Raw genomic sequence first — 72089 nt, forward strand, 5'->3', positions numbered from 1 at the left:
CAGAGGACACTTTTAGATGATGTCAATTTTTTAATTCTATAAATGTTAAAAAAAAAAAAAAAACTTTCCTAAAATAAACAGTTCTAACTCCTTCTTAGAATGAGTATATTTGGAGAAAAGCCAATATCTGTGGAAAGTTCAATTACATCTGATCATTGTAATTGATTCAGGGACACTGAGTGGGTCTCTGAATTCCTGAATGGGAACATTAATAAGATACGACTTTATAGCCATTTCCAAGCCAGTTGCTCTGTGTACTGCCAAAAGTACAGAAATACCAGACCTCCCAGCACTATAAATATTTTTACATGTCAAAAATGGAATGAGGCTATTAAAAAGATATGCAAATATAATCCAAGATAGAGTTTTCTTTCCTAGGGGGAAAGTAAATTACAACCTTTCATAATGAAATTAATGTTTATAAGCGCAAGCACTGAAATCAAATTCATAAGCTTACTCCTTTAAGATAGAATACTCCTTACGATTTATCAAAGATTATTTTGTTCCAGTTTTTAAATGATTTCCTGGTGATTTGCAATGGATTCTTATTTCCTTATAGCATATATAATTTGTATTCATGTCTGTAAAAAAAGAAAAAGTAAAAGTCAGTTTTCAGTTTGGTCAAAATAACAAGAGTAAGATTCTCTGAATTTCTCTGATATTTGGCATTTTCTCTGACCTTTGACAGCTGTGTAGAATCATTCTTTTCTATGGCTATTTTATTTTTCACTTTTCTTTGAGCTACAGAATCTTATTTCTGTAAGAAAGTTTAGAGTTATATAGTCTAATGAGTACCAACAGGGTTCAAAGATCCTGTAAGTGTTTGCAAAGGTAATAATTGGGTTTAAGACTGACGTTCCACAAAACAAAAGCCTAAATACATTACATATAAACACTTCATAATGTAAGATAGGTATACCTAGACCTGTTTTATGCTTGAGTTGAACTGTGCATGCTTTTATTAACTCTGTTCAGTTCAGTTCAGTTGCATCTGACTCTTTGCGACCCCATAGACTGCAGTATGCTAACTCTGTATAATCACAGTAATTATCTCATTTGAGCATAATCTTAGATTTGCAGCGAGATATGCATTTAAAAAATCTGATAACTAAAAACTGAAAAGCAAATTAGGTAAGACTTAAAATGTAGACTTTATGAGCCACTTATAAATTTTTTCTTTGTAATTCATTAAAAAAATACCTGTGATCAAATGACTAAACAAATTATGTGAATGTTTGATATTTAATAGTGAATTTTCTTACTGATTATTGGTTAACATAGAATCTTTCAATTTGGTAATATCAATCCACCATTTAAAACCAATCTTGAGACAGTAATCTGAAGTAACTAACAGTGTTTATAAAATATGTAATAACAAAGCAAAAAGTAAATTTAAAAGAGTAGTAAACAAAAATAAATTATAATATATTCATCTCAATATGTACTTATTATAATAATATTCACTTAAAGAGTATTGCATGAAAATTCCATTCTGTAATATTAAGACAAAATCAAAAAATGCAAGATAATATCTAAAATTATAAAAATTTAAAATATGTAGTTTAAAATAGTCTGGAAGTAAAATGTAAACATGCTGTGAGTAGCTGAATCTGTTTCCATTTAATAATTTTCTGTTTGTAATAGATTAACATTACTTCTCCTATATAGTATTTATACTTTTATATTTATACTTATATATTTATATTTATATTATATATTTATTTATAGCAAATATTTTATAGATATTTCAATACAATATTTCTCTCACATTTTCATATCTAAATATTTCTTTGATGAAAGAATGATATTATTTCACTATACCTACTTAACGTATATTTGTAAAATTGTCTATTAATTCTATTTATTGAACTTTTTCCAGGTAAATGAAAAACATATTTAAGAACATGGCACAAAAAAATGCCATTATTGCAGTTTGATTCCTATAGTTAAATATGTTAAAATATAGAATGCTTGCCTAGAACATGTGATTTAAATTTTACATCAAATTCATTCTCTGATCATATTCCTCATGGGATTTTCTGGACATATCCATTATTGTTAATATTCAGTTTTTTATGTGATCAGTGCTGGGAGCCTCTCCAAAGAAGAGCTGCTTTAGATTTATCTTTATGCCATTTGCTAGTTAAATCACTGAACCAAAGCCCTCTGGAGAAAATTTAGCTGTGGTTAGGGTGAAACATGATGGTGAAAAGTATAGGAAATTTTTAATCAAACAGACTTTAAATCTTAGCACTTACTAGCTATGTAATAGTATGATATAGGTATTTTTTTAAACAACTTTATTGGAGTATAGTTGATTTACAATGTTGTGTTTAGTTTCTGCTGTACAACAAAGTGAATCAGCTATATGTAGACATATATCCACTCATTTTTAAATTCTTTAGCCATATGGATCATAACAGAGCATTGAGTAGAGTTCCCTGTGCTATATAGTAGGTTATTTTTAGTTATCTATTTTACATATAGTTGTATGTAAATGTCAGTCCCAGTCTCCCTGTTTATTCCTCCCTCCTTCTTTCTTCCTGGTGACCATAAGATTTTCTTTCAAAAAGCAAGTGTCTTTTAATTTCATAGCTGCAGTCATCATCCACAGTGATTTTGGAGCTCAAGAAAATAAAGTCTGTCACTGTTTCCATTGCTTCCCCTTCTACTTGTCTTGAAGTGATGAGAAGAAAAGCTATGATAAACCTAGACACCTATTAAAAGGCATACACATTATTTGCTGGCAAAGGTCCATATATTCAAAGCTATGGTTTTTCCAGTAATCATGTACTGATATAAGTGTTGGACCATAAAGAAGGCTGTGCACTGAAGAGTTGATGCTTTTGAACTATGGTGTTGGAGAAGATTATTGAGAGTCTCTTGGACTGCAGGGGATCAAACTAGTCAATCCTAAAGGAAATCAATCCTGAATATTCACTGGAGGGACTGATGCTGAGGCTGAAGCTCCAATATTTTGGTCACCTGATGTGAAGAGCTGACTCATTGGAAAAGACCCTGATGCTGGGAAAGATTGAAGGCGGGAGGAGAAGGAGACAACAGGACAAGATGGTTGAATGGCATCACCGACTCAATGGACATGAGTTTGAGCAAAGTCCGGGAGACAGAGAAGGACAGAGAAGCCTGGAGTGCTGCAGTCCATGGGGTCCCAAAGAGTCAGACACAACTGAGTGACTGAACAACAACCATGAGATTGTTTTCTACATCTGTGGCTCTCTTTTGATTTGGGAAATAAGTTCATTTGTACCTTTTTTTTTTTTTTTTTTAGGTACCACATATAAGCTGTAGCATATATCTGTCCTCTGTCTGACTTACTTTACCCAATAAGACAATCTCTAGGTCCATCCATGTTCCTGCAAATGATATTATTTTGTTCTTTATTATGGCGTCCCAGGTGGTACTAGTGGTAAAAAATCCTCCTGCCAATACAGGAGACACAGGAGACATGATTTGATCCCTGGGTGGGTCAGGAAGATCCCCTGGAGGAATAAATGGCAACTCATATATTCTTGCCTGGGAAATCCCATGGACAGAGGAGCCTGGGGGCTACACTTCGTAGGGTCGCAAAAAGTCAGATATGACTAAGCATGAACACAAACACACACAATATTACACTGTATATTTATACCACATCTTTATCCATTGCTCTGTCAATAAATATTTAGGCTGCTTCCATTTTCTAGCTATTGTAAATTGTGCTACGATGAACATTGGGGTGCATGTATCTTTTTAAATTATGGTTTCTTGGGATGTATGCCCAGGAGTGGAATTTCTGGATCATATAGTAGCTCTATTATTATTGTTTTTATTCACATTTTACAAGTGAAGTTAAATAACAAAAGTACATATCTTATACTTACAAAGGCAAAGTGCTTGTCTAAATTCATGCTGGTGGGTAGTGTGGACTAGATCTAAGCTTTCAGTTTCATAGCCTCCTGTGCCATGTGATAAAGCCTGTCTGCTTTATCTCTCCAAGGCATATGCAAAATCATAAACATAGTTATTTTTACAGGGATACTGTGAAACAACTGCAGTAAATAACTATTAGTCTTGTGCCCATAAGTTATAATAATAATGACAATGAATAATATAGGCTTCTTCCTTTTAATATTATTAGTTTGTTTTAGATTCTAGTCCATATAAGTGAAAACTCTGTTAGAAACTTCTAGTATTTTTGCTTTTGATTTAATCCCAGAGTCCTAGCCAAATCAAAAAAATGTTTCTCTCTGTGTACAATTAAATAGACTATTTTTCCCTAGTTAATATTTTCATCCAGTCTTAAACTTTTGAATATTCTAAATTGACGGAGAATCATATTTCCAACTCTACATTCCACAGGTAGGGTCAAGATTTTATCTCCTTTTCCCATGTGTCTATAGTGTCCCAAAATCCTCTATTAGAAATCAAAAATCCCACCAAAATAGCAACTCATTGCAAGGTCTGATTTATACTTCATAGTCTGAAGCTTTTGTTCTCATTTCATTTGTGAAAGGAAGATAATGCTTCATTTGTCCACCAGTGCTTATATATGTATATTTTTATCTTTTTCACATATATACATGCAAACATACAGTTGTATGGGTTGGCACATAGACCTTTTCTGATTCTTTGATAATAAGTTCAACGTCAAATTGTAAGGGATTTTACAAGTTGATGTTGGTAACTGGATTAGGACAAGTACAGATTAAAACCTATAAAAAAAGACAATTTCATTCAGGGTTCATAAGTAAATATCTTAATGTTCAACCAACCTTCCTGAGTTGATATTAGAGATTTCCGCAAGTAGTTATTTCTTTCCATTTTTTCACTGAAGTCGACTTTCTTCATTAAGACATAGTTCGTTATTTCCCAAGGAAAAGCGTAGTTTTTCTGGAATAGATTTTAAATTCCTTTGTGATAAGAAACCCAATGATGTATATAATTACATAATTCCCTGACACACACATACACTACATTATGGTCTATGAAACAGTGTCACATTTATTGTCTCATTTCATTCTCAAAATGATACTAAGGAATAATCAAGATAGAGACTGTACCTCACTTTGAAAACAGGGAAGCAAACAAAAACTCAATTGGAATGCTAGGTGAATTTGTGGTTCCACTAGGACATGCATCCAATTACTAGGTACTTTTTTATTATGTGTGTGTGTGTGTGTGTGTGTGTGTGTGCATGCTCAGTTGTGTCTGACTCTTTGTGAACCCGTGGACTATAGCCCAACAGGCTCTCCTGTCATGAGATTTTCCAGGCAAGAATACTGGAATGAGTTGTCATTTCCTACTCCAGAGGAGACATATATATAGCTATATGTGTCATTAACTTCCTCTTTCTCTTCAGTGTAGAAATAGAACTGATTAAAATATACTTTCTTAATATCTGTTAGTATATTATGTACCTGGAGGACAAAGCATGATATATAAAAAGATATATATGCATGTACATACATATATGTACATGCATATATATCTTTTTATTAACCTTCCATACAATGGTAGAAAATATATATGTGTATATTCTTTAAATGACTAATAAAATTTTCCTTGAAAGGAGGTTTAATAATTGAACTATAAAATGGGACCCTAGGCAGCCACAACTTATACTTTTTGACTCATAGTGGCCTAAAGAGATGATCATTTATTAATAAATGGGGAGGGAGGAGGGAGGAGGGTTCAGGATGGGGAACACATGTATACCTGTGGCGGATTCGTTTTGATATTTGGTAAAACTAATACAATTATGTAAAGTTTAAAAATAAAATAAAATTAATTATAAAGCTTAAAAAAAGTAATTTGCTTATTAAATATTTAACTGTGTTTTGAGTTACTACAAAGATACAAGAATTGGATGAGAAACTATATGTTTTACTCTCATTCTAATATTTAGATGCTTTTTTTATCCAGGTGCATAATATACTAACAGATGTTAAGAAAATGTACTTTAATCAGTTCTATTTCTACATTGTAGAGGAAGTTGGTGACATATGTAACAAAAGTCAATCAATGATAGTCATTGTTCTTTGGTGCTATAGATGAACCATGCCCCTCCATGGAATAGTACAGATATATGATTACATATCTGTGGCTTCTATGGTGGCTCAGACTATACAGAATCCACCTGAAATGTAAGAGACCTGGGTTTGATCCCTGAGTTGGGAAGATCCCCTGTGGAAGGGAATGACACCCACTCCAGTATTCTTGCCTGGAGAATCCCATGGATAGAGGAGGCTGGTGGGCTACAGTCCACGGGGTCACAAAGAGTTGGACATGACTGAGTGACTAACATTTTCCCAGGTGGCGCAGTTGTAAAGAATCTGCCTGCCAGTGCAGGAGACACAAGAGACATGGGTTCAATCCCTGGGTTGGGAATATCCCCTGGAGTGGGAAATGACAACTCACTCCGAGGCAAGTGTTCTTGCCTGGGAAGTCCCATGGACAGAGAAGCCTGATGGGATAAAAATCCATGGAATCACAAAGAGTCAGACATGACTGAGTGACTGGGCACACACACACACACACACACACAATAGCCTATTAAAGTGCATGAGAAAACACAAGAACTCCTCAAATATTAGCTATTACATTTTCATAAGTTTCTACCACTGTCTTTACACACTCATTAAAACCATACATGCAAAATAGCCATAATAGTAATTTCTTTGCCTGTCAACAAGGCCCAGGATAATTGTGCTTCTTTACCATGTATCCAATAAGCCAAAGAGTATTTATAGGCTTTAAAAACACCATCTCCATTTAAGAAAAATATTCAACTGTGACATTCTCCTTTACAACATTAAAACCAATTAAAGCAGAAAATAAATACCTGGTATTTTCAAAACAGAGTACTTTGAAAGTTAGGAATTTAGTCAGTTTAATCAAAAGTTTAACTAAAATAATAGGATTGTTACCATTACATGGATCAAGGAATCATTAAACAAAATTGGTAAGATAAAGTAAAAGTAGGAAATAATAAGCTCAGCTTTCTCCCCAAATAGTATTCAAGGTCATATATTTCAGATCAGACACAAGAAAAGTCCACTTACTAAATATGAGCAGTAATTTTCATGTTCCTTATCAAACAGATTATTGTAATTTTTGTTGCAGAGAATTTAATGTGTTGCATGAGAAGTCAGAGAGAAATGATTCCTGTTATCTGCTGTTTCCTGACATTTTCTCATGACACTGTATAAAGAGAGTCTCTAAGGAGCATATTATCAGTTCTTTACATTCGACTACAACTAACAGCATTTCTATGGGCAGAAACTTTCTCCCACCCCAAATCACCATCATACACCGGATTTTAGCCCTAAATTCAGTGCATTTAACTGGCAAATATCAGGCATGGTGAAGCCTAGTAAAATGTGGATTCTCAGACTGAGCCTTTGCATCATAAGGAACATACATCTTATTAAGTCTCAGCTTGCCTGCTTGGTGATTCTCTCCCACTCATCAGGAAAGATAGATGAGAGGCACATTATGTTCATTCAGCAAATCAGCATTTATTAATACAAAGTGGAAACCAATAGAGATTTCATCAGTCTGGTGAAAAGGAAAAAATTAAGTAAACATAATAAACTATGAAGGAAAACTAGCAGGAGTATATATATACATACTGAAACACTTCAACAGGCAAGCTGGAAATGTCCAATCAGTAAATTTCAATATTTTACATTTGTATTTTACAATGTAATTTATGTAAATTAAATTTACTTACTGTTTCTAAGCAACTTAATTTTACTGAAAGTGGGGGCCTGACTTTTCCCTACTCAAAAGCTAATAAAAAGGCAAGGTTAGTGAAAAGGAGACTTTGCTTTATTTCAGAGTCCAGCAACAGGAGGAGGGGAGGAGGTTGAACTCCTGTTCAAAGGTTCACTCTCCGCACCGTCCCATCTCACCTCACTTCACCCCATTCCACTCACACTCAGTGGGTAAGAGCTTTTATAGATGGAGGGAGGGGGCTACATTCAGAAACAGCATAGTCGTCTCTGACTCTCATCTTGAAATTAGTCACGTGTGGTCTGATCAGCATCGTCTTGATTGTTTTAGAAACAGTTAGTTCTTAATTCCAGGGTCAGTTTGTTCCCATTCCTTTAAGACCAGTTCTCAGAATTATGGCAGTTTATGTCATGTCTACAGTCTGGTTATTATGTAGTTAAGTTCTTCCACCTGATGCAGTTTCAAAATCAATAAGACAGCTCAATGGATATGGCTCAGAATAGTATGTATAGCCCTGGAGGCGGAACTAAAAGTCTTTGACTTTCCTTAAAGACTATCTCGCCACTTGACTGTTTTCCTTGTTTCTGCATTTTATCACTTCTCTGATTAAACTTATTCTTTGGCTAAAGTTTTTCTACAGAAAAAAGGCAGGCTGAGGACATGGGAGGCAAGGGTCATAGGGCCCCGCCCCATTTCAGTATCAAATATGTACACATACAATTCTAATCAGTTGGGAAATTAAATATATCAGTATTTTGCAATATGGTGAAACAAGCTCCAAAGTTTTCAGGTACCCAGCATCCTCACTAGCTCTGAGAACAGTTGTTAGATAAAAGGAATTTCTAACTCTTACAACCTCCATCATTTCAGTTCAGTTCAGTCACTCAGTCATGTCCGACTCTTTGCGACCCCATGAATCACAGCACGCCAGGCCTCCCTGTCCATCACCAACTCCTGGAGTTCACCCAGACTCACATCCATCGAGTCAGTGATGCCATCCAGCCATCTCATCCTCTGTCATTCCCTTCTCCTCCTGCCCCCAATCCTTCCCAGCATCAGAGTCTTTTCCAATGAGTCAACTCTTCGCATGAGGTGGCCAAAGTACTGGAGTGTCAGCTTTAGCATCATTCCTGCCAAAGAAATCCCAGGGCTGATCTCCTTCAGAATGGACTGGTTGGATCTCCTTGCAGTCCAAGGGACTCTCAAGAGTCTTCTCCAACACCACAGTTCAAAAGCGTCAATTCTTCGGCGCTCAGCCTTCTTCACAGTCCAACTCTCACATCCATACATGACCACAGGAAAAACCATAGCCTTGACTAGACGAACCTTTGTTGGCAAAGTAATGTCTCTGCTTTTGAATATGCTATCTACGTTGGTCATAACTTTCCTTCCAAGGAGTAAGCGTCTTTTAATTTCATGGCTGAAACTGCCATAAGCTTCTTCATATTAGAAATGTAGCTCTTTTCTGCTTTTATTTCCATACAACTGTATGATGTTTACATACATGCTAAATAGGAAAACATTTCAAGGAGGTCCACAGTATGGGCCTACAGAAAGAGTCAGTAGTTTCTTGGGCCTGAAAGGAGTTTTTCACCTAAAAGTGTTTCGGTTCTGTATTCAGCAATTTTAATTGCTATGGAAATGAGATGTCTGTCCCAGATACACTTCTCTCAATCCTGTTGAGATTTTGCTGCAAAGGCAGAAAGCTATTAAGGGTCACTCTGTTTCCTGTACATACTCAGCGTTTCTTGACATCTGACAAGAACAAATGAAAAGTTTGTTGATTTCTAGGTTTCAGGATCTCTGTCAATCCTCTGCCATCTACTAGAAGAAGAAATAAAGAATGACTTCAGAAAAAGTCAGTTCTGGCTTTTCTAATTTATAAAGTTCACATTTTTTTAAAGTGTACAAATAATATATTTATTATTATATATTTATTTAATATATATCATATATTTAATTAGGAAATGAGTAAATAAAAATCACTATGAAGCAAAATTGATAATGTTTTGGCATTGTCATGTCCTATGTATTTTTAGCATGAAATATGTAATTATAGGAATCAATCTATATATACATTTTTATCTTTTTTAACTTTGCATAAAATTACGACTATTTCCTATATATTCAAAAGTTCATTTCAGTTTTTAAGTTTGTGTGCTTGTGTCATAGTTTATTAGTTTCTTTACATCTGGGTGTTTTTGATGGTCACTCACCGACTCAATGGACATGAGTTTGAACAAGCTCCAGGAGATGGTGAGGGACAGGGAGGCCTGGCATGCTGGAGTCCATGGGGTCACAGAGTTGGACACGACTGAGCGACTGAACAACAACATTTTTGATAATTATTGCTAGCTTTTTGTGGCTATCACAGACCACAAGTTGGTCACATAAGCACCATCTTCTAGTGTTCACACCTCTCAATACTCCCTGTTAGTGTGGGCAGGGCCTGTGACTTGCTTCTACCCAATAGCCTACAAGATAGAAAACAGCTTGAGATTCTGTTATGAAAGGTTGTGATATTTATCTTGCCAGAAATTCTGTGGCTGCCTCTGAAGGAGCAAGCTGCCATAGTAGGAGCTACACTCCAGAGAGGACCATGTGGCAGAGAACTGAGGTGTCCTCTGACTGACAATCAGCAAGAAATTGGGGCTCACAAACTGGCAGTCTGCAAGAAACTGAATGCTGCCAACATGTAAGCTTAAAGGCTCCTGAGTTTAGCCTGCGAGAGCAACTCAGCCCTGGCCAAAACCTCAACTTCAGCTTTACATGAGGCCATGCTGAACCATGTGCAGATTTCTGAATCATAGAAGTGGTGAGATAATAAATGCATACTAAGTTTTTTATAGTATTATTATACCACACTAGAAAACTGGGATTAACATTATAAATAATGTGTAGATGAACCACATTATACAAAAATTATTGTTCTGCTATAAGTATATTTCTGAGGATACACTTTCTGAATAGATTATTAATGGCTTGTTATTGTTTAGTCACTAAATCATGTCAGACTCTTCCGTGACCACATGGACTGCAGCCTGCTGGTCTCCTCTGTTCAGCGGATTTTCCAGACAAGAATATTGGAGTGGGTTGCCATTTCCTTCTCCAGGGAAGCTTCCCATCCAGTGAGCAACCTGAGTCTCTGGCTTGGCGGGTGGGTTCTTTACCACTGAGCTAGCTGGGAAGTCCTAAAAGGAAAAAAACATTTTAGTAACTCTGATTTTAAAAAATTATCTACCATACTACATAAAAGAAAAAAAAAAAACTTTCCACTGTAAAAGTCATTTTACCCTGGAAAATTTAGGAAATATGATGATATCATCAAATTTAGTAAGAAAACTATAATCTTAAATGTCAATAGTTACTGTTAACCAGATTCTCTTTCTAAGCACTATTGCAAATGGATTGACTGACAATCATGTGAGAATTATTCTATCAATATACTCAATTTACAGATGAGAAATTTGAAATGAAAGGAGGGGGGGCACTCTAAATTGTCTAACATCACAAAAACACCTAAAATGTTGAGCTAGGATTATGAGGCAGGTAGGTACGCTCTAAAAGCTGTCCTTTTAAATAGTTTGCTCAACAGTTTGCTAAGTAAATGGACAATGTTTATTGACAAAATGCTCTAAATATGTTAAAATATGTTAAATATTACCAAAATAACCTTTAAGAATCACCTATTACTGCTTGATTTTGTTGAAGTTGTAATGAATTAGGGCATTTATTCACCATGCCTCACAGCTTGTTCATTTATTCATTGGGCAAATATGAATTGATCATCTGCTAAGGACAAGATTTATGTACTAACTCCTGGTCATGAAAGTAAAAAACAATTATGAGTTCAGAGCATGCCTCCAGCATGGAAGGATGGATATGATGAACATATTCTACATATTTAAAGTGCTATGAAACAAAACACATGGCTCTTTAAGAGGATGCAATAAGGAGATCTGGAGAGTGAGGTCAGGCTCCTTTGAGGAAGAAGTCTAATCTGATATCTGGAGGATAAATAGTAATTAATTACATAGAAGAAAAAGAGATTGACATTCCAGTCAGAGAGGATGTCACATGTACTGACCTTATCCATAAGAAACACAATATTTTCAAGACCTTGAAAAATGCCCCAAGTTGCTAAATAACGCAAAGTGAGACAAAGAGCGGCATAAAATATAGCTGCTGAGATGTGTGGGTACAGAGCAGGGAAAGCTATGTAGATCTACTAAATAGTTTGTTCTTTATTTAAAAGCAATACATCATCACTGAATAGATCTAAAAAAGGAAGCCTCATGCTCGTATCTGCATTTAAGATGAGATACCTCAGGATAACTGAGCTAACAGAGCTCACAGGACACGCGATATGGCCCTACCCTGATAATCTGGTCATTCAGGAAAAAAAAAAAGAATAAGAAAAATTTGGACAAAACTCAAAAACTATCTGCTTGTGGGCTGAAGAGCTAATAACAGTGTCAAGAATTACTGGGATAGAATTCTACAAGGACAGTTTCAGAATGTGTGTTTATCTGCTCAGGCAGCTGTAACAAAGTACCAAATACTCAGTGGCTCATACCAACAAGAAATATATATCTATAGTTCTGGAATCTAGAAGTATGGTTTCAGGCTGCCAGTGATAAAGTTTTGGTGAAGAACTGCTTCTAGGATCATAGACAGCCATCTTTTCCCTGTGTCCTCACAGAACAGATGGAATGAGGGAACTCTTTGGGGTCTCTTATATAAGGGCACTAATCCCATTCATGGATGTGAGAGTTAGACTGTGAAGACTGTGAAGACTGAGCACTGAAGAATTGATGCTTTTGAACTGTGGTGTTGGAGGAGACTCTTGAGAGTCCCTTGGACTGCAAGGAGATCCAACCAGTCCATTCTGAAGGAGATCAGCCCTGGGATTTCTTTGGAAGGAATGATGCTAAAGCTAAAACTCCAGTACTTTGGCCACCTCATGTGAAGAGTTGACTCATTGGAAAAGACTCTGATGCTGGGGGGAATTGGGGGCAGGAGAAGGGGACAACAGAGGATGAGATGGCTGGATGGCATCACTGACTCGATGGACATGAGTCTGAGTGAACTCCGGGAGTTGGTGATGGACAAGGAGGCCTGGCGTGCTGTGATTCATGGGGTCGCAAAGAGTCGGACACGACTGAGCGACTGATCTGATCTGATCTGAATCCCATTCATGAGAGCTCTACTCTTATGACCTTATCAGCCCCTAAAGGCCCACCTCCTAATACCATCATATTGGAGGTTCAGTTCAGTTCATAATGGAGGTTAGGATTGCAATAAATGAATTTGGGTGGTGTGGGGGACACAAATATTCAGTTTATAGCAGGGTAGAATCTCATTTGGGAAACTGCTTTTATCTCTGATACCAAGTCTAGCATGGAAACCTAAGAATCTGGAAGCTAAGCCTTATTGTTAAAATTTCTCCAGGTTAAGGGCCAAGGAATCAGTGTTCAGGTCCCCCGACTTTGGGGAATAGCCCTCAAAAGCCTTCTTCCTATAAGATTGAAACAGCCAAGGTCTCTTTACAAGAGGAAGAATAAACCAGAAGTGGAAACATTCACAGATCCCTGTGCAGTTTTTAAATGACCTGTCTCTGAAATTGGATTAAGGAGATTCTTGGATATCAACGTCAGGCACCAGTCAGCAGCATCAGTTCAGTTCAGTTCAGTCGCTCAGTCATGTCCAACTTTTTGCAACCCCCATGAACTGCAGCACGCCAGGCCTCTCTGTCCATCACCAACTCCCGGTGTTTACCCAAACTCATGTCCATTGAGTTGGTGATGCCATCCAACCATCTCATCCTCTGTCATCCCCTTCTCCTGCCTTCAATCTTTCCCAATATCAGGGTCTTTTCAAATGAGTCAGCTCTTCGTATCAGGTGGCCAAAATATTGGAGTTTCAGCTTCAACATCAGTCCTTCCAATGAACACCCAGGACTGATTTCCTTTAGGATGGACTGGTTGGATCTCCTTGCAGTCCAAGGGACTCTCAAGAGTCTTCTCCAACACCACAGTTCAAAAGCATCAATTCTTCGGCGGTCAGCTTTCTTTATAGTCCAACTCTCACATCCATACATGACCACTGGAACAACCATAGCCTTGACTAGATGGAACTTTGTTGACAAAGTAATGTCTCAGGTTTTTAATATGCTGTCTAGGTTGGTCATAACTTTCCTTCCAAGGAGTAAGCGTCTTTTAATTTCATGCAGCAGCATATGCAACTCTAATTACATATTATCCCAGCCCTGCCCTCAAGTTGCATCTAAAAGTATTTCTTAAATTCAGAGCCTGACACATTAAAAAAGAAAAAAAAATTAAAAACAAAAGAAAAACTAGACTCATTATATGACAGGAGCACATGGGTAAAAACCAACAATAGACAACAGATGTTTAGGTTATCAGAATCAGATTTTAAGATAACTATAATTACTGTGCTCAGCAGAACTTTTTAAATCGGACTCTGATGGTGCCAAAGGTGTTTGATGAACTCTCCAGTGTTAGCAACTGTGAATCTGGACAGGGCACAGTAGAAAGAGCACGGCTTCATTCTTAAAGGAATGTACAAGGTAAATTCAATTTTCCCCTCCCATTCCCCTCATTTCTGCCTAGTTATATGTTCCAAACCATGGTTCAGGGAAGGAGAACCAAAACCAAAAACAGGCATCTTCTAGGACAACTGTCGAAATCACCCTTTGGCCTACTGACATGGTTGGAATTTGTGGGGGCAAAGTTGAACAAAGGAGGGAATTGAGAATCTTCAAAACTTTGCCCAGGAATCCCTTAGAGTCTTTTGAGCAAATAGTGCACTAAGCAGTGCAAGGCCCTGGTCATGTCTAGTTTATTGTTATTATATCTTAAATGAGGAATATGAAGAAAATTCCTGTGCTTTACACAAAAGGCAAGGTGCAATGAATTAACGCCCACCACAAACTGTTTTATCATCTTTATTGAAGTTTAATGCATTAGTAAACCACAGCATTCATTCAAGTACTACGGAAAAGCCAACAATTTCTGCTCTGATTCCCTAAAGCCAGTATTATCTGGTAAATATGACTGAAAAACAAGAAATGAGTTCAGAAGGTTGTGACATGCTCAATTTACAGAGAATATTTGAACTGTCTGGATATTTAAGCTCATTCACCATACCCTAGAGGTATGCTACGTACCCTGAAATTTACTTACTCTCATGACTATTAATAGCTTCCCATAACTTATAGACACAACTTCTTATATTTCTACTCTCCTCTGGATCTGACTCCAATCTCCCATTCAGGACTTGGTCTCTCATGCCCTGGACTTCCTACCCGATAATATTGTTGCAAAATAACTAATTATTATATGTGACTGAACTGTCAAAACTTAAATTTGAAATGTCATTTCTCTCTTTGCCCCTTGCCTTCCTACAAAACAAAATAAAACAAAACAATAAAACTACTTATCCTTCAAAGCCCATTTTTTTCTACTTTCTCCAAAGTTTTTAGCTAGAATCTCCATTATTGTCTATGAAATTCCTCTTCCTAAAATTATCCTCATAATATTTTTAAAAAATTCCCCATCCTTGAAATGAATAAGAGATCTAAGAACTTTTAAAACTTCTTCATATATATCTGTTGTTGTTCAGTCATTCAGTCATGTCTGACACTTTGTGACCCCATGGACTACAGTATACAGGGCTTCACTAGCTCCCGGAATTTGCTCAAATCCATGTACATTGAGTTGATGATACACTATCTAACCATCTCATCCTCTGCCACTCCCTTCTTCTTCTGCCCTCACTCTTTGCCAGCATCAGGGTCTTTTCTAATAAGTTGGCTGTTTGCATCAGGTGGTCAAAGTATTGGAGCTTCAGCTTCAGCATCAGTCCTTCCAATGAATATTCAGGGTTGATTTCCTTTGGGATTAATTGGGTTGATTTCCTTGAAGTCCAAGGAACTCTCAAGAGCCTTCTCCAGTACCACATTTCAAAATCATCAATTCTTCAGTGCTCAGTGTTCTTTATGGTCCAACTTTCATATCTTTGAAAACTGCATTTTGATCTATATATATCATATTTTGGCACCTGAGACAAGACTCTCCATTTAACATTCTGTCACACTAATTATCCTAGACAGAATAATCTATTGTTCCCCATACCTGTCTTTTTCCACCAGACCATAGGCTGAGACTATGTCTCAATCATAGTTTTCTTTCTATACAGATTACCACTCACATACCACTGACCCAGAAAGACCTTTACCAGTCATTTGCCTTTCTACCATTTTCAATACCAGAAAAGATAATATATCACTGTGAAATATACAATTCATAAAACAGATTTATTTACTTTGTGCTCTTTTTGGTACTTCTAGCTCCTCTTACTTTGTAACATTAGCTACTATATCAAAAAATGTGTTGAAAGAAAGAAGATATGCATAGATGAATAGTTGTATAAACAGAAAATAAGATGAATGGATATATACACAAATTTTAGTTAATACTTAATAAATGTTTGTTAAATGAATACTTTTAGAATGACCTGAGCCAACTGTTTTTATAAGCAACAATATAATAAAATAGACTGGTAAAATTTTAGGCAGAAAAAAAATTAAATTTTCAAGCCTGTGATACTCTTTACTGAAATACTTCTGACCCTTACTAGTATCATAAAAATTGATTTATTTTACCAAAGTTTTACTATATACCCAATAATGTATGCTTCTCTGTCTTTCACACAACATGGCTATGAGGCAGGCATTTACAATTTCCTGATAGGTAGAAATAGTTATAATAAATAAAGATAACTTTATTGATAACTTTATTGATTAGTGAAAGAGGAGAGTGAAGAAGTTGAGTTAAAACTCAACATTCAGAAAACACAGATCATGGCATCTGGTCCCATCACTTCATGGCAAATATATGGGGAAACAGTGGAAACAGTGGCAGACTTTATTTTGGGGGGCTCCAAATTCACTGCAGATGGTGACTGCAGCCATAAAATTAAAAGATGCTTACTCCTTGGAAGGAAAGTTATGACCAACCTAGACAGCATATTAAAAAGCAGAGACATTGCTTTGCCAACAAAGGTCCATCTAGTTAAAGCTATGGTTTTTCTAGTAATCATGTATGGATGTGAGAGTTGGACTCTAAAGAAAGCTGAGCGCCGAAGAATTGATGCTTTTGAACTGTGGTATTGAAGAAGACTCTTGAGAGTCCCTTGGGCTGCAAGGAGATCCAACCAGTCAATTCTAAAGGAAATCAGTCCTGAATATTCACTGGAAGGACTGTTGCTGAAGCTGAAACTCCAATACTTTGGCCACCTGATGTGAAGAACTGACGCTTTGGAAAAGACCCTGCTGCTGGGAAAGATTGAGGGTAGGAGGAGAAGGGGATGACAGAGGATAAGATGGTTGGATGGCATCACTGAGTCAATGGACATGAGTTTGAGTAAACTCTGGTAGTTGGTGATGAACAGGGAAGCCTGGTGTGTTGCAGTCCATGGGGTCACAAAGAGTCGGACACGACTGAGTGACTGAACCGAACTGAACTGAACTGATGTCAGACTCTCTTCTGAATTGCTCTCCATTGATTCTAGCCATGCAGTGAACTAGATATTGTGACATTTTTCAGGTACATAAACTGAAACTCAAAGAAATTATACAACTTTATTAAATTCTAAAGATATCAAATCCCTATTTCATATCCCAACTTTCTCTTCTAACTCCAGAGTACATATTCTTTCTACAATAATAGGCTATATTTTAACATATATGGTAGAATAGTTGAAGTCATAAATTTGTTGGAAAAAAAAATATTCCTCTAAACTTCTAAGGCTACTTCTTATTCCTCCCAGGCCATTTGACAAATGATTTTATTTGAAAAGGCTGAGTTAATGGGACTTGGTTAACCTGTATAGTGCTTACTAATTTCATTTGAAGTTGTCACTTAATATGCATTCCCATTAGGAATAACAAGAAAGTTATCAAAATCGTAACACAGTTAAGCATAGAAGCTACCCATTTCACTCAGAACTTTGCCATGTTCCTTACGATTTAAGCAAATAAAGGAGAGTTCAGTTTATTAAGGCAAATGTGAGCCTGATAATAAGAAGCCTAATAATACAAATAAAACTCATGACAAACTCAATCCTAAATTTGTGGGAGCAGAGAGAAAGTACACAAGTTAATAAAAGTTATATATGTTATTAAAATAAGTTATAAAAATACTTCTGTCATCTCTTGAATTTTTACAATGTGGGATTACTGTGTAACAAATGTGAATAAAATATTCTTTTGAAAACACTCCTGAAAGATTTTTATTCTTTAGTCTGTATCATTATGCTGTAGAGCAGGAAATAATGGGAAAAAAATATACTGCCTATTTAAATAAGTTTCTTTACATTTTAAATATGATAATATCATGAATGATGTTCTCTCTATTGTACTAGTCTGACTGAAACAAGGTCTTTTCATTTCCTGGCTTATTTCTAATAAAAAGTCAAAATAACAGCTTTTAAAAAAATTATTTTGTACATCAACAGAAAATTTCTGGCACAACTCTTACCCCTACCATAGATAGATTTTTTTTATGTTAAAGTGCTTTATGCATCCATATATTATATTTTTACAATAAAATATATTATTTATATATTCATATATTCAATAAGTATGAATTTAGTTCCTACTATTTGTTAGAAACTCATCTAAGTGCTGATAATTTATTGATTCATAAAATAAATCAAGTCTTAACACTTGAGGGATTCTCACTCTGGCTGGAGAAAAGAGAAAATAAATACACAAATGAATGTAGACGAAAGCATTGATAATTGCAGTAAGAATAGAGATGATAGAAGTGATATTGTTACAGAAAGTGGCATGTCTTAGTTCACTTGAATTCTACACACACACACACACACACAAATATACACCATTACATAAATTGTCCCCTAAATGTTATGTCAAAATCCATGTAGAAGAGGTTTTGAAGAAGATGAAGAAAAAGTGTGAAGTCTCTGAGCTGGAAGCAAACTTGTGTGTTCAAGAGACAGAAAGCAGTCCAGTGTGGCTTGATCATAGTGAATGAGTGGATAAAAGAACTGAATTAAGTGATCAGAGAGGACTTTATAAAACATAGTAAAAAGATTTTAATTCATTGTATTTTAAAAAATAGGGTTTAAAGAGGATAGTGACATTATCAGTTTAATTTTATTGGCTTGAACTAAGTCGATAGAAGTGAAAATGGTAAAGTAGTAAAAAGAAATATACATTTTGCAGACAGAGGTTTCAGAATTTATTGATGGTTGACTATGAGGGTTAAAGACAGAAATCAAGAATGACTCAAGTTTTTGGCCTTAGTATCTGTGTAAATTGTGGTTCAATTTACTGCAAACTAAAGAATCAATAGTCCTGTTATGGTCAGAATAATCCTGAGAGGGCTAACAGATGAGATGTCAAGTAAACAGTTGAATATAATGGGGAAGAAAGAAAATTCTGGGCTATGGAAATATACGTTTGAGCCATTGGCATATAAATAGTACTTTAAGTAAGTGGACTGCGTAAGATCATTTTGGACTCTGTGGGAGAGGGAGGGGGGATGATTTGGGAGAATGGCATTGAAACATGTATAATATCATATAAGAAATGAATCGCCAGTCCAGGTTCGATGCAGGATACAGGAAGCTTGGGGCTGGTGCACTGGGATGACCCAGAGGGATGGTATGGGGAGGGAGGTGGGAGGGGGGTTCAGGATTGGGAACACGTGTACACCCGTGGCGGATTCATGTTGATGTATGGCAAAACCAATACAATATTGTAAAGTAATTAGCCTCTAATTAAAATAAATAAATTTAATTTTTTAAAAAAGAAACAGTTAAAAAAAAAAAGAAAATTTTAAAAAGGAGGAGACTAAGTATATAGCTCTAGCACTCTCCAACATTTAAACATCTGGTAGGAAGACTTCTTCTCTGCCCCTAAAGGATTAACTGTTACAAGAAGTACCACCAAAGTATACATAGCTAGAAAACTGTATAAAGTATACAAAACAAATATTTTCAGGCATTGCAGAACAGATACTGTCAAATTGCAAGGATGTGATCCCCAAGAAAAGAGAAACCAATGACATGAACTCTAAAATTTCCCCAGCTTACCACCTCGAGGCAGTTTCCAGGCTCCTGAATAGGGAGGGTGACTCGAACAGAGCTCAGAAGTCCTGCTAACTTCAGGAGACAGAGATTGGATTTCAGGAAGATACATACACAACTAGGATTTATGCAGCAGAGTACTGAAGAGGAGAGTGCTTCAGAAAGAGGACTCTGGATGTCTTCAGAAGGGTCTTTTTGGGACCCTAGGTGAATGTCACGGGTTGTATGTGCATGAGGTGAAACTCCATGAGTTTGGGAAAAGAACTACCAGAATGTAGTAAGCCATAGATTCTTAGGGCTCACACTGGGCTGTCAATATTCATCTTGCTGGACTCCCTGTGGTCCAGGGATCAAGAGTCTATACTCCCAGAGCAGGGGACCTGGGTTCAATACCTGGTGAGAGAACTAGGATCCCACATGCTGCAACTAAGCATTCACATGCCACAACCAAGACTGAAGATCTCATATGCTACAACTAAGACCCAACACAGCCAAATACATAAATGAATATTTTTTTTAAAAAAAATACATTCATCTTCACACCAGCCAGCAGGGAAAACCATGCCATCCACAGACACTGAAAAGGCGTATAAGTAGCAGGTATCCTACCAAACTTTAAAAGATAATCTAAAAATGATTCAACTAATTACAAGTCACTTAATTATATGACAGGTAAAGTCCGATGTTCTTTAAAAGAGTAAGCAAAATCCAGCACAAAGCAACAAAAATATTATCAACGTTTGGCATTCTACCAAAAATTATCAGCCATGCAAGGAGGCAAGAGAATATAATACATAATCCAAACAAACTTGATCAATATAAATATATCCAGAAATGATAGAAATAATACAATTAAACCACAACACATCAGTATGAATGAAGTGCCATGTCAAGAAAATGGAGAATACTTGAATATAATAAGCAAGCAAATGAACAATGTACAAAGATTGAAAATTAATTTATAGAGAATAAAAATGCAGTATCTGAAATTTAAAATATCCCAATGGCATTAATGTTGGCTTAGACTCTAGAAGAAATATTAGTGAACTGCTGTAGAGTCATTCAAAATAAGGTACAAAAATAAAGGGAAACAGACTGAAAAACAAAATAAGAGGGTGCAGAAAATACGTCTTGGAAAATATAAAGTACTACAATTCACATAAAATTGAGATCTCAAACAATAGAAGCTTAACATTATTTGAGTAAATAATGGATACATTTTTCCCAAATGTAACGAAAAATAAACTCCCAAGTTCTATGAACTTCAATGAACTCTAAGAAAATACATTAAAAAAAAAATCATGACAATGTTAATAATAAAATTTTTGATACACATGTGTCTATATGTCACAGAATAAGAGATATATTATTTACAATGGAATAAATAAAAGGCTCATAAATCTTTCAACTATTTTCATAAATGAGTAAATCAGAGGAAACTGGAGAGATATTTCTAATTCTTAAAAATGAAAATATAAACTTTCAAACTACGTTCTTAGAGAACATGTCTTCCCAAATTGAAGGAACAAATTAAATTTTTTCAGAGACATAAGTTAAGATAATCAATTGCCAATAGATTTGATCTACAATAAAAGTTAAAAAGAAAGCTCAAAAAAGAGAAACAATTATGCTAAAAGGTAATGAAAAAATACAACCAAACAAAATGAAGATTACTAAAAATCACAAACAAGTGAGTAAACATCAAAGGTATTATTTTCATTTTGAATTTCTATAAAATATAAGTGACCCTTTTAAACAAAAATTAGAAAAATGAATTGACTGTTTATAACAATAAGATGTGGTCAAAATTGAAGTATATATTTTTAAGATTTTAATAAGGGGCATCAGTTAGATTTTTATGTTATATTTAGACATAGGAATTTATAACTTTCTGCTCAAAAACATATTTTCCAATAGTACATAAATTAAATATGTATATTAGAAATGCATAATATAGAAGAAGGAAATTGCAAAAGATAACATAAAGGATGAACCAGTGAATGTAAAGAAGTAGGCATACAGTACAAAATTTAAAAAAACTTAAAAATTAAGAAAAATGAATGATCATTTATGTCAAATGTTGCTGATTACGTTTTAACTGATTAAAAAAATAAAGGCTAATGAGGTGACAGGCATCTAAATACACATTGAAAAATAAAAAAAGATCCTACCTTCAAGGATATTTTATTTATTGTAATAATGAGTAAATAGTTTGAGTATCTGGAAAACTATAGAGAACTTATCTTTGTGCTTTAGCATGCTGCATACAATTGATGGGCTTCCCTGGTGACTCACTGGTAAAAATCTTGCCTGCCAATACAGAAGACACAGGTTTGATCTCTGGGTCTAGAAGATTCCCTGGAGAAAGAAATGACAACCCACTCCATGGGTTTTTGTTATTATTATTGTTATTATATATATATATATATATATATAAAATATATATTATTATACAAGTTATTATTCTTGTCTGAGAAATCCCATAGACAGAGGAGCCAAGCAGATTGCACTCCATGGGGTCTCAGAAGAGTCAGACACGACTTAGCAGCTGAACAACAACAATACAATTGGTAACTTGGAACTATTTTTGTGGAATGATGAGAATTAAAATCTGTTAGATTATATGGTAAATTAAGTTGGTTGAGGAAAAATATTCCAGATGTCTAAACACAGTTTTCTTCCTGTGTCTCTGATCAGAATTGCATCAAATGCCAAAGAAAAGTCCAACATTTGTATGAGAATTGGAAATAGCAATTTGCTTGAGCAAAATAAGATTTATATGCTAGAACTGGTGGGAAACTTAGCCCTGCCCCCATTAGCATGAAGACACAGTAAAAACAAACATCTTTCAAGAAAAATTTTCTGTGACGAGAACAGAAGTAAACAACCGAAAAGTTAATGAAGTCAAGCAAGAGAGTGTTGTAGTTTCATTGATACTGTTGTTTGGTTTTGTCTTTTATAGATGATATTTAGGATTTTTTTTTCCTTAAATTTAGAATAAATTTAGATGCAGGAAAGTTTATAATGAGGGGAAAACACAATAGACTTTTGGAGAGGATAGAGTTTCTATAGCTCAAATGGAAGGTTTGTCTTAGCTAAAAGTACAGACAGAGGTCCTCTTGTTGCAAAAGGGAAGGAAGGGCTTGCACATGCAGACGTGAGTAGGAGAGCAGAATTGTTGTGATGACAAGAAGATATTTTAAGGTGATCATGACTACTTTCTCTGCAAATTAGAAGACAAATTCATGGGTTGGGCACTGAGACTTGGGGAGTACTGCTGCGGGTTTGAGTAAGGGGAGGAGGAGAAAAAGGGTGTCTTGAGAGGGGAAATAGAACTTGTCCTTGGGAAGCATAGGAGGTTGGTCTGTGAATGATGGTCTGAAGTCTTTGGCTATAAATGTGAGGTGAGATTCAAACAAATGCAGCAGATAGTTTTAAGCTGAAATGTGAGTTTTGTAGTTGAGAAAGGCAATGAAGTTGAGACTGATTGAAAGGGGTTGATTGTAATGCTGAGCTGTGGTGTGGATTCCAAGTCAGTATGTGATGACTGACAGAGTGATGACATTTTTAAAAACAACAAAAGAAAATTAGCAATAGGTAATCAAATAACTGACTCAATTAGGTCAGGAAATTGATAGATTAGTATAACTAGAGTAGGTGGGCTACTGATGCTGGTATTCATAGTGTGATACTTGAAATTAAAAGTTTGGAGTGTATTGAGCTCTGGTTCCAGAATATGATGATGGAAGTACATGATTGAGATTAGCTGTAAGGAAAAGATAATTCAACATGTGAAGTAACTGAGAAATAGAAGGTTGAATGCATCACCTACATGAATTATTCTAATCATATCAAACCCAATGCTGTCTTCTCATAATACTTTTTTTTTAATTTAAAAGTAAGTGAAAAACTGGAAGAAAATGTTTACAACCTATGTCACAGATATAGGGCTAATGCCTCTAATGTAAAAACACTTTTTAAAAGGAAGAGAAAGTAGTTCTTACTCTTGTTATTTTTTATTGTTTTGGAGGAAATATTGGAAAAAGACATAGGCATAAGCTACCATTGTCTTGAGTCTGGAAGTCCCAAATTTGATTTCAAATTTCATCATCATATTGAGGCTTTGAGACAACACAAATGCAGTTGTCTAACTCCATGCTACATAAACCAAAGTAAGTTAAATAGTTTTAGCATCTTAAAGCACCTTAAAAACAAGTACAATTATAGCAAGTAAAGCATAAATTGGCATATTATAGATCTACCTTCTGCTAATATATCATATTAGTTTTTGACTCAAGTATATTTTTCATGGCCCACTATAAAAGTGATCTTTGATAGACAAAATATTTGATGTGAAACAGGCATTTGCCATACAAAATTTAGTATCCAAGTTAAAATACCTTCATGCTAATCACAATTACAGACCTACAAATCCAATAATATACACTCTCCCATAGGTTTCCACCAAGGGTAATACTACAAAAACTACAATATTGACAATTAAGGGTGACACACAGTCAAATCAATCCTTTTAAACCACTATTAAGCAAAGATAGAGAACATTGGACATGATTGTATGATTGTTAAGGTTGGCTTTTTGAGTATGTATTAAAAAGATTCCACTGAATAAATATGTGGAAATGTTAACCTAGATAATAATGCTTTAACAATTATTTTCCAGTTAAGGTAAGATTTTAAATTTGAAAGAGCTCATTATTTTAACAGCACATACCCTCATTGAATTATGTCAGCAGTCATCAAACTAAAAAATGTAGTTGATTTTCAAGAAAATTATCTAATAAATCAAGATATTATTCACACTGTCAAATAAATTAAAAATCACAATGAAACTCTCTGAAAATCTGTGAGCCATAGTAAAGCACAGATTCCTTTCAACACTTGAGACTAGAGGCTGTATAGAGTCAAGGTTGCTGTAACCTATTCGATGCGTGATACTGGTTGCTTGGGGCTGGTGCACTGGGACGACCCAGAGGGATGGTATGGGGAGGGAGGAGGAAGTGGGTTTCGGGATGGGGAACACGTGTATACCTGTGGCAGATTCATGTTGATGTATGGCAAAACCAATACAATATTGTACAGTAATTAACCTCCAATTAAAATAAATAAATTTATATTTTAAAAAAAAAGAAGGCAAAAAAAGAAAAAGAAAAGCCAGGCCAGATTATAAGTGAGAAAAATTTAGTAAAAGTTCACAGAAAAGAGGAGACTCCAAGATATGGAGCTTCCCTGGTAGCTCAGTGGTGAAGAATCTGCCTGAAATGCAGAAGACACGGGTTTGATCTCTGGGTCAGGAAGATCCCCCAGAGAAGGGAATGACAAACCACTCCAGTATTCTTGCCTGGAGAATCCCATGGACAAAAGACCCTGGGATTACAAAGAATCAGGCACCACTGAGAATGCACTAACAGAGATACAGAGAGGGCAATGTCAGCCTTTGATTTGATAAGTGCTGGTAATACAAGCAGAGAAGTGAGTGCGATTCTTTGGAAGTTCGAATTATGGTAACAATTTGGATATATTAAAATATGTCCAAAAATCTTTAAAGAAGCATGCCCATAAATTCAATTGTTATTAATTTCTAAAGAAATAATAAATATCCCCATGTTTTCAGGTTGGAAGAGTGTCTATCCCCAAGTATTTATAAATATTTAAATTATAGAAAGTATTCAAATATTCATCAGAAAAAATCTAAAAGAACAAAATATCAATTATTATCTATATTTGGTAAGAATAGAGGAAATTTTCTTCTTTCACAGATCTGTTTGCCAGGTTTTTATATCATGAATAAAAATAATTAAAAAAACATTTGCAGACCTTTAAAATATGAATGTAAATTCTAAGCTCTTTACATGTATTATAAGCTGATTTCAAGCAAATGTACAAATTAGATATTATTATTTGTTTATTTGTTTAAACGAGGAGTGTTATATACAAAGTTATTGAGGAAAATATGAGGAAATGATAGAGCAAGGATTTTTAATAAGCAAATCTGGCTATAGACCTTGGGCTCTTAAACCCTATGTCATAATGAATGTGCTACCTTTGCAACAGGAAAAAAACATAAAAATGACTGAAAAGTAGTAATACATTATTAGACTGGTAATTTGGAATAATTTCAATGTTACAAAACATGAACATAAAATAGGCTATTATTTAGAATATGATTGTTACCCATAAACCTGATTTATGGGTAGGAATCATATTCAATAAAATGTAAAGTTAATAACTTAATTTTTCCATCTGGTAGGATAGATCAATTTCAAATGAATTCAATTTCAAATGAATATAGGGTTTAAATGTTAATAGTTCACTGTTGTTTAAAAGAAAAATACATTAAAGTCTGCTTATCATCTAATGTAAAATGTACTAAGATGCATTTGAAAAATAATCTATACTACTTAAACAGATTTAACTATTTCTCATTTCTTCTTAAGGTAATATTTCAGTAGATTAACTATTATTAAGAAATCTAAATGCAGCGAAAAATTATGGTCCAGTAAGAGGAAGAAACTTTTGCTGAGAAAGCAGTACAGCATACCACCTCCACTGAAGCATAAACATTGTAGAATGACCTTAACGCCTACCTTATTTTTTATGTCTGCATCAAGCTGTGAAGTGTGCCTGCAATTAGGACAATGGAGTAAGGAGAAAATAATAAAAATGTATGAGGGCAGAATTTTTTCAGGGAATGAATAGGGATGATTGTCAGGTTTATAATATCTATATTTAACTTCAAATAATATATCTCCAGACATTTGGTGTACAGCCTTGCAAGAATATTTCCTATTTTCCCCTCCTATCCTGTGTAGAGTTGTCCAGTTGACTGTTTGGATGGTGTTTCCTCTGTGCAGGTGGGAGTCTAACCAAAAAATAGGGCAATCATCTGCAGATCCCTGGCGCTGTCTGCGCAGCTCCCTTTCTTTAGTGCTCCAGCCTGCAAGTCTAACCCCACCCTCAACCTCCCCTATTTCAGACCTCTACCTCCTCAGCTCAGACTGTGTGGATTTTCCTTCCCTACCACAGCCTGGAACTTGTCTTCAAGCAGTAAACTGGTGTAATCAAAGGGTCACCTCATGTGTTTCTTTTCTCTCTGGGATCACAGTCCTTTGCTGCCTATGGATCATGGTCAGAAAATAGATTTTTCGTAGATTTTTGTCCTTGAGGGCAGTTTCCATGGAAGTTCATTCTTGATGGGTAGAAACCTTTTGATTCCCTCTTCCACCATCTACTTTGCTGATCCTGCTGTTTCTGTGTTACATCATTGTGGGGCCATGGCTTCCCAAAGCTTCTAAGAGCAACCTCAGCAGTGCTTTGTAGCACAGCGTCTCTGGGATCTAGCCGGGGTGCTAAACAGTGTTCCTACAGTATTTAATATGGGAAAGTGTCCCCGTATTAGCAGTATCTCTGTTATCCTTTTACTTAACACTGTCAGAATCCTGTCCTATTTGTATTTATCTGACTCCTGTCATTACACATTGTAGGATAGGCTCTGCATCTCCTGGATATAGTCCCTTTCTTCTGTGTACAGGGCTTGTACTTCCATGAGTAGACGAGGCTCTGACCAAACCCTAGAGGGACCTCTCTAAAATATGAAGTTTATTAATTACAAAAAAAAAATTTAGTAGTGTATTAGAGGTCTCAGAGGAGGGATTCATTCCAGAAGTAGGTGAGGTCTAAGAAAGCCTCACCAGAAAGGTGAATACTGAACTGGATCAATAGCTTGACGTTAGCCAACGTCAAGTTTGACGTTAGTCAACGTCAAAATAAAAAATACTGGTTTGTATCATGGATTTCAGTGCATGTATACTATACAAAAATCTTGAGCTAGTCTATCCTGACAGCAATCGATGTTGTCAGACTCAGCATGGTATTATGCAAAGCATTGTCAAATGGGAGAATGAACATAATAAATGGCAGGAAATAGGGTTTCTGATAGATCTCTCAGCTCATCCTTAACCATCTTGACACTAGATTTCTTATATTTAAGACAATAGCTAATGGTGCAAATCCAATGTGTCAAAATGACCAAAATAAATTGAACTAATCTAGCATAAACACACCTGTGGTTGGTATGTAATTGATTTCCAATGATGTATTTTTATAACAACAAAATATATGTGCTTCTTGTAATAAGATTATATTCTATTCTGCCAGACTATTACATTAAATCTCACACCGGATAGAGCATCACTTAAAATGATTGCACAGCACCGGCCTGAAGATTTTCAAGTTTATGGGTGGCCCTGCATACCTGCACCTAAAAAACATAAAAAAAAAGTTTCTTTAAGTTTCAGTGGGCACCTTCATGAATAGGAATTACTATTCATGAATAATACAAATCTACAAATTCTTTGTCACTTAGCTATCATAACGGTGTGTTTTTTCCTTTGAAAAATCTCTTTTATGTCTTTAGAAGTGAAAGTGAAAGTGAAATTGCTCAGTCGTATCTGACTCTTTGCAACCCCATGGACTGTAGCCTACCAGGCTCTTCCATCCATGGGATTTTCCAGGCAAGAATCCTGGAGTGGGTTGCCATTTCCTTCTCCAGGAGATCTTCCCAACCCAGGGATTGAACCCAGGTCTTCTGCATTGTAGGCAGACGCTTTACCACCTGAGCCACCAGGGAAGTCCTTTATGTCTTTAAGGTAACTTTAAATCTTAGATTGTTTTCAGATTCATAAGAATGGCAATGTCTTCTAATGACCCACGTGGTACGTCCAGTCTTACTTTATTTTATTTTTTTTTTTGGCGGGGGGGGTGGGTCCAGGTGACATGTCTTGTAGGATCTTAGTTCCCCAACCAGGAATCAGACCTGGCCCTAGACAGTGAACGTGTCTGAGTTCTAGGCATCGGACCTCCAGGAAATTCCCACTTCTACTGTATTCTTGACAAGTAGGTGCTCACCTAGATCCTACTGAATACTTCACTGCTTTCTGAGGGAGCCTAGTCCAAATATGTCCAGCGGAGATGATTAAAAGTTTCTATGTTCTACCCATGTCCAACAGAGGTTCTGGACATTAGCGGGATGCTTGCAGCACAGACACACATTTCTCTCCCACGTAACAAGCTATCAGAAGAAAGATAGAATGATGTAATTAATACAGATTCTACACGCAGGAATGGGGGAGGTAGAAGACTAGCTTCCTTCCTCAGTAGTCTAGACTGTAGTTGGCACAGCTAAAATAGGAGCATGTGATATTACTCAGATCCCTTAATGCTTTTCTCCAAGATATTTTTAACTAACATGAATTGTATATGAATGGTGAGATTGTTCTAATATAGAATCATAGTGATGTTTTCACCATTGTATAAATTCATTAAAACTCTAACTGAACTGTAATTTAACTTGGGTGAATTTCATGGTATATAAATCAACCTCAAAACAATATTTTAAATAATAATATATGTACTAAAAGATACACAAAAAAAGTTTAGACATATATTTGCTGATAGAGTCATGGAATTCTGGCCAGAAAAGTAAAGGAAAAAACAAGGAAAAATGCCCAAGGAAAAGTAGAAGCAGAAGTAGGAGAATAGAATAGATTCTCCATAGAATATGAAGGACAGAGGTTTATCGAGGATATTGGAAGAAACATCCTGCTTTCAGCCTGGAACATAAGGAGAAACCCTTGGACCCAGCATCGATAGAAGTAAAACAAGCAGCACAAAGGTAATTAATTATCTCCTATTTTTATGTGGCAACATTGAGTAGCAGAATTAGTCTAAGTCTATTAAGATGGAGACACTTGAATTCCATGGGGAATGGAAGGGGCACTTTTCATTTATATTAAATCTGGAGTATTTGAAACCATCTGTAGGGAATATGGAGAAGGCAATGGCACCCCACTCCAGTACTCTTGCCTGGAAAATCCCATAGATGGAGGAGCCTGGTAGGCTGCAGTCCATGGGGTCGCTAAGAGTCGGACACGACTGAGTGACTTTACTTTCACTTTTCACTTTCATGCATTAGAGAAGGAAATGGCAACCCACCCCACTGTTCTTTCCTGGAGAATCCCAGGGACGGGGGAGCCTGGTGGGCTGCCGTCTATGGGGTTGCACAGAGTCAGACACGACTGAAGTGACTTAGCAGCAGCAGCAGCCAAGAAGGAAGAAGAGAATATCAAGATGTCAGTCTGGAAGGCATTGTGAGATTTCCCTTTTCCTTTTTGAGAGCAAGTGCATTTAGATGGAGATGGAGGTGTCTGCATCATGGTGGGAAATTGAGGAAGAATGACTTAATTACCTTTATGTCTGCTTGCTTCATGTGCAGTGAGATGACTGTTACTTCCTAGAACTGCCACAGTGGTTGTTGCTAGTCATTTAAGCTGTGTCAAGGCTCAAGCACCCGTGGACACTGTGGCTGGTCAGAGTCCTGCTGAGAGTCTGCTGGACCCTCCTAGAATATCCTCTTCTGGACTTGGCCTATTGCTTCCCCATGGACAAACCAGGATAAGGTCAGCAAAGAAACGAGTGTCTCAAATCCATCTCCATATAGCTCCAGGTTTTAGTTATATCATCAGAAAGCTCCCTATCATCTCTCATCACTTTTTCCAGTGATATCATTAAAGAACAAGGAGAAGGAGGACGGAGAGGAGGAAGACAAATAACACATGCTAATGAGAAAATACTTTAAAAAGATTTGCAAATGTCACCAGCATTTTCCCCACCAGAGTACACGGCTTCCGTCCAAATTATATCTGGAAACTTTAGTATAATTAAACGGTTGAAAGCTGGGATTCTAGAGTCAAAAGTCAGTATGTAAGTCACAATACTCAAGACATAAGGTCCTTATAAATTGTGACTCAATTTCCTAATCTGTATTGTGGAATTATAATCCTCACCTCTTAAAGTTCTTATGAGTAAGAGAGACAATATTGATAAAAACATAAAAGTGAAATAATTAAAAAAATTATTTGGGTGTTCTCTGTTATATAATAAATGCTATATTTCAGATATTTTCACTTACCTGATACCACAAAACAATATGAAAGCCAATGTTAATTCTACGTATTTGCTAGCTATGGCAAATGATCATCATGCTAATGGTAGTGGAAGGATTTGGTAATGTTGGGGAGGCTGTGGATCATGAGTTATAACTGATATAAGGATCCAGTCATATATACACAGCCTTGAGAGGGAGTGGTTGACAAGGATAAGAAAAAATAGAGCACTTACGGACCTCGAGAGCCCTGCCTGTCTGGAGCACATGGGTTGAGTGTAAAATAGGCCCAAATTCCATCCCAGCTCTGATTACCTCTGTTAATCCCAATCCTCCAAACTGGAAAATTTCTCTCTTCTTTATCATACAAATTAATCATTATTTAAGTGAATACACTTTACTTAAATATCCTTGTGTAGGCTATTTGTTTCATGCCATTTCCTCACTGGATTGAGAACACTGAATGATTAGGGAAAGAAAAGTTGTTCATCTTGTACTTCAAGGCACTACCTTGTCTTCCTAAGGATATTTCCCTTTCTAGGCTTTTTCTACTGAAAAGAAAACCATCCTCACATTCTTCACCCTACTCAAGACCCAAACAAAGCCATAATATTCATGATCATGCTATTTAATTGCATCACCAAGCACATGCCTTGAAGCATCTTGTAACTGTTGGGATTATTCAGAGTACCTCACTGACTGTCATTCTTCTGGCTCTTATTTTTCAAGATTTTTTTTTTTCATCTAGACCATTTTTTAAAGTCTTTATTGAATTTGTTACAATATTGTTTCTGTTTTATGTTTTGGTCTTATTGGCCCCACAACCTGTGGGATCCTAGCTTCCCAACCAGGGATTGAACCATTGAACCCCTGAATTGGGAAGCCAACTCTTAACTGCTAGACAGCCAGGGAAGTCCCTCTTCTAGCCCCTAATTGAAAACAAAATGCTGCTGATTTCTTTTTTTTTTTTTTTTGTCATTGCCTAATTCCTAATTTATGAGGGCAGACATCAATCTGCTTCTAAAACACTTGCATTACACCAAAGTACTCTGTCTCTATAATATCTTGCCTACTGACCTGTTAAGTGTTCAAGGAAAAATTTGAAAAAAAAAATATATATATATTGAATATGTGCTTGGAAGTGTCATACTTTAGTGAAACTTACAGCTTTCCCCTTCATCTTAAGTACAAAGAATGATTGGGTAGCACTTTTGCAAAATTTCAAATAAAATCTATGTAATACGTATGGTGGAATGAGGGCTAAATGTGCTTTCAAAATTATTGGAAACTATACATCACTACTTGAACAGGTAATCTATCACACAATCAAGCTTCTATTGGAAATTCTGACACCAATCTCTTTCCCTAGAAAACCTTGAAACTCTATTTTGAAAAGTAGAATCACAGAAATGATACTGCAAAAGGGGAAAAAAAAAGATAAAAATGCCTTTCATTAATGTCGTTTCTAATGTGAAAACTTATAATTACATTTCAACAATTATTTATTAGTGAAAATTTGTGACTACACTTTAATAATTATTTTCTCAGTAATATAATATCTATTTTACATTACTTACTTTAATATCCTCTACTAACAACTCACTTTAAATACCAAAAGAAAACTCAAAGAAAGCTCAAGGATATTGAGAGTGACAAAAATAGAAGAGATTTGAAAGAAGAGGAATTAAACCCTGAGTACTAAATTTATTAACTGTATAGTGTTAAAAAAAAAAAAAAGTGTTAGTTTCTCAGTCATGTCTGACTCCTTACGACCCCATGGACTGTAGCTCACCAGGCTCCACTGTCCATGGAATTCTCTGTGCAAGAATATTAGAATAGGTTGCCATTCCCTTCTCCAGGATATCTTTGTGACCCAGGGTTTTAACCTGGGTCTCCTACATTGCAGAAGACTCTACCATCTGAGCCACCAGGGAACTGGCTAAACCAGTTAATATCTGAACCTCAGTTTGCACATTTGAAAATGAACTTATTTTCAGAATTATACATAAAATAAAAGAAGTAATGAACTATGTGTGAGAATGAATGAATGTTAAATGTCAATATGAATATCAGCAGCCACTGGCAACCCACTCCAGTAATCTTGCCTGGAAACTCCCACGGATGGAGGAGCCTGGTAGGCTGCAATCCGTGGGGTCGCTAAGAGTTGGACTCGACCGAGCGACTTCCCTTTCACTTTCCACTTTCATGCATTGAAGAAGGAAATGGCAACCCACTCCAGTGTTCTTGCCTGGAGAATCCCAGGGACGGAGGAGTCTGATGGGCTGCCGTCTATGGGGTCGCACAGAGTCAGACACGACTGAAGGGACTTAGTAGTAGCAGCATATTAAAAGTAGTTAGCCCCAAGTTCTGAACATTATTTACATATGCAGAACATGAGAACTGCAGAAGGATTTGGAGGTCATCTCTTAACTATCTCTTAACCTACATGAGGGGCTGCTCAGGTGGTGCTAGTGTTAAAGAACTCGCCTGCCAATACAGAGACGTAGGAAATGCAGGTTCAGTCCCTGGGTTGGGAAGATCCCCTGGAGGAGGGCATGGCAACTCACTCCAGTATTCTTCCCTGGAGAAATCCATGGGCAGAGAAGCCTGGCAGGCCACAATCCATGGGGTCACAAAGAGTTGGACATACTGAAGCAACTTAGAGCACACACAACCTACATCAGATAACTGATATTCAGAGATAGGAAGTAATTAATCTGAGTACATCCAAAGAAATAGTAGTTTCTGCTTTCACAAAATGGTCTTTAAATTCCTAATTCAATATTCTTTCTCTCCATGAAATATCTACTTAGGGTTGCCACATTTAACAATTAAATATACAGGCTGTCTAGTTATATTTGATTTTCAGAATTATTTTTTTGTTTTCAATATGTAACAATGATTTTTTTTTTTTTGCAGTTTTACTGTAATGGGGTATTGTCAGTTCCTCAAACCTTTCACTGCATGTAACATCCACATTATAACTCTACTCCCTCTTTCCAAGAGCTCTCCTCACTATTTCTTTTGTGAACAAAAAGCCTAAGGGCTCACTGTAGCTAATAATAACAAATAATTACAAATGTACTGAGTGTACATTGTGTGCCACGTGCTGTTCTTAATGTCATGTGTGTGCAAATTCATTTAACATTCCCTAAAACCTTCTAAATTTGACAATATTATCTTATTCATTTTGTAAATGGGGCTACAGAAGCCCAGAGAGGCTAAGGTGGTTGCCCAATATAACACAGCTAATCAGTACCAAAGATGAAGTCACTTATCCCACCACAGCCCCAATGCCCAGGTTTAAACAGTGACATACAATTGTATAATGCCCTCTAGTTGGGACACAGTTCAGTTCAGTTCAGTAGTTCAGTCATGTCTGACTCTTTGTGACTCCATGAACCACAGCAAGCCAGGCCTCCCTGTCCATCACCAACCCCTGGAGTATTCTTCTCTAAATACAAAACATTCCTCTTACCCATTTCCTGTTGTACCTTATTGTACTTCAGCTTCCCTGGTGGTTCAGTGGTAAAAAATCGACCTGCCAGAGCAGGAGACATGGGTTTGATCCATGGGTTGGGGAGATCCCCTGGAGAAGGAAATGGCAACCTACTCCAGTATTCTTGCCTGGAGAATTTCATGGACAGAGGAGCCTTATGGGCTGCAGTCCATGGAGTTGCAAGAGAGTCAGACAAGACTGAACAACTAGTCAGCAGCAACAAACAACTCACTGTACTCATCCTAGAGGAGACTATCATTGTGTTACGGATAATTAACACACTTCTCTGAGATTTTACTCCCTGTTAATACCTAAGACTCAGATCTGGACTATCATGAGGAGTTCCAGGGGACCCATAATGATCCCCTCATTCTGATTCTCAGGATGAGACCTTCTGAATCAAATCTCTCTTCATGTTAGATTTCTTTCCCAGCACCCTCCTTAATCCTGCCATCCCCCAGATCATTCTGTATGCCATCCAGATGAACTAGGTGGGTCTGAATTCCCAAATAAGTGTGGTCATGTTCCAATCCATCCAGGCCATCTCTTGGTATACAAAACCTCAGGACTTTTCAGCACATATAAGAAAGGGGGAAAGGCAAGAAAGTTACCCTGAAGAGTTATCTCATGGAAGAAATGAAATAGGTTGGAGGTATTTTTTTTAATTATATGTAAATTAAAAACAACATGAACAAATCCTCATTATTCATCATCTCAATCCTTATGAACATCCAGTTGTTTGAAAGCAGCTCTCCCTTGGAAAGGTTTGCAAGGACAGGTTTTAATGATATTATGCATAATTAAATCTTTATTGAAAACTATAAAATCACAGCACCTTAAATAGGATTACTGAACTAAAAAAAATGGCATCTGAAGAACACAACTAATATACTTCCTCACCTCAAAGCTTAAAGAGTAATATTTAGCTCATTTAATTATCTCTGAAATAATTTTCTTTAAAATATTTATATCTGAGAAGAATGTAATTATACATTTTATTTCTTTTGCAAATAATTATAAAATGTAATTTGATATAATTCCTAAATCCAATCATTGTAAGTAGAAAATTCAAATCTTTTGGTCAATTTTTTAAGATCATTTGAGTTTACTTTGGCATTCTTTATCATGTCATGTATTAAATTGTTTCCCACTAAATAAAGTACCATGATGAATCATGAAATTACTACTGTTTTACTCTTTTAGTTTTACAAAATGGAAATTACACACACTTCAACCCAGTATAATGTTATAACGTGTGTTTATACCCGCCACAGAACAAAGACTGTGCTGAGAACACTTGGCAAGATTTCAAATCCAGTAAATGTTGGTCCCTGTATGTCTCTTGGTCCTAGTAACTTCCCAGGAGATGCAGTGGTAAAGAATCTGCCTACCAATACAGGAAGCCCAAGAAACACGGGTTCAAGCCCTAGGTTGGGAAGATCCCCTGAAGTAGGAAATGGCAACCCACTCTAGCCTGGAGAGTCCCTACAGACAGAGGAGCCCGGCGAGCTGCAGTCCCTGGGGGTTCAAACAATCGGGCATGTCTGAGCAATTAAGCACAGCATGCAGTATTTGTCTAACTGTTCAGTGATTTTTTTTTTTTAACTGAAAAAACTTATTAGTTTTTTTACCCAGATATTCTGGAGAAGGAAATGGCAATTCACTTCAGTATTCTTGCCTGGAGAATTCCATGGGCAGAGGAGCCTGGCAGGCTACAGTCCATGGGGTCGCAAAGAGTGGGGCACAACTGAGCGACTGAGCAACAACAAAAACCCACATAGTTCCAAGAGATTTTTAATTTATCTCCCTGTTTTCAATCTCTTTCCCTCCATTTGGTTCATCCTTCATAAAACAGTTAAAAGAATGTTTTGAAACCCTGGAAAGATGAGGCAGTTGCTAGTGTAAATATGGGCTGCCCAGGTGACTTAGTAGTGAAGAATCCATCTGCCAATGCAAGAGCCACAGGGGAAGCAGGTTCGATCCTTGGGTTGGGAAGATACCCTGGAGAAGGAAATGGCAACCCGTTCCAGTATTCTCATCTGGGAAATCCCATGGACAGAGGAGCCTGGCGGGGTACAGTCTATGTGGTGGCATTAGGACACGACTGAAGCAACCAAGCACACACATACAGTGTAAATATAGTCGGTGTTCTCGAACGCCTGGTTAATAGGAAAATCCACATATGACAATGTTCTTCTCTAGCAATGTTCTCAAATAAGCTCATTTTGCTGCTGAAATAAAGGAAAGGATTCTTCCTTTAAAGTTACATTGTTGAAGGGCAAAGCTGAAGGCTTTCAGATCTCTTCTTAACCTACCTTTATGGGTCTTCACAAAGTTCACTACCTTTATTATTTTTGCCCCGTACAGAGTTGGTCTCCATTCTCTGATGTTACTCATGCTTTTCCCAGGTTTTTGTGTATTTTAGAACATCTTCACCGTTTTCTTCCTGGTAAATTTCCATTCATCACTCTATAACTGCTTTATATTTGCTTTTCTAAAATATTTTTAAAAATCTTTATATGTATTAATCTTGTTTATATGGCAAAATCACATTCCAGGTACTCTTCAAAGCAACTTAGATATATTAATTAATTCAGTTCTCCCTTAACTCAATTAAGCATATATTTCTAAAACCCCACTTTAACAAATAAGGTTAATGTGGCAGAGAGAGTTAAAGTGAATTTTCCAAAGTCATCCAGCTAGTAGGAGGTAAAGCCAGGATCAGAACTTATCAGTCACTTCTGGAGTTTCCTCTCTGAAAAACTATACTGAATGCTTATCCTCTGTAATCTTATCATGTTTGGATTTACAAGTAAATATTTGGCTTATAAGTATTTACCTACTGATCAGTCAACTCAGATAGAAAATTTGAATGGCTAGGAAGAGCTAAGTATTTTTATGTTTTATATTCACCATCTAAAAAAATTCATGGTACTTTGAAGTGCTAAATGAGAGAACAGTGGATTCCTGAATGTTTTTAGCTCTTTTTGAAGAAAGAAGTTCTTAAACAGTGAGGTGACATTTGAGATTAGTTTACATTCTCATGACACCATATCCAGGTATTTTTTTGACAGTTTGTTAATCTAGAGAGTTGGGGCCTAAAGAAACATTTTGATAGTTTGATCCATGGGTTTATTTAAAAAACAACAAATTTTGTAAAACAGAGCTATGGAACCTTTGGATAGAAGGAATATTATCTTCCCTAATGTTCTCATCTGGTAGACCTCCTTCAATCAGAATTTTAAAACTCAATTTAATAAGATATCATTATGATAATGCTATCTTCATTTCTTTTTGCTCTCATGAAATTTAATCATGACTTTAAAACCTAATTTTACAATTCTTAATACACTGCATTAATTCTGTTATTGAATGTACAATTACAAGAAAAAATTTTAGCTAGCATTAGCCTGGTTCAAGTTTTCATAAAACCAAGTGATACCCTCATCCCACCACCCATACTTCTGACCTTGCAATCAAGGGCACAAATTAAGAGTTCAAAGGCTGGGGTTCAAGCCCAGATTTTTCTAGTAATGATCCCTGTGATCTCAGTCAAAACATTTAAACACCTAAGACCTTAGCTTCTTCAAGAGCAAGATTTCATGTATGTCACAGCATTGCTTGGGTCTAGCAGAGTATTGATCAGCTAATTAAATGAGTTTGCTTGGCAAGAAATTGGGTTCAATTTTCTCCATCTGAGATGTCTGAAAAAGAAACTGAAATAAAAATGTTGGGCTTCTAGAAGTTATAGGACAAGTGAAAAGCTGAAGAATTTTCATATAAGAAGAATGATCATAAGTGTATTTCTTTGGTGTTTGAGCAAGATGTCAGATGTTATAATCTTGGATATACCTAATTCTGTAAAGTGGGTATTTTCAAAATGTGATCTGTCATATTCACTAGAGATCATTTGTATTAGGAAGAGATAATTTGTAGTGCTACACTGAGAGGTAAAAGGAAATGTCTTTCCTTCTGGTTAGAATGCATTGTCTGTACTCTTTCTTGAAGCAGGTAAAATTTGGATTAACCCTTGAAATTAAAATAGGGAAAAATGGTGCTAACCTATGTGACAATTTCATAATCAACAATGAAAAACACATTAGCTAGCACACTATCATTTACTCTTCTGTGTTAGAATAAGGCTGGCACAGAGTCTTAGATATCTTTTCATCTTTGATTACACTTGGCAGACTGCCTTTCTCAGAATAATGGCTTTATAAATGTTGATTTATTAAATTCAAAGATTCCTTTGTACTCCAAATGAATGTCACTGCATGTTTTAGTGCCACCTTATGTTTAGTTGGGGATTATCTGTGCAATATTTGAGAGTTTTTCAGAATATCATTTATTGGCCATCTGTATCAAAATCGTCTGGGAAACTTGTAAAATGTACAGATTCCTGGGTCTACCACAAAATCAAAATTGAAGTCTATGCATCTATTAAGGGTTATGAGTTAAAACCTCTAATCAATCTTCTGAACCTCTAATCAATAGAAGTTTGTTTTGTACTAGATCTTAAAGGCAAGTACAATCTCCTGATTAGAATATGATAAATAACTCTATGACTTTAATACATATAGTGTCTTCTTTATAAGACATATTTTTTAAATTGTTAAATAAATTGTTGAGTGAATTCTTTTAAAGTGGCTGAAACTGATGCATAATATTTTTCAGTTAAATTCTAGTAGGATATTTTACACGTATCTGTAGATATGCTTATCTTTTTTTTTAACCTATTGGGGTTAAATGATGGGAAGTGAAATAACACTGAACAGATTTTCCTTGTAAAGTCTCAAGATCAACTATCTTATCTGCTTCCTGTTGTAATTTTAAAAAACATTGGAGGTCTATTTTACAGATCAGAGAAAAAAAAGCATAAAAAATGATGTGACTTTTTTCATGTTTTTACAGCAAGAAGGAGCAGACCTAAGATCCAAATCCAGATCTGGATTGTGAATACTGAAATTCTTATATTTCCACATGAATACAGGTCTACTTTTTGATTGCCAGTGTCCAAAAGACAAGTGTAAATCACAAGTATTTTTACTTTAAAACTGCCTGGATTAATTTTAAGGTGGGCTTAGGTAAATGAATGACATTAGTACATACATTAATTTTTTATTTTTTTAAAGACTGGAAGGTAAAGAGTCAGCAACCTATGACCACCATTGCCAAAGGATGAAATATAACTACTCTGAACATTAAAAATTCAACTTCTCATAAACTGTAATATAGTACTTATTAACCATAAATGTGACATTTGCTTAGTAGAAGTTTCCATAGTAAAGATGAGGAAAGCTACTGGCTTGAGTAGAAGGAGAAGGAAACCTATTAGTTAAGTAACTGGTATATGTGTATGTTTTCTAAAATATTCTATAAAGTGTTGCTGATCATCAATGGCTGCTGTGATTATATCTGGGATAGGATGCTTTCAAATAATAACCAATTTCAAATCTTGCAAATATATTTATTAAAAAAAAACTTCTCAATTGTTAAGATGACTAAACATATTCTAGGAAGAATTGTACCAGTTTGCTTTAAGAACTAGAAAAAATTCCATCTGGTAACTTCTGCAGTCAGGAACAGGAAACAAAAATGAAGCTCAAACTTTTCATGTGTACTTTGTTTGCTGGAAGTAATCACAATGAACATTAAAAATAGCATATTCCCCAAAACAGGCTGTGATGCTGTTTCAGCTAAGTTAGAGGCAAATTTTTCAAATTGTTCTCAGCACTTCCAGGCCCAGGACATTGGCTGGTACAGGTACATTTCCTTCTCAGTCTGAGCCTGTTTAAACAGGTGTTATGCAAATGTAAAACCTCATTATCTTCCTTCATAGGAGCTTATTGTTAGAGAATGCAAAGACAGCAATCCGTTTTAGCAGTTGATTTTCTTCCCTCACATGTATTTATATTTTATAAAGACAATTTAGGTAGCTTTTGAAGTGTTTACTGAATATTTATGCACCAAGTTTTCATATGATAACTGAATTTTCCTATAAGCATCGTCATAAAAATTAAGTGCTGTTAATTGCAAGCTGTTTATTATGAAAGCAAAGGAAGTTTTCTGTATGCCTTAAAATTATACTCATTTTTTAAAAATGTGTTTCTGTCAAATGCAGAGAAATCTGAGAGGATTTATGATAATATTGTGAACTAGAAAAATGTATCACAATTCACAGAGGGCTTTAAATACAGAATTCTAATCCTTAAAATGATTTTGTGATAGAAACAAAGTTGGCTTAAAGCTCAACATTCAGAAAACTAATATCATGGCATCTGGTCCCATCAGTTCATGGCAAATAGATGGGGAAACAGTGGAAACAGTGTCAGACTTTATTTTTGGGGGGCTCCAAGATCACTGCAGATGGTGATTGCAGCCATGAAATTAAAAGACGCTTACTCTTTGGAAGGAAAGTTATGACCAACCTAGGTAGCATATTCAAAAGCAGAGACATTACTTTGCCAAGAAAGGTCCGTCTAGTCAAAGCTATGGTTTTTCCAATGGTCATGTATGCATGTGAGAGTTGGACTGTGAAGAAAGCTGAATGCTGAAGAATTGCTTCTTTTGAACTGTGGTGTTGGAGAAGACTCTTAAGAGTCCCTTGGACTGCAAGGAGATCCAACCAGTCCATTCTAAAGGAAATCAGTCCCAGGTGTTCATTGCAAGGACTGATGCTAAAGCTGAAACTCCAATACTTTGGCCAGCTCATGCAAAGAGTTGACTCATTGGAGAAGACTCTGATGTTGGGAGGATTGAAGACAGGAGGAGAAGGGGACGACAGAAGATGAGATGGCTGGATGGCATCACCAACTCGATGGACATGAGTTTGAGTGAATTCCGAGAGTTGGTGATGGACAGGGAGGCCTGGTGTGCTGCAATTCATGGGGTCGCAAAGAGTTGGATGTGACTGAGCAACTGAACTGATAGAAACAAAATCATCTGCACTGTAGAAATTGAAGGTCAGAGAAATTAAGCAAAATGCTATAGTCACACAGCTAATTAGTGAGAGAGCTAGAATCAAAACCCAGGTTTCTGGTATGTAATCTCAGACTCTACTCACTATAATATAAGTAAATAGCATCTCTATAATTATTCTGCAATCACAATACATACACATTGTGTTTATTTTCTGGTCAAGTATTGCAACCTATATCTTTACTAAAGCCATATATATGTATTTTTTTCTTAATGTGTTAGGCACTGAGGGATACTAAGGAGAATTCAACTTGGTCTCTTCCTTGTTCTAATTTCCTGCTTTCTCAGAAACCCTCTGACTCATAAATTTTATTTCCAAACTTTTGCTCTGGAAAGAGATTGCTCTTAATAGAATATGTGAGTTCTCTAGATGGTCAAAACGTATATTGGCATCTTTGAATAAATAAACCTTTTGCATATTTTTTCCTTCCTCCTCAATAGGTTATTCTATATCAGCCTAATAGCAAACTAGGATCTGTTTAAACTCAGACATTGAATTTCAGGTTTGTAGAAACCTAAAGCTAGACTGTGGTTCATATTGACCCAAACAGAGGATAAGATGGTTGGGTGACTTCACTGGCTTGAGGGACATGAGTTTGAGCAAGCTCCATGAATTGGTGATGGGAAGCCTGGTATGCTGCAGTACGTGGGGTCACAAAGAGTCAGACACCACTGAGTGACTGAACTGAACCGAACAATGTGCTCTTAGGACAAAGTTCTTCTCACTGTTACATTGATTGTGTGATATTTCAGGAGCTCTATGATTCTTGCCAGTTCCAGGGTTTCCAGAAAGCCAAAATCCTCCTGCTGCCGCTTCTGCTAAGTTGCTTCAGTTGTGTCTGACTCTCTGCAACCCCATAGATGGCAGCCCACCAGGCTCCACCGTCCCTGGGATTCTCCAGGCAAGAACACTGGAGTGGGTTGCCATTTCCCTCTCCAATGCATGAAAGTGAAAAGTGAAAGTGAAGTCGCTGACTCTTCGCTACTCCATGGACTGCAGCCTACCAGGCTCTTGCGTCCATGGGATTTTCCAGGCAAGAGTACCGGAGTGGGTTGCCATTGCCTTCTCTGCCAAAATCCTAAACCCTGTATAAAAAGACATTTGGACAGGTATGACCTCTACGGTCAACAACAGAGTAGTACATGCTTCTGTCATGTTCATGAGTGGATAGCATGTCCCTTCCTTGGTTCCCTGTAGGATCCTTAGAGAGTAAAGATTCATTACCCAGCTTAGATATCATTGTTAACAAATGGAGAGGATGACAGGGTTAAACAAAACAAGTTGGTACATTAACTACATCAGTAAACAGACCATGGGGTAAGAATATATACCTTGAAAATGCAGAGCACGTCTTCTTGGATCTGCTACCAAATACAATGTCCATTGTTCTTGCTAACCAAGAGACTCACACCTTCAGAAATTTATATTTCAATCAACAAATAAAACACTTAGTTGCATTATCAGGGAATGTTTTGTCAGTGCTTCAACTAATGTTGCGTTTCTCCTTTTTCTGGTATATACTGATTGTCCATCAGCTACTATGTCTGGGTTAAGTTATAGCTATGAGGTCCATTCTTGTTTACTCTGGACAACTAGGAAGGAATTCTGCTTTTGCACAAAAGAGTCGGTTCTGTTACTCATGATGTCATTTTAAGATTATCTCTGTCTGCTGATTTTTTCTATTTTTGGAAACCAAGTGGCACAGGAATATTGGCAGTTTAGTTCTCAAGCATCTGCATAAATCATGGGGGCCTGCAAATCAACTCTTTACTCCTTTCAACTGAGCATCATCTCTTCAAGTTCCCAGCCCTGGAGCCTCTTCTTATTTACATAAACAATGGGTGCACCAGAAAAGATACTATTATCAGTATATCCTCTATGATAATCTTACTGACTTTATTTTCTAAAAAGCAAAACTTGGATCTTTCACAATAAATAATAGGAAGTTTGGGACAAGAGGAAATAACTGGCTTTTCTTAGGATTTATCATGTGTCAATTATCGAACCAGAGATTGGGGTGAAACAAGGTTATCTCACGCATTCTTTCCCAAACATGTTATACAGATCAAGAAGCTGAACCTTGGGTGCTTTAAGCTTATTCAAGTTTGTTTGTATATAGCCCTTTGAGAAGCATGGTTTTCTCTCGGAAGCCTATTTGGTTCTTATTTTATTGAGAATCTTGGTTTTCTTACTCCAGAGTTCTGTTTTGTTGTTTCGTGTGTTTTTATTTTTTTTAATTTTTAAAGCATGTTAAGTATTAGGTACTTACTTTGATTTGCATTGTTTTGAAGGAAGGGTACTCAGGGTCTATTCAGTGGCGACCGTCTGCCATCAGTACAGGTGCTGTAACACTTACTACCGAACATCTACTCTGCCATCACATCAGAAACTATGAATTCTTCATATGACACCATGGGATGACTATAGTGGACACTTGCCAAAGAGCTGAATCTTATATGCTGTTATTCAGATCTTTCCAAATTCATGCTTGTGGCTTGAGAAAATTGACGTTCAAGTGGGAACATTTTTCTGTGTTATCAAAGTTCTGACCTAAATCAAGTCTGATCTCAGCAAAGGGTAAAATACCAAATACATATACTTTAAAGTCTGTATAAAATGCACACTAAGCAACACAACCATACTATTCTCTGACCTTTTATTGAAACCTAATATGTAAACATGTAATAAATAATTCACCTCGAGTCAAATAATTTGTGGTTTTATCACTAATTTTTTTTCTCCATATGATAGATTTCCCCTCAGAATATAAGAAGGGAAGAAATAACCACTTTTTCTGTCTGTCAAAAATTGGTATTCTTTTTTAAAAAAATAATACAAAAATAGAAGCTACTATTCTTTCCTTCACCTAAATGTGTAAAACTACATTTAGTTCTCATGTTCTAGATTGCTAAAATGGCTTCACAATTTTCATCTGGTAAATTTCTGTCCCTTCTGTTGTTGAGTTCTAATCATGGTTTTAAAACATCTTTATACAAACTGTCATATACATCAGCTAAACCAGTGAATTATCTAATTTGGCATGTGTGTATCATTAAATAACACAGTTTTACTCTTTTTTTTCCCTCAAGGGAAAACCTAGCATGCTTGAATTTATATCAATACTGTAAGTGATTCAAAATCCAAGACTGAGTTGTTGTTCCTCTCTTTCTAGTATCTGTAACTAAATAGCCATCAATAGAGCCTGTGCAAAGTACAAAATTATAAGTTCAGATAATAATACAATAGTCGAGTGAGAAATCACAGGTGATACTAATAACAGCATAGATTTATGTTGTCTATGAACCAGACACTGTTTAATGTACTTCACATCTATATATTCATTTAATATTCATTATATTCAAAACTAATCCATGAATAGTAGGTAACCTTATCATTTACATTTTTCAGATAGGGATATTAAAGCACAGAGGTATTATATGATGTGCCAAAGTCATTTAGCTTACAAGATATAGACCTGGGATTTAACTGAGGCTCTTGTTCAAACATGGCTCTTCAATCTCTATCCTTTAGCAATATTCCATGGTACAGTTCAAAGATCAGAATGGCTACGGCTAGTCTGGGAAACTGGAAGACTTTCCTAGGGATGTTAAATTTAACTACATAAAAATTGAGGTTTAAAATAAATGCTTACCATTGTATTTGTTCTTTGAAAACAAATTTCATGTTTTTACATGGTTTCAATTTTTCTTCCTGTAGAAAGCTTTTACAATATAAGGAGCAGCTGTGTGTGCATCGGGGATTGGGACGTGAGGGAGAGAAGAAAGGAAATTTCACAGACAAGTGAGTTGCTTTGATTGATAATGAAATGGATTTATTCAATTGCAAATTTAAAAGTCTCACCCAATTCAAATAATATAATTCAGAATTTAACTTCCTTTTTACTTTGTCACTATAGTACAGAGGTTTTGAAAAAAAATAGACCTTCGAGTTCAGTTTTGGGGGGAAAGGGTGGAAGGCAGAATTGTGGATAGCATTTAGAGTTCCTTTGCTCTTATTCAGAGAAGTTGTGTGTGACACGTCACTGGGCCACGGCCTGGCAGTGGGGCAGCCCTGGGCCCCTGGATGGGCTGCAGGAGACTGTTCTCTGGCAGCTTACTGTTCCTGAACAGGCTGACATTTTATAGGAACTATTAGAAATGCATGAATTCTGCACACAAAATGTCAACTGATATATTAAGAAAGAGCAACTTGCTGTAGTCACTTGCAGTAAAATTTCTTTAGCTTTTACCCCATTCTGCTCCATGGATATACTTTATATAAGCTTGTACCATTTCAGATGAGATCATTTGACACCCAGAGTACACAGTCAAGTGAAACTTTTGCAATAAGAGTGAAAATTTAAAGAAAAATAAAAATAGTAGTATTTCTTCATCTGCAGTTCAGAAGCCAAGATCATGGATTATGAATTTTAAACAGGCAGTACATCACTCAAAAAATCATTCTAGATAGAAAGATGGCATCTTTATTCCACTTGCTTATTACTTTTAAAGTACGTTCTCGCTTAACAGCTTTCTGCCTTAGATAAGGATAACTTTTAAAAATTGGATAGTAATACAAAAAATTAACCCCTATCATAAAGCCATTGAATTTAATAGCGTTTTTGTATTGAATTTCATAGTCAATGACACTGCCTCCCACTATGTCTAGAAATCCGAGAAAATTGAGCACTTGAAAACTAAAACGTGTGCTTAATATTTATGCAACCCTTTCAGTTCAATTCAGTTCAGTCATGTCTGACTCTTTGCGACCCCATGGACTGCAGCACACCAGGCTTCCCTGTCCATCACCAACTCCTGGAGTACTCAAACTCACGTCCATTGAATCAGTGATGCCATCCAACCGTCTCATCCTCTGTTATCCCATTCTCCTCCCACCTTCAATTTCAGTATGAGGAAGCTATCCCTCATGGAAAAGGAGATTAGCCATAAAATTAGTTCCAGGAGTATATAAACTCAGGGACATTCGACTTCAGGCACAGAAAAAGACAGCAGTGTATCCACGGTGTTTCCTTTACTTATGACTTACCTCACCTGTGATGTAACACATACATGGCTTTATTCCTGATTTTAGTGTATATTACCTCAACTTCCTTGTCACCCATAAGGTTGCTTGGCATACACATTCATGGCTGCTTTTCCATCACACTGAATTCCAATTTCTCACCACAACTTCCCGGACTTCTTTTCGTTAAAAAATATGCATGGGTAATGCCATCTATGACTTACCACAGCTCTACCTTATTGTAGGTAACAAAAGATAACTAAGTTATTAAGTTAATTTTAATGCCATTAGTGTGTTAGTCGCTCAATCATGTCTGATTCTTTGTGACTGCATGAGCTGTGGCCCACCAGACTCCTCTGTCCATGGAATTCTCCATGCAAGAATACTGGAATGGGTAGCCATTCTCTTCCCCAGGGGCTCTTCCCAACGCAGGGATCAAACCCAGGTCTCCTGCATTGCAGGAAGATTCTTTATTATCTGCTGCTGCTGCTGCTGCTAAGTCACTTCAGTCATGTCTGACTCTGTGTGACCCCATAGATGGCAGCCCACCAGGCTCCCCCGTCCTTGGGATTCTCCAGGCAAGAACGCTAGAGTGGGTTGCCATTTCCTTCTCCAATGCATGAAAGTGAAAAGTGAAAGTGAAGTCGCTCAGTCATATCTGACTCTAGCAACCCCATGGACTGCAGCCCACCAAGCTCCTCCGTCCATGGGATTTTCCAGGCAAAAGTACTAGAGTGGGGTGCCATGGCCTTCTCGGTCTTTATCATCTAAGCCGCCAGAAAAACCCATAAATACTTTGTATTTACTGGTAAAAATATTTCAGTACACTTTTGTGCATAAAAGTGAAAAGACTATAGTTTTACCTTATGGAAAAGTAGGAAGCTCAGAGGAAGCCTACAGAAAAATTTGAAGTTACATGAGTCCATATATTTACACAGAAAAACACAGCCTATTGGGTTTAAGTGAGAATTTTAGTCCTCTCATTACTCATGACTAGTAAAGCTGTCATTTGTGCATGAGCTAAAATTTGAATAATGGAGTGTGTAGAATACCTACAGCATTATTTATTTTCTTCTTTGTTGGTGTCTTATTTTGTCACTCTTTTTTTTTTTTTTTTTGGTTGCTTTTGTAAAAACTAGGGATTTAATCATGCTTTAGGGAGACTAACTTGTTTGAGCAGAGGATGAAAGTAAACTTAAGATGGAAAACAATGTAAGCATGTTTAGTGGTGTCCTGATTCATAAAACTAAAAACACATTTTGTCCAATGTCACATATAAGCAGGAAAGTGAGGCATACCATTTCCTCTGTAGACTGAGATAATTTCTGGAATATTTTATACTGTATTGAGCTATATGGAAAAATAGACATAGGAGTATAAGTCAACATTTGTTCATCATTTTACATTTAATTAACATTTTGAGCTATATACATCAGGCATCAGATCAGATCAGATCAGATCAGTCACTCAGTCGTGTCCGACTCTTTGCGACCCCATCAATCGAAGCACGCCAGGCCTCCCTGTCCATCACCAACTACCAGAGTTCACTGAGACCCACATCCATCGAGTCAGTGATGCCATCCAGCCATCTCATCCTCTGTCGCCCCCTTATCCTCCTGCCCCCAATCCCTCCCAGCATCAGAGTCTTTTCCAATGAGTCAACTCTTAACATGAGGTGGCCAAAGTACTGAAGTTTCAGCTTTAGCATCATTCCTTCCAAAGAAATCCCAGGGCTGATCTCCTTCAGAATGGACTGGTTGGATCTCCTTGCAGTCCAAGGGACTCTCAAGAGTCTTCTCCAACACCACAGTTCAAAATCATCAATTCTTCGGCGCTCAGCCTTCTGCACAGTCCAACTCTCACATCCATACATGACCACAGGAAAAACCATAGCCTTGACTAGACGAACCTTTGTTGGCAAAGTAATGTCTCTGCTTTTGAATATGCTATCTAGGTTGGTCATAACTTTCCTTCCAAGGAGTAAGCGTCTTTTAATTTCATGGCTGCAGTCACCATCTGCAGTGATTTTGGAGCCCAGAAAAATAAAGTCTGACACTGTTTCCACTGTTTCCCCATCTACTTCCCATGAAGTGGTGGGACCGGATGCCATGATCTTTGTTTTCTGAATGTTGAGCTTTAAGCCAACTTTTTCACTCTCCACTTCCACTTTCATCAAGAAGCTTTTGAGTTCCTCTTCACTTTCTGCCATAAGGGTGGTGTCATCTGCATATATGAGGTGATTGATATTTCTCCCGGCAATCTTGACCAGCTTGTGTTTCTTCCAGTCCAGCGTTTCTCATGATGTACTCTGCATATAAGTTAAATCAACAGAGTGACAGTATACAGCCTTGACGAACTCCTTTTCCTATTTGGAACCAGTCTGTTGTTCCATGTCCAGTTCTAACTGTTGCTTCCTGACCTGCATACAAATTTCTCAAGAGGCAGGTCAGGTCTGGTATTCCCATCTTTTTCAGAATTTTCCACAGTTTATTGTGATCCACACAGTCAAAGACTTTCGCATAGTCAATAAAACAGAAATAGATATTTTTCTGGAACTCTCTTGCTTTTTCTATGATCCAGCGGATGTTGGCAATTTGATCTCTGATCCCTCTGCCTTTTCTAAAACCAGCTTGAACATCAGGAAGTTCACAGCTCACATATTGCTGAAGCCTGGCTTGGAGAATTTTGAGCATTACTTTACTAGCGTGTGAGATGAGTGCAATTGTGTGGTAGTTTGAGCATTCTTTGGCATTGCCTTTCTTTGGGATTGGAATGAAAACTGACCTTTTCCAGTCCTGTGGCCACTGCTGAGTTTTCCAAATTGGCTGGCATATTGAGTACAGCACTTTCACAGCATCATCTTTCAGGATGTGGAATAGCTCAATTGGAATTCCATCACCTCCACTAGCTTTGTTCGTAGTGATGCTTTCTAAGGCCCACTTGACTTCACATTCCAGGATGTCTGGCTCTAGGTCAGTGATCACACCATCGTGATTATCTGGGTTGTGAAGATCTTTTTGTACAGTTCTTCTGTGTATTCTTGCCATCTCTTCTTAATATCTTCTGCTTCTGTTAGGTCCATACCATTTCTGTCCTTTATCGAGCTCATCTTTGCATGAAATGTTCCTTTGGTATCTCTGATTTTCTTGAAGAGATCCCAGTCTTTCCCATTCTGTTGTTTTCTTCTATTTCTTTGCATTGATCGCTGAAGAAGGCTTTCTTGTCTCTTCTTGCTATTCTTTGGAACTCTGCATTCAGATGTTTATATCTTTCCTTTTCTCCTTTGCTTTTCACTTCTCTTCTTTTCACAGCTATTTGTAAGCCCTCCCCAGACAGCCATTTTGCTTTTTTGCATTTCTTTTCTATGGAAATGGTCTTGATCCCTGTCTCCTGTACAATATCACAGGGATACAGAGATACAGAGCTGAGATACAGAGCTGAGATACAGAGCATATAAAAGATATCATATGGGTTAACTGTTTCAGAATTTGATTACTGGAGCCACACAAACTTGTGTTTGATTATGCTCTTTCACTTACTAATGAGTGATTATGGAGAAGGCACCTACTCTTTTAATCTCTGTTGACTTCCCTGGTGGTTCAGATGGTAAAGAATCTGCTTGAAGAGCAGGATACCAGGGTTCGATCCCTGGGTGAGGAAGATCCCCTGGAGAAGGAAATGGCAATGTGCTTCAGTATTCTTGCCTGGAGAAGAATTCTTGCCTGGACAGAAAAGCCTGGTGGGCTACAGTCCATGGGGTCACAGAGAGTCAGATATAACTGAGCAACTGTAGGAAGAAGTTCTTCACTTGAAAACGGTGATAAAAGTAGTCTCCAGGTCATATGAAAACTTTGAAATGCAGCATAATTGTACACATAAAATATTTAATGAACTCTGTTACTAGCACATAATGAACACTCAATATTTTAATAGTAAATTAATACTATTGTTATCATTGTTCAAGTTCATCCTTCAGGGAAGTAAAAGCTAATTCAGTAGAGGAAAATTGAACTAACAAAAATATAAATAAAACTGTTGTACTGTGGAATATTATCTAAAGAGGAAAATTCCCAGCATATAAATAAAAACTTAAGTTGAACTTAGATATATAGGAAAAATTATAAATATGTCACTAATTAGCCTATTTCCAACCTAAAATAAATTCCCTAATTAGAAAAAAAAAAGGAGGGAAGACAGTCCTTTGCATTTTGGGAGAAATGAGAAATTATATTTAATAAAACATTTTGTAATATATGGTCATGACAAGAATAGGACAGAGAAGAGTATTTTAAATAAATGACCAGCATCTATAATCCTCAAATTCACAGATGACCAAACTCAGTAGTTTAATGTGTTTTCTCCAGTCTTTATGATGTAGTTTTTAAGATGATGGATATTCTATTGTACATTAAATTTTATGTCTGCTTTTGATGTTAAACATTATGGTATAATAATTTTCCACATCTGTAGGAACTCTTTATTAGTTTCATCATTCATATCTCAAAATTTTGAATTTTATGAGGATACACTATAAATACATGTGGAATAACAAAAGTTTTTCACTAGTGTGTATTTTATGTGACAATTAGAGAATATGTCTGAACGCAGACTAATATACTTGTGGTGTTCAGTTACAGTTTTGAAAAGAGACACTACTATGAAAATTCTTAACAAATGTTTATTAATATTAAGAAACAATTTTTGTGGGTGTATTGTTTTTGAAAGGTAAATAGAACATCATTAAGGAACAAATAAGGTGTTAGATATTTAGGGCATGAACCAAAAAATATAAAATAAAATGAAGTAGAAGCATAAAATGTGAGGTGGTAGTAGTTGTAAAATAATTAATAAAGAGAAACCCAATTAATTAGACTTAGGAGACCAGAGGGGGAGCTCTCATTCTCTCTGATGATAGCAGAGCCCAGCAGGAAAAAGAAAAATCCTCTTCTTTCCTGGTAAGGACTCAGCCAATGAAAAGCCAGGGACTCTGCTTACTGTGACCCTCCTAAATATATTTTCCTCTCTATAACAAAGAGTAGTAGGAACTCATACTAAACTTTCTTGAGTAGTAGAAACTTGCACTAGGCTTGCCATGGTGCAGAACGTAGAATGCAATTCTCAGTTGATCCTGAATAGACCCCTTTTTTTGCAGGAGAAATATCTGAAAGTCTCCTTGTTTCAGGTTAGCATAGTTTACCTGAATATGAATGGTGCATGCTTTAAATACTGTAAATGAAAACGGTATGATGTGGAGAAGGGAAGTGGAAGAGACAGACTTGGCTTTCTTAGGTGATTTTTTTTTGTCTCAGCCATAGTACTTGAAGGATACTAAGTGCCTAATATGTAAATATTGTTTAGGTAGTCCATTAAAAGAAGGGGGAAAAAAACTAATTTCTAACTAGTGAGGACATAAAATAAAAATGTTATATACTATTGTAGACATTGTCATAATATATGTAAACTAACCACAAGTATCTATGGATAACTATATAATAAAACAGCAATATAAGCAAGTTTGTTGGATGTAAGATCAATTATTCCATCTTAGTTCCTACCTCCTCCAAAAAAAATTCCTATTTAAATGAAGGAAAATATCATATTAACATATCAGAAGTCTCAATATCATAATGTCATTTTATCCAAATTCTACCAGATTTACCCAATCAAAACTCTAATATGGTAGGTTGTTGATTTGACAAGTTGATTCTAAAAATCATATGGAAATGCATGTGGCAAAAAATATCCAAGGTAATTCTGAAGAACAACAAAATGGGAAAACTTTCCCCACCATATATTAAAGCTAATAGTAAAGCTATTACAATTAAAATAGCATGATATTTGTGCAGAAACAGGAAACTAAACCAATGGAACAGAATGATGAGCCAGAGAGATACAAACACATATAGGGGCATTTAACTTATGAAAACTATAACCCCAGAGAGCATGGAGAAAGAAAAATGTCTTTAATAAATGGTTCTGGGACTAATTGATATTCATGTAGATAAATATATATCCACAGCTTATATAGAAACCAATTCTAATGGATTGTAGATCTGAGTGGTGAGGTGAAAAATAAAAGCTGTCATAAGGTAAGAGAATTTTTAAAGACTTCTGTATAGAAAAATATTTCTTAAACAGGCCTTAAAAATCTTTAAGAAAGTAAATATTGACAAAGTTTGGTGATATTATAATATTTCTGCTGAAGAAACAACACTAATTCAGAAAACAAGCAAGTACTTGCTAAAAGGACATATTTGTAGCTCACATAATCGGCAAAGATTGCATCCACAATATGTAAGTAATTCCTTTAAATAACTAAGAAAAATAAAGGCAACTCAATAAAAATAGGCAGAAGACAACTAAACAGCATTTCACAAATAAGGATATACAAATAATCAATAAACATATGAAAAGATAGTTTAAAGGTTTGGGAAAATAAGCATTAAATCCATGAGAATATAACCCTACTTCCCCTATAGAAAGCCAGAAAAAACTGACCCAAAATTTGATAATACCAGTGGTTGGAAAGAATGTGGAACAAAAAGTACTCTCATAAACTTCTGTAGGGAGTGTAAATTATTTTTTAAAAAACCAAAAAAAATTACTGTTGTTTATTTGTATTACAATTATGTTACTACTATTGGCTTCTCAGGTGATTCAGTGGGAAAGAATCTGACTGCCAGTGCAGGAGACACAAGAGACTCGGGTTTAGTCCCTGGGTGGAGAAGATCCCTTGGTGGAGGGAATGGCAACTCACTCCAATATTCTTGCTTGAAAAATTCCGTGGAGAGAGGAGACTGATGGACTACAACCCATGGGATCACAAAGAGTCACACATGACTGAGCATGAATGCACGGTATTTTACTACTATTCAGTTCAGTTCAGTAGCTCAGCTGTGTCTGACTCTTTGCGACCTACAGACTGCAGCTTGCCAGGCCTCCCTGTCCATCACCAACTCCCTGAGTTTATTCAAACTCATGTCCATTGAGTCAGTGATGCCATCCAACCATCTCATCCTCTGCATCCCCTTCTCCTCCCACCTTCAATCTTTCCCAGCATCAGGGTCTTTTCAAATGAGTCAGTTCTTCACATCAGGTGGCCAAAGTATTGGAGTTTCAGCTTCAACATCAGTCCTTCCAATGAATACCCAGGACTGATCTCCTTTAAGATGGACTGGTTGGATCTCCTTGCAGTCCAAGGTGCTCTCAAGAGTCTTCTTCAACACCACAGTTCAAAAGCATCAATTCTTCTGTGTTCAGCTTTCTTTATAGTCCAAATCTCACATCCATAGCCTTGACTAGATGGACCTTTGGTGGCAAAGTAATGTCTTTTTAATACGCTGTCTAGTTTGGTCATAAATTTGCTTCTAAGGAGTAAGTATCTTTTAATTTCATGGCTGCAGTCACCATCTGCAGTGATTTTGAAGCCACCCAAAAATAAAATCTGCCACTGTTTCCACTATGCAAATATCCCACCTATTTGCCATAAAGTGATGGGACTGGATGCCATGATCTTAGTTTTCAGAATGCTGAGTTTTAAGCCAGCTTTTCACTCCCCTCTTTCACTTTCATCAAGAGCTTCTTTAGTTCTTCTTCGCTTTCTGCCATAAAGGTGATGTCATCTGTGTATCTGAGGTTATTGATATTTCTCCTGGCAATCTTGATTCCAACTTGTGCTTCATCCAGCCCAGCATTATGCATGATGTACTCTGCATGTAAGTTAAATAAGCAGCGTGACAATATACAGACTTGACACACTCATTTTCCTATTTGGAACCAGTCTGTTGTTCCATGTCCAGTTCTAATTGTTGCTTCCTGACCTGCATACAGATTTCTCAAGAGGCAGATCAGGTGGGATGGTATTCCCATCTCTTTCAGAATTTTCCACCGTTTATTGTGATCCACACAGTCAAAGGCTTTGGCATAGTCAATAAAGTAGAAATAGATGTTTTTCTGGAACTCTCTTGCTTTTTGATGATCCAGTGGATATTGACAATTTGATCTCTGGTTCCTCTGCCTTTTCTAAAACCAGCTTGAGCATTTGGAATTTCATGATTCACGTATTGCTGAAGCCTGGCTTGGAGCATTTTGAGCATTTCTTTACTAACATGTGAGATGAGTGCAATTGTGCGGTAGTTTGAGCATTCTTTGGCATTGCCTTTCTTTGGGATTGGAATGAAAACTGACCTTTTCCAGTCCTGTGGCCACTGCTGAGTTTTCCAAAGTTGCTGGCATGTTGAGTGCAGCACTTTCACAGCATCATCTTTTAGGATTTGAAAGAGCTCAACTGGAATTCCATCACCTCCACTAGCTTTGTTTGTAGTGGTGCTTCCTAAGGCCCACTTGACTTCACATTCCAGGATTTCCAGCTCTAGGTGAGTGATCTCATCATGATGATTATCTGGGTCTTGAAGATCTTTATTGTATAGTTCTTATGTGTATTCTTGCCACCTCTTCTTAATATCTTCAGCTTCTGATAGGTCCATACCATTTCTGTCCTTTATTGAGCCCATCTTTGCATGGAATGTTCCCTTGGTATCTCTAATTTTCTTGAAGAGATCTCTAGTCTTTCCCATTCTATTGCTTTCCTCTATTTATTTGCACTAATCACTGAGGAAGCCTTTCTTATTTCTCCTTGCTATTCTTTGGAACTCTGCATTCAAATGGGTATAGCTTACCTTTCTCCTTTGCTTTTTGTTTCTCTTCTTTTCACAGGGATCAAGACCACCCCCAAGAAAAAGAAATGCAAAAAAGCAAAATGGCTGTCTGAGGAGGCCTAGCCTGACCTGTGTTTTGGTTGCTTATTTGTTCACTTGATAAATGAACTGAACTTTTCATTTCTTGACATATGCTTCTCTAAATTTGTGTTACATGTCATAAAACCAGTTGGAAAAAAAAGACAAACATTGGGGGTAGGAGGAAGACTTAGAATTAAACACCAAGTAAGCACACTTTGTATTTAGAGATAAAAATGTTTACCTTTAGAAGCAGTTATTAAAAATTAAAGGAAACTTAAAGACAAAAATATTGATACTAGTGAAGAAATTGATAAAATAAACAATAGAGAGCAAAACAAAAATATTTGAAAAGTTTGAAAAACAAGATGAGAAACTGAATTAAGGTAGAAAAGTGCAGTGAGTGAACTGAGAGGAAGAAGGTGACTAGAAAGAAATAACTACATTAGGAGAAAAAAGAAAATTACTACAAAGGATATGAGATATAGACCATAAAGAAGGCTGAGCACTGAAGAATTAATTGATGCTTTCTGATTGTGGTGCTGGAGAAGACTCTTAAGAGTCCCTTGGAGATAGAACCAGTCAGACCTAAAGGAATTCAACTCTGAATATTCATTGAAAGGGCTGATGCTGAAGCTGAAGCTCCAGTACTTTGGCCACCTGAGGTGAAGAGCCATCTCATTGGAAAAGACCCTGATGCTGGGAAAGATTGAGGCGGGAGGAAAAGTGGGCAACAGAGGATGAGATGATTGGATAGTATTACCCACTCAACGGACATTCTGGGCAAATTCTGGGAGATAGTGAAGGACAGGGAAGCCTGGAGTGCTGCAATCCATGGGGTTGCAAAGAGTCAGACATGACTTAGGGGCTGAACAACCACAGCAACAGAGAATTGGTACATTTATACTAATAATTCTGTCAGTTCTTGCTTCAAAATTATGGATTGGAAAGATACAAATTCATGAGGAAAGAAGTTTTCTTTTTTGGATGGATAAAGTAATATAAACTGGTGAATAAAATTAAGAAGATTACACATAGTACACATAGGTTAGTTATAATATTATTTGAACTTACAGTATTAAAAAATCCAAATTGGAATTGATTCTTAAATAAAATTTTAAAGAACTACAAAATTATTCCATTTTTAAACAATTCATGTAAGTCAAAATGGTGAATCTCAATTGTTTGATCAGGGAATTTTGATCGTATTTACTAATGCTTCCTAGAAGCTGGCAATACTTTAAGGTCATTTCACTTTACAGACAGAAAGTATTGATTGTATTGAGTGACAGTGACAAGCATTTGCCATATAGATCTCATGCATGCCCTCATTACCTTCTGCCTGCCTTACTTAATGATTTCCAAATTCTGCTCCTTCCAATCCATGTTTATTTTAAAAGACTCATCACACTTCACCATATCTTATCTTGAGATATTTTAGCACCTGCTTATCAGTTCAGTTCAGTTCAGTCGCTCAGTCGTGTCCGACTCTTCATGACCCCATGAATCGCAGCACCCCAGGCCTCCCTGTCCATCACCAACTCCCGGAGTTCACTCAAACTCATGTCCATTGAGTCAGTGATGCCATCCAGCCATCTCATCCTCTGTCGCCCCCTCATCCTCCTGCCCCCAATCCCTTCTAGCATCAGAGTCTTTTCCAATGAGTCAACTCTGCACATGAGGTGGCCAAAGTACTGAGTTTCAGCTTCAGCATCATTCCCTCCAAAGAAATCCCAGGGCTGATCTCCTTCAGAATACACTGGTTGGATCTCCTGGCAGTCCAAGGCATTCTCAAGAGTCTTTTCCAACACCACAGTTCAAAAGCATCAATTCTTCGGTGCTCAGCCTTCTTCACAGTCCAACTCTCACATCCATACATGACCACTGGAAAAACCATAGCCTTGACTAGATGGACCTTTGTTGGCAAAGTAGTGTCTCTGCTTTTGAATATGCTATCTAGGTTGGTCATAACTTTCCTTCCCAGGAGTAAGCGTCTTTTAATTTCATGGCTGCAGTCACCATCTGCAGTGAATTTGGAACCCAAAAAAATAAAGTCTGACACTGTTTCCCCATCTATTTCCCATGAAGTGATGGGACTGGATGCCATGATCTTTGTTTTCTGAATGTTGAGCTTTAAGCCAACTTTTTCACTCTCCACTTTCACTTTCACCCAGAGACTTTTTAGTTCCTCTTCACTTTCTGCCATAAGGGTGGTGTCATCTGCATATCTGAGGTTATTGATATTTCTCCTGGAAATCTTGATTCCAGCTTGTGTTTCTTCCAGTCCAGCGTTTCTCATGATGTACTCTGCATATAAGTTAAATAAGCAGGGTGATAATATACAGCCTTGACGTACTCCTTTTCCTATTTGGAAGCAGTCTGTTGTTCTATGTCCAGTTCTAACTGTTGCTTCCTGACCTGCATACAGATTTCTCAAGAGGCACCTGCTTATAGTCCTACCAAACTGATAGCATAATACTGTAGGACCTTCATGCACTCTTTTCTATATATCTCATTTTATGCAAGTCACCTCATAAGAACTGTTGTAGCTATGATTTATTGAGAGCTTTAAATTCCAGTATATTTTTTCATATATTAAGTAATCATATTGTTTTCTCTTTTTTCTGATAAGGTGGTGAATTACCTACATTTTTAGTTTTAAACCAAACTGTACAGAATACCCATTGCTATAGTCAGACAACCACTTTGAATAATTCCAGTCCTTTGAAATTTGTTTCAAGTTTGTTTCAAATCCCTCTCTGTCTCTATATAATCATTTTTTGGTCCTAGTTTTATGTAAACTGAAAGACATATGAACTCCTCAGTTGTTGGGTATACAGTTCTATTAATGTGTCAAATAGATCCATTTTAGTTGTACAGATCAAATTTTATAAATATATGTATTTTTTACTCTCAACTTTTCATTCTTATTATTAGTGTGGAGCCTGGAAATAGACTGAGATGTAGTTACATCCAGACTTATGGGGACTACACTCAAAATGTGTGCCTATACAGAAGTGATTAAGACCAGATTGATAAGTGTGCATGCTCAGTTGCTCAGTTGTGTCCAACTCTTTGCTACCCCATGGACTATAGATGGCCAGGCTCCTCTGTACATGGGATTATCCAGGCAAGAATACTGGAGTGGGTTGCTGTTTCCTTTGCCAGAGGATCTTCCCGACCTACAGATTGAACCCGTGTCTCTTGTGTCTCCTGATTGGCAAGTGGGTTCTTTACCACTGCACTGGGAGAAACTGACATGGTGGCAACTGAGACCTTTAATGATCCTTCAGGTAGCTTTGTGGCCCGGATGACTCAAGTTGCCCAAGCTAAGGAGGCCAAGGGACATCTCTGCGAAAGAGGTGGTGTAAACGTGGATGAGGCCATTCCCTTCACTCAAGGATACAGTAAATCCCAGTGCAGGATGAAGCTGTAGATCTATCTTCCTAGCAGTTTCGAATGGGTGTGAAGGCCTGGAAAGTGAACATGGATGGAACAAAGTAGCATAATCTGAAATCATTTAAGGCCCATCCTTTCCAAGGAATCTGTGATTGGATTTTGACCTTTTTACTGAGCTTCAAATACATGTCTTTTAATGGTGTAATTTCACTCACAGTTAACGCAATTATTGTTATATATAGATTTAAGCTTGTGATTATCTTTGGTTAGGAAACAAAAGAAGTTCACTTCACCTTTCCTACATTCTTTATTCCCTCCTTTCTGGCCTTCAACTTAAGGTTTATGTTCTTGTGAGCAGATGAATGGATTAGCTAAATTTACAATGGTAATCATTCCCTGATCTTCCCTTGTGGCTCAGTGGCAAAGAACCCACCTGGAATGTAGAAGACGTGGGTTTGGTCCCTGGGTCAGGAAGATCCCCTGGAAAAGGAAACAGCAACCCACTCCAGTATTCTTGCCTGGAAAAATCTCATGACAGAGGAGCCTAGCAGGCTACAATCCTCTGGGTTGCAAAATAGTCAGACGTGACTTAGTAACTAAACAACAAATACAACAAATCATTTCCTGATACATACATGTATCAAATTACTATATTGTCCACCTTGAATTTACACAACTTTATATGTCAATTATGTCTCCGTACAGCTGGAAGAAAAATATATGTCTGTGCTTCTGTGCTTTTTCCTTTTTTTTTTTTTTTAGCTATATTTTTGTTAAGTATTTGCTTGGGTGGTTCCCATAGGGATGAAAATAAATACTTTTATCACTTTGTAAATGGTACAGGAGCCTTAAAGGACTTTCTGGACACTTACTCTCCAACCTACAGAGTCACCACTAATGTGTACAAATCATATGTGATAATGCTTGCAAGGTTCTTGTGTTTATAGAAAATTCTATTTACATTCTATAAATAAAAATGTATGGGACCATGTGAGGTTTAGTTACCTATTAGCTAGTATTTAAAATAATGAGAAGACATGAGGGATTTATGCTTCTGTTGATTGTTCCCACTGTATATGTTTGCATAGTGTCTAAACATTATCACTTTCTGTCCAGGTCTAGAAAACATCTCTTCGGATACTTTACTATTAAACTTCATGTCTATAAGAAAAGAGATCAGGCTGTTATTATTTACTATCCTATGATTTTTCAAATTATGCTTATTTTGAAACAATGCAGATTTTCTTATCCATGCAGTTTTCTAATTCCACTTATTTAAAGCAAGTTACATAATTACTTATGATGCTGAGTCATCCACTGTGCTACTTGTGTGGACTCTGGCTTCCGATTTAAATGTTGTTATTACTGAATTTTGTTAATGATGACCCCAAATGTAATTCTTCACAAGGTTATGCAAGAAAATGTAAAAGATACCTCTTTTCCTGGCCATGTTCAATTAACTGTTTAGAGTTCTATAGTCTAAAGGTAGAACTCTTCATCTTCCAACAGCATCTTCTCCTAACTCTTTAGGCCATATCTCTCAGTCAGCTTTCTCACTGTTGCTCTTTCCGTCCACACACCTGCCACCAGCAAGAAAAATAGGTGAGGAAACTGTGGGCTGAGAAAACAGGGCTGTCTTTTTCATGTCCCTCATTCAGCATGGCTAAAAACTGGTTGTTGACATGTGGCTCTAGATGTATCACCCTTAGAATGTGAGAAGCAAATAGTTCTGGGGAAAGGAAACTTTCTCACTTGTTATAAAGCATGCCAGTGCATGTCAATTTTCTTAACTCAGAAAGTCCTAAGTAAGCATGGAGAATCATGAAAATATTCACATTATTTTGACACACTTTTCTCCTAATGTAAGTGAAATTGCTTGTATTAAACCTTTTTACCATGTAATGTATATAATTTTATAACATTTTCTTCCCTTTGTTTGGATCCTGATTTTTTAAATCTATTTTTATCTGACATTCATCTGTGTCTAATATCTTATTATACTCATTCTTTCAGTTTTTAGTTTCAGTCACTGTATTATTTAGTTTGATAATAGCCATTTGCTCTAAAAAATTATGAATTCCCTTGAATTTTTGAATATATCATTTAATTATCTTAAAATATAATTTTCAGTTACTATAAAAAATCTTGTCTAATAACAGCAGTATCTAGATATAATGTAGATCCATTTCTTTTTTAAAAGAATTCTTAGTACTCTGATATTTTATTCCCTTCTGTGAAAGTTTGTTATAATTGAATGTCAGATATCACACATAAAACATTATAAAAATGACTAGAAACTTGGAATAGTGTTGTGTTCTTCCCCAGTCAATTCACTGTTTTGGGCTTCTTTTGTTTCTTGTTTGTTTGTTTTTTAGACAACTAGTTTAAGAGTTATTGTCTTTATCCCATCAGAGGTCGAGATTATTGGAAGTTAGATTTAAATTCTTGAGAGACTGATCAATTTTTGTCTCAGTTTTTCTCCTAAAATGTATTCCTTGGGATTATAAGCTAAAGTGAAAGTGAAAGTCACTCAGTCAAGTCTGACTCTTTGCGACCCCATGGACTATACAGTACATGGAATTTCCAGGCAAGAATACTGGAGTGGGTAGCTTTTTCCTTCTCCAGGGGATCTTCCCAACCCAGGGACTAAACCCAGATCTCCCGCATTGCCAGCAGATTCTTTACCAGCTGAGCCACAAAGGAAGCCCAAAGACTGACTTTTAAAAATCAGCTCATCTTTTCCTCATAAGTCTCTGACCTTTGATTTCTCACACTGCTCCCAAATTTTCTGAGTCTAGAAAAACCATTGACCAGTCTTTTGGACTCTGTGGGAGAGGGAGAGGGTGGGTTGATTTGGGAGAATGGCATTGAAACATGTATAATATCATATATGAAATGAATCCCCAGTCCAGGTTCGATGCATGATATAGGATGCTTGGGGATGGTGCACTGGGATGACCCAGAGGGATGGTACAGGGAGGGAGGTGGGAAAGGGGGTCAGGATGGGGAACATGTGTATACCCGTGGCAGATTCATGTTGATGTATGGCAAAACCAATACAATATTGTAAAGTAATTAACCTCCAATTAAAATAAATAAATTTATTTAAAATTTAAAAAAAGAAAAGAAACATTCTTTTCTGAGAGAAAAAAAAAGAAAGAAAGAAAGAAAAAACATTGCCCACCTCCTCATCATAATTGACAGTTACCTCATGGGATTCAATGAGATTCCACCAGTTCGTGAGATGAATGGCTTGAAACAAGTAGTTCAGCCATTACCAGTACATAACTCATATTGCTCTGAAGTCAAGTGAAGTGAAAATCGCTCAGTACTGTCTGCCTTTTGCGACCCCCTGGACTATACAGTCCATGGAATTCTCCAGGCCAGAATACTGGAGAGGGAAGTCTTTCCTTTCTCCAGGGGATCTTTCCAATCCAGGGATCAAACCCAGATCTCCCACATTTCAGCTGGATTCTTTACCAGCTGAGCCACAAGGGAAGCCCCAGCAATATGTTGGGAAGATTTAAAATTAGTATTTTGATATAAGTTTAATAAAGACCATCTCCAAGAAGAAGAAATGCAAAAAAGCAAAATGGCTGTCTAAGGAGGCCTTACAAATAGCTGTGAGAAGAAGTGAAAAGCAAAGGAGAAAAGGAAAGATATACCCATTTGAATGCAGAGTTTCAAAGAATAGCAAGGAGAGATAAGAAAGCCTTCCTCAGTGACAGTGCAAAGAAATATAGGGAAATAATAGAATGGGAAAGACTAGAGATCTCTTCAAGAAAATGAGAGATACCTAGGGAACATTTCATGCAAACTTGGGCTCAATAAAGGACAGAAATGGTATGGACCTAACAGAAGCAGAAGATATTAAGAAGAGGTGGCAAGAATATACAGAAGAACTATATGACAAAGATCTTCACGACCCAATAATCACGATGATGTGATCACTCACCTAGAGCCAGAATCCTGGAATGTGAAGTCAAGTGGGCCTTGGGAAGCGTCACTATGAACAAAGCTAGGGGAGGTGATGGAATTCCAGTTGAGCTGTTTCATATCCTAAAAGATGATGATGTGAAAGTGCTGCACTCAACATGCCAACAAATTTGGAAAACTCAGCAGTGGCCACAGGACTGGAAAAGGTCAGTTTTCATTCCAATCCCAAAGAAAGGCAATGCCAAAGAATGCTCAAACTACCGCACAATTGCACTCATCTCACACGCTAGTAAAGTAATGCTCAAAATTCTCCAAGCCAGGCTTCAGCAATACGTGAACCATTAACTTCCAGATGTTCAAGCTGGTCTTAGAAAAGGCAGAGGAACCAGAGATCAAATTGCCAACATCCGCTGGATCATCAAAAAGCAAGAGAGTACCAGAAAAACATCTATATCTGCTTTATTGACTATGCCAAAGCCTTTGACTGTGTTGATCACAATAAACTGTGGAAAATACTGAAAAATATAGGAATACCATCCCACCTGATCTGCCTCTTGAGAAATCTGTATGCAGGTCAGGAAGCAACAGTTAGAACTGGACATGGAACAACAGACTGGTTCCAAATAGGAAAATGAAAGGCTGTATATTGTCCCCCTGCTTATTTAACTTATATGCAGAGTACATCATAAGAAACGCTGGGCTAGATGAAGCACAGCTGGAATCCAGATTGCTGGGAGAAATATCAATAACCTCAGATATACAAATGACACCACCCTTATGATGGAAAGTGAAGAACTAAAGAGCCTCTTGATGAAAGGGAAAGAGGAGAGTGAAAAAGTTGGCTTAAAGCTCAACATTGAGAAAACTAAGATCATGGCATCTGGTCCCATCACTTCATGGGAAATAGATGGGGAAACAGTGGAAACAGTGGCTGACTTTAGTTTTTTGGGCTCCAAAATCACTGCAGATGGTGACTGCAACCATGAAATTAAAAGATGTTTACTCCTTGGAAGGAAAGTTATGACCAACCTAGACAGCATATTAAAAAGCAGAGACATTACTTTGCCAACAAAGGTCCGTCTAGTCAAGGCTATGGTGTTTCCAGTGGTCATGTATGGATGTGAGAGTTGGACTATAAAGGAAGCTGAATGCCAAAGAATTGATGCTTTTGAACTGCGGTGTTGGAGGAGACTCTTGAGAGTCCCTTGGACTACCCTGAGATTCAACTAGTCCATCCTAAAGGAGATCAGCCCTGAGTGTTCATTGATAGGACTGATGTTGAAGCTGAAACTCCAATACTTTGGCCACCTGATGCGAAGAACTGACTTATTTGAAAAGACCCTGATGCTGGTAAAGATTGAAGGCAGAAGGAGAAGGGGACGACAGAGGATAAGGTGGTTGGATGGCATCACTGACTCTATGGATATGAGTTTGAGTAAACTTTGGGAGTTGGTGATGGACAGGGAGGCCTGGAGTGCTGCAGTCCATGGGGTCACAAAGAGTTGGACACGACTGAGTGACTGAACTGAATAAAGAATAAAATCAAATATTCAAGTGTAACTTAACTTCACATTCAATGGAAATGGATGACTCTTCACATCTGTTGTAGGCACTTTTAATAATATTCATAAAAATTTGGGATGCAGAAATGTTTTCTATTTTATAGAGGAGATTAAGACTCAGGGACATAGCTTCCTGCTTAGTATGACATACCTAGAAGGTGCTGGAACAACGATTTCAATTCATATTTAATATGTGCCGTATGTTCCCGAAATCCTAGTGTTCTTTCCATTCAATGATCCCGCTTCACTGAAACACAGACATTGACAAGTACATAATTAATCTGTCTTTGGGTTTTAAATGAGGTAATGTATTTGTAATGTGGTACTATTTAGGACAGTATATCTTCAGATATGCAAATGACAACACACTTATGCAGAAAGAGAAGATGAACTAAAGAGCCTCTTGATGAAAGTGAAAGAGGAGAGTGAAAGAGCTGGTTTAAACTCAACATGCGAAAAATGAAGTTTATGGCATCCATTCCCATCACTTCATGGCAAATAGTTGGAAATATAATGGATATGGTGAGAGACATTTTTTGGGGGGGGGCCTCCAAAATCACTACAGGTGGTGACTGCAGCCATGAAATTAAAAGACACTTGCTGCTTGGAAGAAAAGCTATGATAAACCTAGACAGCTATTGAGCTTCCCTGGTGATACAGATGGTAAAGAATCTGCCTGCAGTGCAGGAGAGTGGGGTTCAGTCCCTGGGTCGGGACAATCCCGTGGAGGAGCACATGGCAACCCACTCCAGTATTCTTGCCTGGAGATTACCCATGGACAGAGTAGCCTGGCGGGCTGCAATCCATTAGGTCTCAAAGAGTCGGACACAACTGAATGACTAAGCAGAGGCAGCATATTAAAAAGTAGAGACATTACTTTGCTGCAAAGGTCCATATAGTCGAAGCTATGATTTTTCCAGTAGTCATGTAGGATGTGAGAGTTGAACCGTAAAGAAAGCTGAGTGCCAAAGAATTGATGCTTTTGAACTGTAGTATTGGAGAAGACTCTTGAGCGTCCCTTGGACTGCAAAGGGACCAAACCAGTCAATCCTAAAGGATATCAGTCCTGAATATTCATTGGAAGGACTGATGTTGAAGCTGAGGCTCCAATACTTTGGCTACCTGATGCGAAGAACTGACTCATTAGAAAAGACCCTGATGCTGGGAAAGATTAAAAGCAGGAGGAGAGGGGGATGACAGAGGATGAGATGGTTGGATGGCATCACCTACTCAATGGACATGAGCTTTAGCAAGCTCCAGGAGTTGATAATGGACTGGGAAGCCTAGCGTGCTGCAGTCCATGGGGCCGCAAATAGTCAGACATGACTGAGTGACTGAATTGAACTGATAAATAGGAACGAAGAGCAAGTCAGTCTTTCCTCAATTATTCAAAGCTTTTAAGTACATATACATTAACTTAGATTCTCCCCCTTACTCTTAAGTCATGATGAAATTCTTCTTCTACTTCTATATTTTCATATAGGTCATGTATTAAATGATTTCTTTTCTATATGGCTCCTGACTCGATGAACGTTGTGTGACTTGTGAGTCAACTTGAACTCATGTTTAAAACCAATTTCTTTTAAAGTTATCAAGTCAGAAAAGAAGCTGTTTTCTCTGACTTGAGGAAGAGAGACAATAGATTTTCAAAACAAAATCTAAATTTATAGTGAAGAATTTTAATAAACTGAAATTGCTTAAAAGTATCAGTAATTTTGCAAATCAGGCAGCAAGTCATTCAAACTCCATTACATATGCCTCTGTATATATCTCTAGTGGAAGTGGAAAGTGCAAATGTTCAGATTATGAATCTATAAATTTAATTTTAGAATTTATATTTTTAAATCAGGCCATGATACAAAAGGAATTAACAAGGGCTATTATAACAGTAGTTATTTGTTCTGACTGTTAAGTTGTGATTTTGGCTAGATTTTTCTCTCAACACTTAGTTTTAATTTTGTATAATTAAATTGTTTTATAAATCAGAAACACATATCAATTCCTTATATATTTGTGCAATATTATTTCTCACTCTTTATCATTTTCATTAGGCATAAATTTATAGATATTTTATTTAATTTTAAAATTTTAGTTATTAAAAAAACTCTTATTTTCAGTTCAAGCCAAATGAGATGTAAATAAAATAGAAATAATTAAAAGAGAAATAAAGTTAGAAATATGGATTGAATGCAGAGTCCAGAGGGCACTGAATATCTGGCTAAGGAATTCAAGCATTCCTAAATAGGTAATGGTGAGCCCATGAGCATAACGAAATACTAGAATAAGATAATCCAAAATGTTTTATAAATAACAATTTGGCTATAAAACTTTATTGACTATGCCAAAGCCTTTGATTGTGTGGATCACAATAAACTGTGGAAAATTCTGAAAGAGATGGGAATACCAGACCACCTGACCTGCCTCCTGAAAAATCTATATGTAGGTCAAGAAGCAACAGTTAGAATTGGACATGGAACAACAGACTGGTTCCAAATTGGGAAAGGAGTACATCAAGGGTGTATATTGTCATCCTGCTTATTTAACTTATATGCAGCATACATCATGAGAAATGCTGGACTGGATGAAGCATAAGCTGGAATCAAGATTGCCAGGAGAAATTTCAATAACCTCAGATATTCAGATGATACCACCCTTAAGGCAGGAAGCAAAGAAGAACTTAAGAGCCTCTTGATGAAAGTGAAAGAGGAGAGTGAAAAAGTTGGCTTAAAAACTCAACATTCAGAAAACTAAGATCATGGCATCTGGTCCCATCACTTCATGGCAAATAGATGAGGAAACAGTGGAAACAGTGGCAGACTTTATTTTGGGGGGCTCCAAAATCACTGCAGATGGTGATTGCAGCCATTAAATTAAAAGACACTTCCTCCTTGGAAGAAAAGTTATGACCAACCTAGACAGCATATTAAAAAGCAGAGACATTACTTTGCCAACAAAGGTCCATCTAGTCAAAGCTATGGTTTTTCCAGTAGTCATGCATGGATGTGAGAGTTGGATTATAAACAAAGCTGAGTGCCAAAGAACTGATGCTTTTGAACTGTAGTGTTGGAGAAGACTTTTGGGAGTCCCTTTTAGAGCAAAGAGATCCAACAAGTCCATCCTAAAGGAGACCAGTCCTGAATATTCATTGGAAGGACTGATGTTGAAGCTGAAACTCCAATGCTTTGGCTACCTGATGCGAAGAACTGACTCATTGGAAAAGATCCTCATGCTGGGAAAGATTGAAGGCGGGAAGAGGAGGGGATGACAGGGGATGAGATGCCTGGATGGCATCACTGACTCAATGGACATGAGTTTGAGTAAACTCTGGGAGTTGGTGATGGACAGGGAGGCCTGGCATGCTGTAGTCCATGGGTCATAAAGAGTAGGACACGACTGAGCAACTGAACTGATAATGTATTCATCCCACTGTGGTCGGCATAGTAGGCATGTAGTCATTCCAGTAAGAAGAACTTTCAAAATTATGTAGGTGATAATTTGTAAGTCTTTATTACAGAAATGACTGTAGTAAGAATATTAAGCAGATACTTTTGAGATATCAAAAGGGCAAAAGGGCCAGAATCAAAAGGACATAATTCAGTGGATTGTGAATGAAGTGGGAGATTGATCATTAGACCATTCGTTTTAACATCTACGCAAGAGGATGGCAATAACACTTACAAATATAAAAATGTATATACTTTCTAATTTAAACTTTGGACCTAAAGAATGATTTAGAAATGATACGCAGATTTCGTTCATCTGAATATAGGATGGAAGTTTTGGGGAGAGGTCAGAACTAGAGTTTTAGATCCATGTATTATTTACTAAATTTGGCTGACATTCATGAGCTTTAGTGATCTTTACAAATAAAAACTACTAACATTAAGTCAATGTTTTCCAATGTTTCCTGATATAACTTTCTGGAGATCACCTAAAGGAAATATAATTCTAGAATATTTTATGTGGAAAAAGGTATGTGAGGGCATGCATTAGAAGAATTATAAAATCTCATTCTTTTCAACCTATGGGAATCTAAGCTTTTAAGAAAGACTGCTTCATGTGTAACAGTGGGCATCATTGTCCTTGTACAGCTGGGAGTTACCATCACCTCTAGAGCTTTAGTCATGATAGTCATAGATTCATCCAAATACTTTTTATAGACTATTTTTGGCTAAATAAGTGACTTTTAACTCTGCAATTCAGCATCATCCACCTGAATTGAAGTACCTCTGCTAGTTCAATCATGCCTAGCTGAGCTCATTGACTTTGAAAGTTCATAAATCAAATTCTCTGAGTCTCCTGGTATTCTGTATACTTCCAGAGTGAGGATGTCTTAAAGCTACTCCCCTAAGTACATTCCATTCCTACTCATTTTTATTCTTCATCTCTTTGATGTCTTTAAAGCTGTAACAGGAATAGTTTTAATCTAAATTATTCTGTTTTTTTTTTCAACAAAGCAAGAAATATTATCAAAACATCATGTATTATAAAAATATTCCTAATGTTATCCATCCAGCAAGACGGTGTAATAAGAAGTCTTAGAGCTTGTTTCCACACAGATATACTAAATTAACAGCAACATATGGTTAAAAAAAAAAACCTTTATGAGAAGTCCAGAACCAGTCAGTAAATTGCAGTACAGCAAAGTAAGCTCAAAGTCAAAAACAACCACCTTGAAACTGGTAATAAAATTTTTCTTTTCAACCACATCAGCCCCTCTTCTATGTTGGCACAGTTCACCACTGGGAGTAAAACCCAAACTAGCAGCTTCCTTCTTGAGAGGAAAAAAGAAAGTGAAATGTATGTCCAACATTTTGGCTTTGGGATATACTGCCTGAGTGATTAACCTCTGTCTTAACTGATTTGAACTGCTGACTGGGTACCTGCATTCCTTGCATGGCTAGGGAGCACAGAGAACAAAAAAGAGCTCAGCGGCTTGTTGGCAGCACCAGAGAATCTTGTTGTTGTTGTTATTGATGTTCAGTTACTCAGTCGTGCCTGACTTTGTGGGACCCCATGGACTGCAGGACGCCAGGCTTCTCTGTCGATCACCATCTCTCAGAGTTTACTCAAACTCATGTCCATTGAGTCAGTAATGCCATCCAACCACCTCATCCTCTGTCATCCACTTCTCCTGCCTTCAACCTTTCCCAGCATCAGGGTCTTTTCCAGTGAGTAGGCTGTTTACATCAGGTAGCCAGAGTGTTGGAGCTTTAGTTTCAGCATCAGTCCTTCCAATGAATATTCAGGGTTGATTTCCTTTAACATCTACTGGTTTGATCTCTTTGCTGTCCAAGGCATTCTAAAAAGTCTTCTCTAGCACCATAGTTTGAAAGCATCAATCCTTTGGCTCTTAGCCTTCTTTATGATCCAACTCTCATAAGAGAATCTTCTGGACCACAAACAGACATCATCAGGAGCAAGAAACTACAGTTGCCCCTTGAACAACTTGAGTTTGAGCAGCACAAGTCCACTTATATGTGGGTTTTCTTCAACAAACACATGCAGTACCATGACTGGTGAATCCATGGATTCAAAACAGCAAATACAAAGGGCAGACTACAGGGCATGAACATCTGCAAATGTTGGTTTCCTTGGGAGATCCTGGAACCAATCCTCTGCTTGTACTGAGGACTTGTACTGAGGAATGACAGTTGACTGTACACGCTTCTGAAAAAGAAACTGGCAAACCTCTCCAACTGGATGCTTAAGCCCACAAAGACACTTTCCCATAAAGAGGTCTGATTGGTGATCTATAGGTGAACTGATTGGTGAAAGTCTTCCCCTGTATATGGCTAGTCCTTAAAGACTAGAAGAGGACAAGTGTTTATTTAAAGAAATTATAGGCAAAAGCTTCTTAAATCTGAGGGAGTGAATGGACATTCAAATTTAAGAAACTGAAAACATTCCAACCAGGTTGAACCCATAAATACCCATATGGAGACACATTATCATGAAACCATCAAAAATCAAAGACAAAAGAGAATCTTGAAAATTACAAGAGGAAGAAGATTTGTCATGTTCAATGGAGCCCTCAAAAATCATCATTTGATCTCAGGAGAAACATTATACAAAGAAAGGGCAATACAGAATAAATGGATAAACTTATAAAAATATACATCACATCAGTACTAAACCATGAAGAAATGTTTAAAAATTTGGACATATCTATAAAAAATCTGGACAGACCTATAATAAGGAGATTGAATCAATAAAAATATTTTTTCCTAAGAAAAGCCAAAGAATAGATGGCTTCATTGGAAAATGCTACTAAACATTTAATGAAGAATGATACCAATCTTTCCCAATCTCTTCCAAAGGTTTGAAGAGAAGAGAATACTTATAAGCTATTCTAGAAGGTCAAGATCACTCCAATACAAAAATAAGATGACCTTACTACAAGAAAGGAAAACTACAGATTAATATCCGCAATATTATTAAGACAGAAATCCTTAAAAAAAATACAAAAAACTGAATTCAACAACACAGTACAAAGATACCATTATAACCAAGTGAGGTATATTCCTGGAATACATATGAAAATCAGCTAATGTAATACACCACTTCAAAATTATGAATAACAAAACCACATGATCACATTTCAATCAATGCACAAAAAGCATTGGGCACAATTAGAGTTTTATGATAAAAAATAAAAACACCGAATATATCAAGATTAGAAGAAAATCACCTCAGTAAACTACAAGTAAAAATAAGTTTTATGTAGTAAAGTCATAATAAAATAATACATGAAAAGTCCACAGCAAATATCATACTCAGTAGTGAAAAGCTGTGAGACTTTTTTCTAAGATCAGTAACAAGGCAACAAGTATACCCACACCCATCACTTGTATTCATTGTGATATCGGAGGTCCTAGCCAGAGCAACCAAATCAGAAAAAGAAGCAAACAAAAAATTTCAAGTAAGAAAAAAAAAAGCAAAATTATCTCTCTGTTCACATATGCCATTGTCATATATGTTAAAAAAAAAAAAAAACCTAAATGTTCCACAGAAGATTAGAACTAGTAAGTGTATTTCCTGCTGCTGCTGCTGCTAAGTCACTTCAGTCGTGTCCGACTCTGTGCGACCCCATAGATGGAAGCCCAACAGGCTCCCCCGTCCCTGGGATTCTCCAGGCAAGAACACTGGAGTGGGTTGCCATTTCCTCCTCCAATGCATGAAAGTGAAAAGTGAAAGTGAAGTCGCCCAGTCCTGTCCGACTCTTAGCGACCCCATGGACTGTAGCCCACCAGGCTCCTCCATCCATGGGATTTTCCAAGCAAGAGTACTGGAGTGGGGTGCCATTGCCTTCTCCGAGTAAGCATATTTAGCAATATACAAAACTCAATTTTGATTCTATCATTAACAATATCTACTTTCTAAATTCAGCAATCATTAACTATACAGTTTGTCTATTTTAATTTCATTCTAAAATATAATGAATGCATATATATGAACAGCTTGGTTATAGGTGTATAGTAATATGCTTTATATGTACATATTTTTATTTTACTTACATATTTTTTCCTTGAGGCAGATGAAGTAGATTTTTAATTTATTTAAGTTTTATCTAATATAATCTAGATTTAAAAATTAATGTATATTCTTTTTTTCTTTTCAAGTACTTTTTCATTTTGTAATTTAACTTAGTTACTGCAAATTGTCCTAATATGGCATTGTTCATTTTAAATCCTTGTCTGCAGACCATTTCTCATACAAGGCATTCTTCCTAAAATCATCTACTCCCCTTTTCAATAGGTTTCTTCCAGAGCCTTCAAAATAGTTCTAACCATGATCCTCTGTGAAATCTTAATCACCAGGCTGATATAACTGGTTCTCATTTGGTCTCATAGCATAATTCATCACACAAAGAAAGTAACCAAAAACAATTTGAATTTCAATTAATGATTTTCATTTATATGAATAAATTTGCCAGTTTTATGTTTACTGAAAATTCTACACATGTTTACCTCTTACACAAAAGATAATTTTGTCCCTAATTACAACTGAGATTTATTTAGGGATGATTAAATCAAATATTTATGAATATGAGTTTTTATCAACAAACTTTGGCTTCATTTATTATTATACATATGACTTGAGAATCTATTATGATTCTCAAAGG

At 36.7% G+C, this 72089-nt stretch overlaps 1 non-coding gene across 1 annotated transcript; it reads right to left on the reverse strand.

Moving 5' to 3' along the window:
• Positions 1-28447: 28447 nt before the first annotated feature.
• On the reverse strand, positions 28448-28519 carry TRNAC-ACA (transfer RNA cysteine (anticodon ACA)). Its single transcript has one exon. It is a non-coding gene; the product is annotated as a tRNA-Cys (tRNA).
• Positions 28520-72089: the final 43570 nt, after the last annotated feature.

The sequence above is a fragment of the Bos javanicus genome, chromosome 11 (assembly GCF_032452875.1).
Source record: "Bos javanicus breed banteng chromosome 11, ARS-OSU_banteng_1.0, whole genome shotgun sequence".
Lineage (NCBI taxonomy): Eukaryota > Metazoa > Chordata > Mammalia > Artiodactyla > Bovidae > Bos > Bos javanicus.